Source organism: Nyctibius grandis, chromosome 12 (assembly GCF_013368605.1).
Source record: "Nyctibius grandis isolate bNycGra1 chromosome 12, bNycGra1.pri, whole genome shotgun sequence".
Classification (NCBI taxonomy): Eukaryota; Metazoa; Chordata; class Aves; order Nyctibiiformes; family Nyctibiidae; genus Nyctibius; species Nyctibius grandis.
The window spans coordinates 19,520,066-19,581,013 of NC_090669.1; the positions used below are offsets into that span (position 1 = coordinate 19,520,066).

At 40.5% G+C, this 60,948-nt stretch overlaps 2 protein-coding genes across 2 annotated transcripts; both read right to left on the reverse strand.

Annotated features, from left to right (window-relative positions):
• Window positions 1-372: 372 nt before the first annotated feature.
• Window positions 373-4,600, reverse strand: HSBP1 (heat shock factor binding protein 1). The gene is made up of 4 exons (XM_068411252.1): window positions 4,498-4,600; window positions 3,602-3,668; window positions 3,266-3,385; window positions 373-1,813 (listed from the first exon to the last, which is right to left on the reverse strand). The coding sequence occupies exons 1-3, from the start codon at window positions 4,540-4,542 to the stop codon at window positions 3,267-3,269; spliced, it is 231 nt and encodes a 76-aa protein (XP_068267353.1). The 5' UTR covers window positions 4,543-4,600; the 3' UTR covers window positions 373-1,813; window position 3,266.
• A 33,713-nt stretch (window positions 4,601-38,313) lies between these two features.
• On the reverse strand, window positions 38,314-55,325 carry KCNG4 (potassium voltage-gated channel modifier subfamily G member 4). The gene is made up of 2 exons (XM_068411544.1): window positions 54,576-55,325; window positions 38,314-39,099 (listed from the first exon to the last, which is right to left on the reverse strand). The coding sequence occupies exons 1-2, from the start codon at window positions 55,323-55,325 to the stop codon at window positions 38,314-38,316; spliced, it is 1,536 nt and encodes a 511-aa protein (XP_068267645.1).
• Between the last annotated feature and the right edge of the window lie 5,623 nt (window positions 55,326-60,948).

Genomic DNA, 60,948 nt, shown 5'->3' on the forward strand with positions numbered 1-60,948 from the left:
AAGAGAAGCTGGGGTTGAAGAGGGTGGTGTTAATAGAAATTTGGAGTAGAAGTGGTGAGAGGTGACAGCAGAGACAATGGAGAGCTTGAGGAACTTAGGAGTAGGGGGGGTTCTGTCTTTTCCATCCCTCTCCTCCACTGTAATATGCTTTCCTGTGAATTTGGTCTAGATTGTCATGACCTAGTAAAATCCAGATTTGACAGGGCATGAGTTGCACTCACCCTTTTATTATACAAAACACACCTATAGTCTATATTCTATTTTATAAGCAGGGGCTGTGCTAAAGTCTTTCTATAACATGTAACTAAATACAATCATCTCACATGCAATGATATACTTACACTAGATTTTGCTTTAATATATACGACCTGATTATTTGTTACCACATAATAGTTTATTAGATTTTTTAAATGACATTACAAAGAGCCCAAGGCTGGTATTACAAGGTATATCGATACATTTCCCATGTTCCCAAAATTCCCCTATTATTATGAGCTTTTATTACAATTTCCCCTAGTTATGAAAAATGACCCGTCATATTGCCTTCAGAACACACAGGTGCTAATTTGGTGGCGTTCAAAGAGCAGTCGTAAGTGTGGTCCACATATACCCACTGACTGCCACTGTGCTTTCTTCAATTTGTATTTCAAGCTGGAGGAGCATTGAAATGATTGTCAGTAATAGCCGACACTGGTCATTTTTCTTCACAACTGACACAGTACAGACTCTTCTAAATACACTTCTCATTGCCAAAATACTCTAATGTAATCCATTAAACTCCAGGCCCATAAGTGTGGATATGATTATACAAGCAAACAGCTTTCTAAACCAAATGTTTTGAAGAGTTCTGGCTAGTCGTTACTGAAGGAGAAGCAAGGCTTTACAATTCTAACCGGATTCTCTCCTTTTTTGTTACTCAAAGTGTCATTGCTCTGTTAGCAAGCTGTTTGGTACGAGACTGATTTAACCTGAAAGACCACGTACAGACACTCCCGCAGTCCCATCCCTGTTCTGTCCAGTATCACTATTTTAACCATAATCACTGTTCAAAGATGATGGTAAATGACACATTGTCAGTTTTAAAGTAGGGTTTTACAGTGTTAAAAAACTTAAATCCTGTCATGAGATTTTTCATAGTTAATAGTTCCTTGTCTGTCTAAAGAGAACAGATGTGACTGGCAGTGGTTGCTCAACTGTGTACAGGTGTCTCTAACGTTAAATCTCTATTGCTGGTTTATGTTCTAGGAACACACAGGTCAGGTAACACCAGGAGTAGGAGGCATGATTTTGATGTTCAGTGCCTTACATTTCCAAAATCACCTTATTACATTCATGAGAAAACAACACATATAGTCCTCAACTAGTTGAGTGACTGATGCTTAGAGCTAAGAGTAATGCTGAGTTTCAGTCTTGTGCTTCACTCCACAAAGTTACGTAGGACAAGTTCAGATTTCCTTTTGATGGGAGTCGCTAGATGTTTAGCTATCAAAAATTAAACGTCTAGAAAAAGTATAAGAAAGGGAAAAAAGTGACTTCACAAAAAAATACACCCAGTAGTTGAGATCCATAAGATCAGTGTTTTAATAACACAACTAATTGATCCTCGTAACAAGAATTCAAAAAGTGAAATTACAGTACACAAATCAAAATATAAACTAACCTACCCCTAACTATACAATATACATTAGGAATGCAAGCTCTGTAACAATATAAAAATGCTTTTACACACAGGAGTTGCAAAAAGCTATTCTGTAATTCCAAGGATTTGTAGGAAAAAAAAATCTTCCAGGATTCATCTTCAGTTGTTGGCAACCTGTTGGGGAAAAATAATAAAAAAGAAATGTTACTGAGAAGAATTAAGAGAATCACACTCATCAGAAATTTTCATTTGTGGGGTTCAGACTAAGGAAACTGGCACTGGGGTCAATGAAGCCCATAATTTGTATTTCTGTCCAAGTATCACAAAAAATAGGTACCTTAACAAGGAAGATGTACATCTGTTTGAAACACACATGGCTATTACACAGGCTGCACAGTTTTCTAGACATGACCTCAGAATTTCAAGCCTAAGACAGGCTAAGACACATCTGTTTTAGCCACCTTAAAAAAAAAAAAAGTTACTCTACCATGATACATCTAGTACTTCGTTTACCGGTTGCCTTCCATGGATTACAAAAACCAAGCTCTACACAAACTGAAGTGAAATCTTAGCGCTCACATACTATAATTAAGTACCACACACACCCCTTGTTTATGCTGTAACAGTTCTGGCACTCTTGCATCACCCCATCTTCTGAAATGCCTTTAGCAATTGTTGTAAATGCTGTGTGTGGTGCTACCTGATCACTTGAATTTATTTACATGGTTTTGTGCTAGGTTTTGAACTGCTGCTTGCCAAGCAGATGAAACATCTACTTCTCCAATGTTTTTGTGTAATATAGGGGCAAGTTGTCCATTAAGAAATTACATAAGAAGAATATATAATATCACATTTACTTTTCAATAAGAAATTTCTTTTTCCAGGGAGCATTGCCCTAGAATACTTCTTGCCTCATGTCTGAGCGTTATCTTACACTGTCCAAGCCAGGACATACTGCTTTGCAATGGTATGTGTGAGTCGTGTACTCCCAGCAAGCTCCTAACTTACACAGGAGGAATTTACAACTGATTGACAGTAACTCTCTCATGAGCCCCTGTGCACAGCAGCAAGTCTGCAGTCTTTAGGAGCTTAGTGGGAGCTGAAGTCTACAGGATGCAGTGGAAGATGGAAGACTAGCACCATGCTCGCTTTCCAGCTATGGAAACCAGAGCAGATGTTGGCAACGTGCACGAGATTATGGTCCTTTTCATGAGGCTCAAATATGATGACAGAAGGGAAAAGAACCGCTCACTTTGTTGCTGATATTTTTTCCCATCTCTTCCCCTTCCCATGCTGCAGTGACAGTCATTATTTCAGATCTTACTAACAGTACCGAGTGAGCGTGTAACAGGGGATGAGTACAGCTATTGCACTTCCTCAAAACTAACAAGACATGAAGAAAATAACTCTCCTCCCAGTCTTGGTGAAGAAAACCTCCTTGCTGAAGAGGCTATTAGGAGCCTGCTGAGCAGAGCTTCTTAAAACTTCTTGTATTATAATGTACAGAGCTGCTCTGAATGAATTTCAGATTACCTCACAATCAAAGGAAAAATGCCATCTACATGAAAGTCAGCAATTTCAAGTGACCTGAGGATTTGTTTCAAGGCTAGCAAGCAATGGTCTCACTTTAGCTCTTGTTAGTAGCAGGGGTCTTGTTCTCGCCTTCCAGTTCTTCCACTCCTGCTTGCGTCATGAGGTCTGCTATGTTCTTCTCCAGGTCATCTATGCGGCAGCTCATGTCATCAAGTGCACTGGAGTTAAGGGCTATGACTGCAATCCAGCAGTGGTTGGGTTGGTTTTTAGGATTTTTTTTTGCTATTGTTGTTTTGAGTTTTTCATTATAGCTTTACTCAAACACTTATGGCCACTTTCAATTTATCTTCTGAATCCCACTGGTAAATATACATAAAATACCTGTGCCCCTGTAGCATATAGTACCTATCTAACTTTAAAAAAGGATATTTCTTCCAATTATTTGGTCAGACATGGTTTGAAATTTGTCCTGCATCTGCTGAAGCAATGTCTGCACCTAATAGAAAGGAAAAAAAGAAGTCTGTTTTGTTTTCGTTAAAGAAGTTGTTACAGTATTTAATCTCATGTAATGACATAATTATGTTTTCTTTCATTGCTGAGCTCAACTGTGCACAAACTCTGCAGTGTAATTCCATATTTACGTAACATATTTTTACATATAGATATACACACACAGGAGAACTGAGGCTCACAATAAACAATTTCAAAATCCAGAAAACGCCTGCGTTCCACAACCAGGACTAAACCCACAACAGCAGCTTCCAGCGTCCGTGTTAATCGTATGGTGACACTTTTTTCGGCACCAGAACAGCAGCCTTCCTCTGCACGCTCCCTGGCCCTTAACCACATCCCTCCCAGACACAGATAACTCCTCCTTGCGCAAGGAGTCCCAGCGGCCCTGGCCGCCGGCACTAGCCGAGCACTTCAGGCAAGCAAGTGGCTTTAGGGCTGCGATGGGAAACACGACGGTAACCGCGCTCTGACCGGAGCCGTCCCAAGACCCGGCAGAAATAACCCTGCAGTGCAGCGGTTTATCGCAAGAGCCGGGAAAAAGGGCCGAGGCGACACCACAAGCCCAGCAGCCCCGCAGCAGCGGGCAGGCCCGGGTCACCCAAGCTCGGCCGCGCCGGGCCCCAGAAGGTAACCCCGGGGCCCGCGAACGGGGCGAGGCCGGAGGCTCCTACCCCCTTCCGCGGGGGCCTTTCCCCAGGGAGGCCGCGGCCCGCCCGCCCCGCGCTCTGCGGCCGCCCCGGGGCGGCGCTCCGCCGGGCGCTCCCCGCCGCCCCCCTCCCGCCGAGGCGGTGGCCCGGGCCCGGCGGCCTCACCACGGCGGTGAGGTCCTGCACGGTCTTCGGGTCGGTCTCAGCCATGATCGGCTCGGCGGGCGCTCGGCTCCGCGGCAGCGGCGCTTCCGGGCGGCGCCTCGCGACTTCCGGCCCCGCCGCCTCTCGCGAGAAGAGGTGCCCCCGGGGCATCCTGGGTAATGCAGTGCGCACCGCCCCGAGGGCTGAGGGGCGAGGGCGGGAAAACCCAGCGCGAGCCCCTCCTCAGCGCCCGCTCCCGCCTGGACTGCCCGGCCCTGGCGGGGGGGCCGCGGGCCCCGGGCTGCAGGGAGCCATCCCCCAGGGAGCCGTCCTGCAGACTCCCGAGCTGGGCTCCGGGTTCTGCCCCCGCCGCCGCCTCCCCTGGCAGCGGGATGTGAGAAGTCGGGAGCCTGTGGGCCTCCCCCGTGTGTACGGACCCAGCGCAGGAGGCGAAGTCTCGTATAAGCAGAGCACTGGCACAGCTGCATGGGAAGGGAAGGCGTTAAAACATCTTTTTCTCCCCAGAGCATTAAGCTTACATTTAATCTTGCTCCTAGGATAAAAGCTTTCCTCACATTGAGATTTAATAGTTTTGCTAATGCTCTTAAAAAATAACTCTGCAAGTTGGGGAGATTACAAATGTATTTTCCTGGCCTGAGGGATGGTGCTGTCTGAAGAGGCCTTCCCCCTTTTCACCATTTAATTTAGAAAGGAATGAGCAGTTAAGCCCGGCCAGCAAACACTGGCAGGTAATCTGCCTTCAGAGGGGCTCGCTGTAGGAAGGGCGGCATTATGGATTAGCGCTGGAAATCGGGAACATTATGTAAGTGGATTGATCATTAAAGAGAATGTATTATTGTGGCATATTGTATTCATGAAAGAAAGTACAAATAAAGTTGCATGCATTAGATTAAATTCATGTCTGCCACAGATTAGTGACATGGTCTTTAAGATATTGTAAAGCTTCGCAGACCAGATTTTCACAGTGGGGGTGAAGGCAGGATAAGCATTTCCTAAGTGCGAGTTTATAGGCTGTTTAGACCAAAACTACTCATTTGTAGTTTTCACTTGTGAAATGAATCGATGTTTACCTGGCTTGGTTATTGTGTACTGAGATAAGACGTAAACTGAAATTAACAAAAACATTGAATGTGTATTTGTGAATGAAGAACATTTCCCATTAGCAGCAGATGATTCTCAGATGTCTCATTTCACCTGAAAGCCAATACAATGCGCTGACACACTCTGCCTTACCCATAACTAGTAACAAATGTGAGATGCAGGGCGTTTGCATTATTAATGTGCCTTTTGGAGCACTGCAGTAGCAATAAAAAAACTTTAGTGCCAGTTTGGGGAAATTTTGTTGTCTGTTTGAAAGTAAATATGGCTTCTAGTTCTGAAAAACGCAAAGAAATGAGCCCCCATTTATTTGTTTGATGTGTTTACGAAAGGTGGTTGTTTCTATGACTGCTGTTTGAATCAGCTAAACTCTTGTTTTGAAAAGGTCATCATATCTGGTCTCTTGGGACATGTCCAAGTGCGGATCTTGGCTCCCCGGGGCCTGTGCAGGTCTTGTGGCAGGCAGTGGTGCTCACAGGGTCAGGCTGCGGCTGCTGCCCACCCGCTCCAGACCCCCGCGGATGTGGCATAGCAGTGTCTGTCCGGGACCAGGTCTTCCCTGGCATTCTTCTGAACATCCAACTGTCCAGGGAGACGACACGGTGCTCACTGACATGGACTCTCTCCCATGTGCACCGTGTGTGGCTCGGTCAGGCAGTTGTGGCTTTCTGCAACGAGAGACGCTCACAGAGCCGGAGAGGTCTGGCGTGTGCGCTTGGGCCTTCTCGCGCCGAGCTGAGGGTGATCTTCGTTCTATTACAGGCTCTTCTGGTAAAACTAAATTGCTGTGTCTCGTTATGTTCTTAGTATTTGCTGTTCTTAGGTAGTGCAGAAAGAGGGGAGCTCTCAGGAAACTGCTTATCATGTGAAGCTATTGCAGGCCATTTCTGTCTCTTCTAGCCTCCTGAGCAGGGTGTCAAGGCTACAGCCCATAGGCTAGATGCCTGCCAGGAGAAGACATGTGGTCCCAAGCCCCCTCCCTGCAGCAGTCCTCCAGGTTTCAGCAGGTGACAATTCACATGCCTTTATCGGTTCTCCATCATTTAACAAGAAAAAATTATGGATTGGCCTGATTCTCCAGCTGGTTTTGTTGCAGCTTGACCTTGAGAATGAGACATTACTGATTTGACTTCAGCACTACGTGACCCTGCCGTTACTGATTGTGGTAAGTTCAGCTGGGGTACTCTATAGATTCAGCTGGTGCCTCTTCCAGCTCAAACATCCCGATACCATGTTCCATTTTAGGGTATGGACAAGCCCTAGATGGTTTTGACAAATGAGTTAAAGTGTGTGTCCACACTTGGACACAGACCATATAAACTGGTATAACAGTCCTTGTTATGCAGGGAGTCGGATCTGGCTAACAAAATGATTCCTCAGGCCATTAAGGTTTTTAGTAAGTGTCAAATGGCAGCACACTTGTTCTCATAACTTTAGGATTTTTTTTTCATGGCAGGATAAAACATTTTCGTTATTCATTTGCTTCCTAGCATGGCATAGTTAAACAATGACTGATTTAAAATCTGCAGGGTTTTGTCTCCTATTTGAGACTGAACTGAAAGAAAATGCTATGCAAGGAGGACCGGTAGGATTAATGATCCTTTCACAGTAATGTTCTGAGATTACTGAAATGAATAGAGCTGTAGAAGGCTGAATTCTCTTGCTAGCTTTTTACTGACAAAGTCTTAATTTAAAGTATACAGAGAAGGAGGACCTTAAAAATTTACAAGGAGCTTGTCATTTTCTTTAAAATCAAGGGAAATTTACAAAGATTAATTTAAAAACAGTTAATGAAACTCCTTTAAAATGCAGGGATATGTAATTCCAAAGTAGAATGATTGGACCTCGTATAGCAGTAAGTCATGGCCAGGCTTTGTACAAAAGCAGGCACATTTTCAGTTTTCCAGTGAACTCAGAATGAACTTCGCCTTTGTGGAAACAGAGAGATTTCTGGTACTGGCGTCTTTAAGGCTGATTCAGTTCCTGTTTCTTCTGGTAGCATAGGATTAGGGCTCAATATAATTCTCATCAAGTAACGACTTGAAAAAAAGGCTGTTAATTTAACAGTTTATTTCTTGTGCCAGCTAATGCCAAAATCACCTTAAGTAGTTAATGCTGCAGAATTAATTGTATATTTGTTGTTAGGCCTCCTTTGCAGTAGTCATAACACAGGGACTGGGAGACATCTAATGAAATGGAAGTTTAAAAAGGCAGAATAAAATTTCCAAAAGGCAATTTTTGCAAAGGCAATTGTTTTTGCAAAAGACCCCGTTCTTACCAAAACCACTGCTGTGGATTCTGTAATGACCTCAAAGAGCTGTGGTCCTGTGTTTATACCTTTTAAATGGCAGCTCTTCCAGAGGACCGTGTTCCTGGTAGAATTCTGCTGCGTTAGCTCAGTGGTAACAGTTTAGAAAAGGTTATATTATGATGTCTGTGTATTCTGTGAGGCAATAAATAGCAACTATACTTTAATTGCTTTGACAATCGGATTTTATCTGGGCTCCCTGATGACTTTCAGATAATTGCGGTAGTTCTGAGTATTATTTGTACAACGACTGTGCACTCAAACTGTTGCAACCATTCTTGCCTGCTCCCTCATTTGAGCGTGCTGAATTTATGGATCTTAAGACACTCAGCACATAAAATCGCAGATACATTTTTTATGTTTGAGCCAAAGACTTACAATGAAATCTTAAGAATGAAATCTTAATATTTCAATTACATCCTGAGTTACTCATGGCAGAAATTCTTGAGAAAATATAAATATATAACAAATAGAACTAATTTATTATTTCCAGAGGAATAACACTCCTTAGAGGCTGTCAAATATACATGAGGTCAGGACATATTAAACAAAGAACTGTACTTAGAAAACAACTGTCAAAGGAAAAGTAAACGTTCAATATCATGACTCGTGATTATTTAACTGGATAAAGCACAAATTATGGAAACAGCATAAACAGGTCTAGAATAAATGTGAAAGTGATTTTTATTAAACCAGAAACAATTCACTGTGCTTTTTTCAGATTATTCTTCAGCAACTAAAACAAATAGCTTTTTTATGAGTAGCTTTCACATGAAGTTAACTCCTGTTACAAAATGAAATTATTTTTGCTGTAGTTATTCACCTCTGGTAATTTATCCTATATTTTGTATTTTCAGTCTTTGATTATCTTGCTGTTACCTGCCATCAGAGCTGACCGAGGAGTACTTCCCTGGGCGCTTCAGATCTTTTGAGCCACGCGAGGGTGGAGAAAGACAAGCAGGGATTCATTAAGAGTAGACAGATTTCATTTTAGGAGGTCAGACCAGAAGAAAGTGAGCAAGGTCAGAGATGGAGATATGCAGGATGTTACCCTATTTCATACACTACCCTTTCACTCTCTCATTCCTCCTCACTCTCCCACTTCATTCTTGTACACAGATGCTTCAGAATGTTACTTCCTGAGCATTGCTACTAAACCCTCTGTGACTGAGAGAAGAAAAGCTTTTGTAATCCATACTTTCCCAAAGGGAAAAGCTTGCTGATGGTCAATGACCACAAAGCCAAAAGCCCTTTCCGAAACTCCTGCTGAGGTGCTGGAAGAAGAAAGATGTTACACTGTTCTTCCTTTAGATTTACTAAGCTTTCAGCAGCAGAAGGCAATCAGCAATGCCAAAGTGTGCCAATGCATGGCAATATCAGTGGCCTAATAACTGCTTCGTAATTCATGGTAAAGTATGGTATTGCTTACTGGCATCTCTAGAGGCAGGACAAGAGGAACTGTGCTCAAGGAACAACCTCTAAGAGGACAATGAGGTGATTATAAGATTATACTTTAGTGGAACCAATAGTTCTGTAAAGAAAAGGACAAGTCATACGTACAAAATCAGACACTTTACTAGTAGAAAAGTCGACTAAATGTAGATACTCTCACTGTTGACAGGTGAGAAAAGAAACTACTAAGATATATTTTGCTTCACATGGCCATCTGTCCTCAGAATGGTAGATTCAGTCTTTGGAGATGTTGGTCAAAGAATCCGTGATCAGCCCATGTATAAAAATATGTATATGATCCCCATGATCAGCATGTGTACAGTTCATTTGGTAGCAGTCCATTAAATGCGGTAATTAAATTCACCCAAGAGAAATGCATGATAGTACAAGAACAAAAAAGTGTAGTAACTTTTTAAAGCTATTTGAATTTTTGTATTTTATATGTGGGGACATTCTAAATTGAGCATGAGAAAAGACTGCAAGATGGGAGAGGTAAGAAGGGGTGGAGCTCAAAAAGAGATTTGACTTTAAAACTGCACCTTGCCATTCTAACTCTTGATAAAATTTTCATGAGGATCACTGAATCCAGAATCCCATTATTTCTGATGGGCAGCTGGACAGGACAGAAAAATCGGGCTGTGGAGTCGTTTCAGTTGAGTGCCAAAGGACCAGGAGGAATTCCTATTGAAAAGAGGACGTCTTTATTAGCGTGAAGTTGTCTGAGCTGCTCCTTGCCTCAATGCTACTGCAGCTAAGGCAGTACGAGGAGAAGAGAAAGGGCCTTACTCTGCTAACACAAAGTATTGCTATCTCAGTCTCCTTTGAGCAGTCCTAGAGACAGCGGTGTCTCTGATACCGCTCTCTTTCCCTCCCAATTTCAGGGAGAGACTTGTTGCCCCTTGGCACCAAATACCAGCTGACTTTTCTGTGAAGAATCACAGAGCCCAACTTCAGTGGAAGGGAGTGAGCTCTCTGGATGCCCCGTACCTTACGGGTGAAATGTTAATGTAGAGATATGAATCTTTCATCGTAGCTATGTGCAGTGTGGACCATGCACCAAAATGAAATATTTTCTTCTCACATACATTGACATTTATGACCTATAGTGCCTGAAGACCTTCATTTTTAGAAACTTGAAGTCCATTTTCTTCTTCAATTATAAGCATTCCAGAGGGCATCTCATTAAGGTTCCTGAAAAGAGCAAGCGTGCCACAGATATGAGGAATAATTTTGTTGTGCTAATTAGATGTGAGTGGATTTTTCAGTCAAGTAATCACTGATGTGCTGCTTTCAGAGGTACTTGAGTGGCCGTTGCCATCCTAACCTAGGAGTTGCAAGGCTCCAGTGAGGTATGAAACTTGTGTCCGGGATCATTGGAAGTAATCTTCCTTTGTCTTGAATTCTGGCATTTCCTGGTGATGCACCTTCAGAGCAGAGACAGATCAAGCTGGTTTGTAGATTGTACTGTAGGGAGACAAATTGGCTTTTAACCACAGAGATACACTTATGCATCAAGAGACACTTCAGTGCTTTATCCGCAGACATTGGGTTGATATTACAGTGTTGCTGCTGAGCATGCGAGGGTGGAGGTCAAACTGACATCTGACCCACTTCAGTGAAACTTTGTTGGTTTTGAAGACGTAGCCAAACCGTTTTGAACGTGACTTTGAGCATGCAGTCTTACTGTTCACGCTCCCAAATTAAGAAAAGGCTAGTCAGTAAGTGCTAAATAATGTGTTTAGTTTTGCAGTAGTTTTTCTGAGCTGGAGGAACTGGAATTGCACTTGGGCAGCAGGCTAGTTTACTTGCAGCTTTAAATTGAAATTATAACAAGTAGAACAGCTGAATGCTGTTTTTGCAGTCTTTGCATTTCAAGTCAAATGAATCAAGCCAGGAATTACTTGAAGGTTCACAAGGGTATAGCACAATGAAGTTATTTTATGGTTTAACTCATAGACAGATAAGCCTGTGTCTTTACAATCCTGTTAATTAGCCCAGTCTACTTCTTTGCCAAAAAAAGAATGTGTACTAGGAGTCTGATCCTGCACATGACTGATGATCCAGAGCTGTCACATGGAATTGCAGGTGCCGAGCACCTCAGGACGTTGCAGGATTGAGCCATGTTTCTTCTGCAGGTCTAGGTCAGTGTCACACAGAAGGTGGAAAAACACAGCCTGCAAAACTACAGTCATTTCCTTGGGGAAGACACTGTAGGTTATAGAGTGTGCCAGCCACTAATTAAATGTTGGCCAGTTTCTGGTTTAAATACTAAAAGTGCTCTCAGAGATGTTTGGATTACAAATGAGGTGATAATATTTAATCCCAGCTGGAAAGTTTGAAAAGCAAAAAATAAATTTAGTACAAGGTTATAGTAGCAACCTCAGTAAAGGACACAAATTATGTTGGTTTATTCTTGTGTAAAAATCCTGTGTGGGGTATGGGAAGAGAAGCACTTTGGAGGTTACAGACTCCAGTGGGGAGGGGGGAATTTCCATCCAGTGATTGCTGAGGCTTGAGTGCTGTAAACTCTTATCTGAACAATGACTGTAACTACATGGTAAGATTATTTCACCTTTTTTTTTCCTGAAAAATTGTTAACATTGTTAATTGTTAGAGTTTTCTGAGAGGCATCAATACTGTTATTCTCATGTCTTTTGACTCCATTCATTGTATTTGTCATTCTATTAAAAGAGCTTCTCTGCTCTAATGATTATACATTTTTGTTTGAATTACAGCTGTTGTCTCTGTTTAATATATCTCCATGTACAACTTGTTTGCTGAAGTCCTCATTTCTTTCCACAAAGATTTCCACAATGATTTATTTCCCAGTTTTAGTTTTTTATGCACAATAATGAAATGTTCCTTTATTTTATTTCTTACCTTCTTCTGGATGAGCAGATAAGTTTAGGTATGTCTTACCTTTTGAATTTTAACAATCTACCCAGAATTAGCTGAAAATTTAAAGGATGACATTTCTTTGAATATTTCTTAAAGAATTGGCATTTCTGCTGGTTCGAATAGACAAAGCTGAATGTATTTAATTATAAATACTTCATGTGTGGAGGAGAATAGGTAATTATTCTCAGTGTCTGCTCCACTAAGATATTTTTTTCCTCTGTTATTGAGTTAAAAGAAGTTTGGCAAATCAATCATAAATTTTCGACTACATATCCTAGACTAAAATTAAGGACAGACGAAATTTTTCCTCATTGAAATTTGAAATGTTTCCTTCCAATTCCAACTCTATCAAGCCAGGAGAAAAGCATCATTTGTAACTGGAACATGGTGCCACCTGGAAAACAAACGGACAACTGTGGAAGCCAGCAGGGAAGCCAGACCAGAAAAGGGGACAATTACATGGTTGTGCAGCCACTCTGAATAATGGGGTAATTATAAAGGCTTTGCAGAATGTGTAAATCTATAACACTGGACATCTTGGGGCAGTGATAGCCAGTTCCTACTCTGGCTCAGTCTGGGGTTAAGTTCCTCTTCAGTGTGGCACGATCACAGTTAGGTCAATGCTGAGCTCTTTTGCAAAATCCACCGAAGGAGGAATGAATAAAACCAGCATTTGTTTGTTCAGTATCATGATAGGAAAGGAAAGGTTTTCTAACTGCAACAACCAGGCAAATAGGGGTCTACATTTAGCTTCCCAAATTACTCGTTAGAATGACTTCTTCATTTCCTGCCCAAACTGTGCACCAGTGCTTCTCATCACACAAAAATCTGCATTTGTCTTATCTGTTGTAGGTAGACTGTGATATTCCCCTGTTTGTCACATGAATATATCTGCTTTAGTATACACTGTTCTTTAAATGTTAGCAACCTTAAGACTAATGCCTGCAGTTCTCTGTAATTGTCCATGTGCTAAAAGAGTTTTTGAGGATGGACAACAAAAAAGAATTCCTCCATGTTCATCATCCTTTTCCTAATTTTGGGCCATGTTGTTAGCAATTCAGCATGATGCATAAGCAATAAATACTATTCTGTGCCTCGGATCTAGACAGCTGGTTCCCCAGATTTTGTGCAGAACTGCTTTACAACCTGTTTGCTTGGCATACAGCAGTTCCTTGCTAAATTATTCACTTTGCTCTGTGGCCAACAGACTGGATGCTTGTGACATGGCAAGTGAAATTCAATCACTACATCTGTTGTAAACAAACTCGAAAGACTTGTCTCTCTCAGGAACAGAGCCTTTGATAATGTGATTGTCTTCACCCAGTCTGTCCTTAGCACTCCAAAGGGGGGCATTAATGAAGGCAAGATCCTCATCGTTTCATGGTAGTGCACTCCCTGCCTTTAGGGCAGTTTAGATGAGGTTGGGGTAAGAATGAGTAGGAATCAGAAAAGGAAAAGGTAGTTTGCTCACAAGAATCCATACCCGAAACCACTGAAGTAAAAAGGGTCTCTCCAGTAACCCTGGTGGGATCTGGGGCTTACATGGATCCTTTTAAACAGATAGTGGGGCAGAAGGACAGAATACATTTGTGCACATGAGCATAATTTTTTTTATTAAAATATGTCTTGTTTGGGGGGAGTCACATAGGTTCTGGAGTCTGACTTTTTGAGTCTTCAAGCTGCTGTCACTAGACACTAACCATATCAGTTGCCTCAGTGTGGGAGACATTTATTTTTTTCATCCCTAGAGTCAAGGGAGCAAGGAACAGGGTGGAGCGTTGCCCCTGCTGCAGGACGGGAAGATTGTGTGTTTAAAAAATGGCAAAATGGTACTGTGAAGTTCAAGCCTTGAGATTTAGTTTTCTTCAAGCTGTAAATGTGGTGTGGAAGCCACGTATGTACCATTTGTTCTACCACACAGGAAAAACTGGTAGCACAATGGAGATTGGATTTTTTTTCTTCCAATACTGGGGAAAAAAATATCATTTGTTTTAGTCCCTTCTCTTCCTCAAGAAAAGCTTGAGCTGTCTTCAGTAGAAAAAAATACAGAAAATTGCTATCACAGACAAACTAGAAATACCACTAGTGAAAAATAGGTTCTTCTTCAAGCACATCGCAACTGGCAATATGAGGTGCTTCAAAGTAAAAAAAATCTAATTATAGGTGATATATCGGCATAACACTCGTAGATTGTCTCTTTTTTTGGGCTCCTTCCCTTTATCTGTGAGAGGAATGAAAACTTTCACCATCTTCCTGAGCCTGACTGTGACAATCCATGTACTGGGTCAGACGACGGAGGAGGGTTTGTAGGAAAGGTTGTAGCTGGCCAATCTGTTCCCACTGAAGGCACTCCTTTGGGAACAAGAGCTGGGCCGAAAGCATGCACCCCTTGTTGCCACACAACAGTCCAACAGAACCCCGGGTACCAGATGGAGCTCATCCATCACTTCATGGTTTTTCAATATCCTTTTCAAACACGGCTACCAGAACTGCACAGTCTGCCTGTCTGCCTGAGCTGTGCTGTAAAATAACTTTTCCGCTTAGTAGGTGAGGGCAGGGCTGTGGATGGAGTCTATCGAGACTTCAGTAAGGCATTCGACGCTGTCTCCCACAGCATCCTCCTGGACAAACTGGCTGCCCAGGGCTTGAATGGGTGGACTCTTCGATGGGTTAAAAACTATCTGGATGGCCGAGCCCAGAGAGTGGTGGTGAGTGGGGCAAAGTCCAACTGGCGGCCGGTCACTAGCGGTGTTCCCCAGGGCTCAGTTCTGGGGCCGGTGCTGTTCAATATCTTAATAGATGATCTAGACGTAGGGATTGAGTGCACCCTTGGTAAATTTGCAGATGACACCAAGCTGGGTGTGTCAGGGCAATGGTTGGACTCGATGATCCCAGAGCTCTCTTCCAACCTGATTGATTCTGTGATTCTTACTCCTACTTATTAGTCCCACACACATATATTAAAAGATCCTGTTGGCCTTTTACGCCACCACACCTCATCAATTTGTATGTTCATTTCGGATTATGTCAATGCTGTTCTGTCTCTGTTCATCATAATGCAACATGGTCTCCTCATGTGAACTTAGCAGCAGATCGGTCCTAAGAGTGGACTTATGTCTGTGCTAAGATAAAAAAAACTCTCAGTGCAGGGAAGGCAGTTAACACATGGCTGTGGAAAAATGTCCACTGATCCAAATTCCTTCTAAGTAAGCGTTTCCTATGGGATGCTGTGTTCTTCACGCTGGATTCTGTGTGTTTTTGTATCTATGACACAGTGCTAGGAATATGTTATAGGGCTATTTCCTTGCCAGATATGATGAAGAGCAGGTTTTAACATCTTGATCTCTTTCCCCCTTATATCAATGAGTGACTAATATTGAAAGCAACTGCTTCTTTCTTTGTGTTGTTTTAAAGTGTATAAAGATGTTCAGCGCACGTGATAAATCAGTTACACTTGTCTGCATGTGAGAGAACATATCTGTTCTTGGGTCTCAAAACACTGCCTGTTTTTAGACTGCGTTGATAGTACAAGATTATTTTCAGTTGTTGGAGGCAATACATTTCCATACATTTCTTTTGATGTTCAGTAGTGAGTGCTTATTTACACAGTAAAATGGATAACAGTATACAATGTCAAGCTATAAAAAATGTATGCAGGGTTATTGCTATAATCTCCTGTTGCATGAATATAGTTTTGTCCAGCTCCGTGCAAAAATGTGAAGCCTGTGCCAAGGAGATGGTTATTGAAAGGATCATAGAGTTGTAACCCATTTGGAAGAAACAACCAGCAAGTTTAAGAAGAAATGAAATTAAACTTTAATAGCACCCTAATTGCATGGCAGTAAAATTCAACTGTTATAATTCTGGTTACATTATCTTAGAAATGCTTTTACTGTATCTTAAGCTATAGAAGAAATCCATTAGAAGCATAACCTGAAAGGGACATGAAGAGGTCATCTTTCATTTCCCTGCTCTGAGGCTACATGGGCTGAAAAACTTGAAGCGATATATTGTTTCAAAGATGCGTGTGTGCATACATGGCTGCCAGGGGAAGAGTTACGGTTGTATACTATAAGTTTCCTACTTTCAGATGTCAAAATACATAACTTGAGCAGGGTCAGTAACACATAGTCATTTAAGTAAGAGACAGATGGAAACTGAGAGGAGTCACATTTTGAAAATAAATTGGAACTGGAAAACAATCCTAGAAACAATGTGATAAATACTTGTGAATCAATACTTGTCATCATGTGATTTGTGCACATTGTGATTTCATTATTCAGCCAGCCATGAATAAAACTCCATCTAAAGCTAGTGGTTATTTTCCTGCACTTTCCATAATCAAAGGCTGTTGAAATTAAACTAGTGCAGAGTTAATAATGTATGCTGGCTGTTTTAGTTATCAGTTCTTTTCAGATCTGCACCAGTAGTGTCAGGGGAACACAAACAGTAGTAGACTCAGACCACCTGTAATTATTACTGCAAATTACTAAATTGACTTTGGCAGAAAAAAATGGAGCAAAAGTTCTCTGGTTAATTAATTTTCTCAAGTGCTTTTGTAACTTGTTTGTATAGTATGGAGATAGGCCAGATAAAGAAAAGGCAGGCACCGGAGAGATGCACTTAGGGTGGTAAATGATGGGTGAAGTACTGTTAAGCAATTTGGGCATTGCATTTTTACATGTACTAATCTGAGGAATACCACGATTATTAGGTGCTGATGTCTTAAGAAAATTGGTTAAAATGTTCTAAAAGTGTTCTAAAATGATGGCAATTAAAAAGGACTTATTTCTTTATTACAGTTCTGCTCTGGTGGGAAGGAATTTGTGGAATAGTCTTGTTCGAGTTAGTTGATCTTTTAATAGAGCAGTTTCCCTTATTTGCCACTGGCTTGCAGAGTACAATGCAGGTTTGAAAGCAGCATCTGCAGGTAATACCTGTCCTTCTGTGGGAAGCAAACTTCCACTGCTTTGGGCTTTAGCTAGCACAGCTAAAGGTAGGGGACAAAAGCTCCACAAAGCAAGAGAAGGAAGGGTCACCAGATTGTGCTGCTGACCTGCTGTTCCGTTTCTGTTCTGCTTATGGAGTTGTGTATCGATGGACTCTGGTGTGCAAGACAGTTTGCAGGATACTGTGTTGATAAACTATGAAATCAAGTTACTGATAATATCCTGCGTATGTTTGGAAATGCCAAAGGTTCAAAGGATCTTCAGGTATCAGAAAAGATGGACTGATGAGACTTTTTTTCTTTTTTAATTGGCGTTTCTTATAATCCCAATATCCACTGTGATCAGTAATTTAACCTCTAGGGCCAGAGGACAATGGGACCCTTTCGCTGGGCTGTGGATGAGGCAAGTGCTGGTGGTTTGGCTGGATCTGGAAAGGAGAAGGAAGAGGAAAAACGCTTCTTTCATCCTTTAAATCAAAGCCAATGGCAACCATTGATTTCATCAGGAAATTACTGCTACTGTCAGGAGGAACTCTAGGGACATTCCTTCCCAAAAGCTCCTTTGCTCCAGAAGGATGAAGGAATTGCTTCATTTCACAAAGTTTCTTGTGTTTAATTTTCTGCTCTGCCTTAATTTATTCAGAGTGGAGAACACTGAATGACTATCCCTGCTTTTCTGTCCTGCAGTCATGCTGCCTCCTTTGCATGACTAGGAGCGGGTAAGGTCACCTGAGCCCTGCCTGTTACTGTCTGGGGCAGAACTGAGGCAAGGAGCTGCCCAGGTGGATGTTGACGCTAGTTTATGCTTGCAGCAGAGTCCTCCTCTTGGCAGAGATCTCTAGTGCTTTGTCAAACTGTCTGGCTGCATCAGTTAATTTCTTGTTACAAAGTCCTATCAGAGTGCTTAAAGATAGCAATGCATCTGTTAATTGGATTCTTTGAATAGTTTGGGAGAGCTCAGTTGTGCTGGGGTAACACAAAAGCAATCTTACAACGTACCTGCAGCATGCATGCCTGCCAAAGACAAGGGTAATGACTTAGCCTGTTGCCACCACTACTGATGTAGTCTGAGATGGAGTTTGACTTGAAAGATGAAGAGGAAATTAAGCATAACAAAGTGATAATAGAATGATCAATGCTGCTTGCTGCAGACTTTGCGTGTGCATTAGAAAGGAAGATATTTTGTCAGTACTAGCCACAGATGTGCAAATGAGGTGATAAGTCTTATCTGAAATACAGGGCTACATAGAAGTGACTGGTGTGGTAGAGTTAACATTGGTGCTTTACTGACAAAGCAAGAAAAACAAGAAGGATGAGATGATGTCCCAAACTTTCTCTTACAAGAAAGCATAGATAGTTCTGGTGGTTGTCATGGAATTCCTTTTCTCAGTATTTGAATCATGGTTCTGTTTTCTCTCTCAAACGTTGAGTGTGAAGAAGGAATTAGCAGAGAATTCATTTTCCTCTAGCACTTGAGTAGCCTGGACTGTGAATGAGAAACCTGTTGTTATAAAAACTCTTTCTTGCTATTAAAAGACTGAAATCATCAGTTTGGGTCAAAATTTTTCTCTTCAATGGGATATTCTGTAGAAGGGAGCCTTCATTTAATAGCAAAATTTGTGCTGAGTATCACGGGCCTCAGATTCATTTAGTATGAAGCCTTTTGGTCACCAGAGTGTCTCTGAATATTGAACTGGGGAGGAATACATTTGTGTCTCACCTTGGGAATCTTCCGCAGTCAATAGGTTTGTCTCTGTGGCAGGCATGTTTGCAAAATTCTGTTTGTGTAATGCCATTTTGAATTTTTTATTATGTTAATAGTTCCCTTAAGGGAAAAAGAGACTTCTGAATGTCTGATTGCTTATAGGATCTAGCATTTATTATGTATTCTACATGCTTTTATTGATGGTTATTGCTAAAGAGATATCCTCATCCTCATGGGTTCCAGTGCTTTTATAGACTGTCAAGTTCTCAGGAAGTCGTTAAGGAAATCATTAGGGATCTTCATCTGTTTCCCATCCTTCCATGCGTGTAAGAGTTTCAGTGTCACTCCAACTATGTTATTTTCAGCATTCTGACTTGCTGCAAAGATGAAGGGTTGGATTTCCACACCCTGGCCTCTTTTCACACCCATCAAGGTCCTTGTTCACAGCATCTAATCCACTCTCTGAAATCTTCTTAGCTGCTTTCCTCAATAATATCAGATGATGAACCAGATAATGGGATTGCCTTATCCCAATCATATGCTTTAAAATATCTCACGGGGTCAAAATTTCATTATTTTAATCTGCCGTTGACCACTCTATGAACTCTTTCAATTCACTGTGGCTTTTCTACAAAATTACATTACCTAGCAGTGACTTGTATGAAATCTTCTTTTAATATCCTCGAATAGTCAATAGCCTTTTAATACAAGATTTTGTTCTAAAATTCCTTTTCCGTGCAGTAAACTTTTATTTCTTGGCATTACTGTCCATTCAAATGCCCCGTCGTTTACCTTTGTTTTTCATTTACTGTTAACCTCAGGTTAAACCCATTCACATGTCAATTGCCACTGAGATTTAAATCCGTGTAGAGACATTGTATAGAACTTTTAATTAATTTAATAGATATCCATAGTGAATCATAGCAGTCTTCTAATCCAGCATGATTGTAGCAGTCTGACCACCACCTGAGCAATTCTATTTATGGTTTAGATGATGACAATCACTACGTCGTTGTTGGTGCTCTGAAATTGGCAGTCTTTGTCAAAACAGGAAGCTTTGAAGCAAACAGGAGAGAATTGAATTGATATTTGGGGAATCGTTTTAATATGGATGCCAATCACCAGTTTCAGAGATAATTTGAATTTTAAATTACATTTTTAAAAAGTAAATTTAAATTAAATTTTAAAATTAAATTTAAATTTGAAATTAAAAATTTAAAAAGTAGGAATTTTTTGGAGTGCACTACAGTGAATTAAGCATTCAGAGAGAAACTCAGCCTTGAGCAAGGGCTTGTCATGAAACTGTGCTCCATCAATGTCCTTCTTAGGTTCTGTTCTCAAGCCACTGTGAGTAAATTTCAGTCTCCCGTTATATGACTGCATAGTTTGTTGAAATTCATTGCATTCAAAATTAGTATTGTTGGGGATTTTCTTCTTTTTCCTTTACTTTTATGAAAGTTATTTTTAAGTATATGTATTTTCAAACTGGATGCAACCTAAGCCAAAACTCTGGAGCGTTTTCATCAGATATGTGGATTTGGCCAAACACATTATTTTATATCTGAATTTAGGTATTCTTATAACAGATGTTAGACTTGAACTTTAGAGCTTCAAGTACATTTGGATCCTACTTTTTTGAGAGATTATGCTTTCCTTAAACTTTCGTCTGCCTTCCAGGACATTTCAATTGAGCCAATGCCAGTGCAGAGCAAGATCTGTTGTCATGATCAGCATGATCTTGATCTTGCCCATACCAGGTGATGTCTTCTGATAAGAAATGAGACTCCCTGCAGCACAGAGGCAAGAGTTAATTTTCTCTCCCACAATCATGCCAGTGTGCCCCTGTCTTGCATCAACAGAGATTCAATCTCTTGTGTTTGTGAAGGATGTGGGCTCCATACCCCTAATTTTTAGCGTACCTTCCCCTCTTGAAGCATCGATGGTAGGTAATAAAAATCCCCCAGAGCTGCTCTGACAATCCCATATCTTTGAAATGAGCAAGAAATAAAGTACAGCAGGATTCACACTAGGTAGATGACATGCTTTAACTGAGCAGAGTCCTTGAAGAATTAGTCTGGTGATTATGGGAAGACTACAGCTGAGTGTCTTTTGAAATCAGGAAATTTGAAATTAACTCTCTTTTCCTTATCTAGTTAGTACAGTCCATTGTTTTGAATTTATGGCACAGGTTGCTATCTAATGTTTGAAACACAGCACTCCCCAGTGTCTCCTGATGAGTTTAAGGTAATTTGAGACCCTTTCATTCTTGAATGCCACAATTGCAATGAGATTAGGAAGCAGAGTGGTTAAAAATGAGTTTCCATTGCTAAAAAAGATATTGGTAGAAAATTCAGAACTTCTCAAAAGAGAAAAAAAATTAAAAGAAAGACTGGAAGGCTGGAAGTAATCCATAGTGAGAGACTATCTGCTTTCCAGAGGAAGCATGGACTCCAGCTTCTTCAAGCTGCAGTTCCCTTTGCTTTCTGATAATATGCCAGATGTAACATGAATGTCTCCCAGACCAAGTGTTGCTTGATCAAAATGGGTTAGAGAAAAGAAACGCAGTGAGAGCTTGCCACGTTCTGCTCAGTGCAGCTCACCCTGCCTGCCAGGGAAACAGGCAGCAGAGCTATTATCATTCAAATAGCAATGAGATGTGTGATTTAGGTTTTTCAGGTCTCTGCCTTTTATACTCTCATAATAGAAATCATTAGGGATCCACTGAAATATTCCATTTATCACAGTAAATTTAGACGCCTGGTGACATTAAGTGCTGTTATGGGTCTGGGTCATGATTACTGCCAAGCAAAGTCCTGTTCTGGCTGAATAAGTATGCATTAACTCAGATAGCTAGGTTATTATCCGTCATGGCTGTTGAATAAAGCCCATTTTTTCTAGCAACAGGGTGGATAGGAAAGTGTCCAAGAGAAGTGTCTGCCTCTTGCATCTGAGGATGAATTCAGGATCAAGCCTTCATGATTTTGCTTAGGTAAAAATCAAAAGTGTTTGAGCTAATTCAGCCTTTCCAAATTGCACTCTTCTGCTTCTGCATGCTGGCTGAGGCCAACTCCTATTTATGCACCGGAGGAGAGCTAGTACCTATGTGCCTCAGAAAAGGAAAGGAAGAGGCAGGCATCTCTGGAGCTAGACAGTGATGAGGTTACAAGGAAATTACACTACCAACCGCAAACATACAGCATTATCACATACCATTAAGTGTTTCTCTCTTCTGTCACACAGTTTACGTCCAATCTGTCACAGAAGCCTTCCTCTGGAATTTGAGTGAATCTCAGCCTTTGACTTCCATCCTCTCCAGACAGGTTTTTAGCTTGGCCGCCAAAAATCAGGTAGCTTACAACATAAATTCGCTATCTTGAGTTCCAAACACTGGCTTTACAAATTGCACTTTCATTACATAAAATAAAGCAATTTATATCCATTGACAGTAGATACAACGCTTCAGGGCACGCAGTTTGGCTTGATGTATTTGATAGCTTGCAACTAGCTGCCTTCCAAACGTACACGTGCTTGTCCTGCTGCATGATCCTTGTGTCTACAAGCACTAGCCTGCTCATCTTCCAGAATCAAGCAGGTCAGTTTTAAATTCTGAGTTTAGCCATTTTAATCTGGAATGAAATGCACAGATAAAAGTTGTTAATTTGTTTGTGTTGCTGGTAAACTTCAGGCTTCTGTTATTATAAGACTGCTTATAAGAAATAATAAATTCATGCACTTTTTTCTTCTGAAGCAGTGGCAAGGTATAATCATATTACGATTTATTTTACAACCTCAAGACCAGAACCTGAAATATTTACTCAGGCAAAATTAGAAATCAAGGAGAGTAATCAATCATTCACAACTAGGGAACTGTAATTCTTTCTATGTCCATTTAGTAGATGACTAGAGAATGACCCTGTTGTTGGGATCTCTGACAAATGTAAAGAATAAAAGTCAGGTTTCTTGATTTCTAATGCCCTTTCACTCTGAGCCTTATTAATGTACCTCACCCTGGGTGACAGTCATAAACAGTAGTTCAGCCTTTCTAATACCAAAGATACAAGGTATTAGTGGAAATGATGATAATTTGGGACCCCAGTTACCTAGCTAAATGGGAGCACTGGACAAGGCACCCTCCAACTTTACCATTTCCTTCCATGTGGATATGGCGTATTGGTGGGATTTCTCTCACTGGTCAGATCTACTCCGAAAGCTTCTGTGTAAGATTGCGCTTGGTTTTGGGGGAAGGGATGTGTTACTGGTTTTTGCTCATGATATTTTCCTCTTCTCCAGGCTACGCTAGGCGTTCCTGATGGGTAGCTGTCCTAATATGTGTTTTAAGATCCCAACCAGTCACTACAATTTTGGATGTAAACAGAAAAACTTCTTATGGCATTTAACTGTATGGAGATACAAAAGTAGATTACAAATCAGCAGTGATTTCAGGGTAAAAAACTGCCCACCAGGGGACTGTTAATGTATGGGAAACAAGCTGATTTGAGAAAGAACAATTAGTATGTCTCTGAAAGAATTATCCCTATTTTCAAGCCTGAATTTTCAGGTAACTGTAAATCAGTAGGTAGAAAATGAATTTTCATGTCTAGTTTATGTTTAGTAAAAAGATCATAAGATTCTCCAGATTCTGCATTCTTTTAATTTCCAGCTGTCTCAGGAAAACTAAGAATTGTCACCATAACTCTAAGTCTTGATGTGTGTTTAGTTAACAAAACACTTTGTTACATCACTGCGTAAGTCTTGACATTAACAGTCAATTTTTCAGCTTCTTTATTCAAGTGACTGGTGAGGCTAGAATAATAAAATACGATGGAATTGATGTCAACCCAAATGATTATTCAATGAAAATGTAAGTAACAGAGCAGGCAGTTACCCATACCTGAACCACAGAATGAGGTCAGCTTCTGAGATGTCAGTCGTCATTGTTTAATAATTTCAATAGGTGCTTCGGTTTCATTTAGTAGCCTGTTAAAAATGAGACATCATTGTGTCATCTTTCTTATCTCTTAGAAATGAACTGCACAGAGGCAATCTCATACAGTTTGTTTAAGAAATTATTAGCTGAATTTTTTAGAAGTTGGTTTTGTTTATTTCAGTGGAGTTATGCTGGTTTACCTCAGCTGAGGATATGATGGATATTTCCTTGGATTTCCCACAAATCACTGCACATACAGTATTTTGGGAATACATACCTGTGAATGTGAATAAAAAATTTCTGGCTATATGGTTTTTGAGATATGTGGTGTGTGGAAGGACTCTAGGCCCTACCTATCACATGTATGCAGGTGCATTTTGGCCAAACCCCCCTGGAAATGATACTGTTCATACCTTTGCTTTTGAAGTGGTACATTCACTGGAATTAGAATGACACATGTAGAATTGAACAGTTCTTCTGCCTTCTGATTTTGGGTCTGTTAGGAAAGTTATTTTCCAGTGGAGAAAAAAACAACTCTCTCATTTTATTCAGGCTACAGGAGCTATTACTCCTCCAAAATGGCTGTTTGCAAACAGTAATGTCCACTGAATTCTTCCTTGCAGCTTTTTTCAGCTGGCCTGCACAGATCATGGGTATAGATGTGTTCATCCCTTACTCTTACAGATGCTGCTCTGGCAAGTGTCACTGCAGCAACGTCCATCAAAAATGTCACTTGAGAAACATTTGCCAGATCTGCCTGCCAGCATGAGCTAAATCATCTCACTGTCAAAAAAATGAACAACAGTGGTGCTTCCTAATCCTAATGTTCTGTAATACACAGTTGTTGGAAGCTGCATTCCTCTGGGAGAGGCGGATGGGAAAGTACTGCTGTTGAGAAAAACTTCATGTTACCGAGATAGCAAGTGGGAAGCCAGCTTTTGAGAACCTGCAAGCTGTGAATTCTTCTTCCTGAAAAAGAAACAAAGGATTTTGTCCTACTTTTCTAGAGATTAGCTTTTCTTTAATCTTCCAATCTTCTGGCATACTGAGTCACTGACTACTCTAATAACAATTTACTGGTTAATCCTTATGAAACATGTAGTGATAATTCAGCCAAAGAAACAGTTCATGTTTTACTGTGGCAGCTAAACGCTTATGTTACAATTTCTGCTGGTATAGAAAAAAAAATAAATGTGGGGGTTTTTTTTCTCCTCAATTTTCTTTTTTTTTTTTTTTTTCAGTGAACTCTCTAATCACAGTATTCTCAGTTATTTCAGGCATCCTCATCATAGATGGTCAGTTCTTACTGGGCTTCATTTTATATTCTCTTAGAGCAGACCAAAGGTCCACCCTTCCACTTCATCAGTAAACAAGAAAGAAGAGAAAACCTGTTAATTACAGGTGGTGTTTGTGTCTAAAGATCTGATCTATCTTTACATAAATCAACAATTTTAATTCTCTTGGAAGGAAAACAGCTGTTTGGTAAAAAGAAAAAAATCTATAAATAGTAAAAATCTGCAAAATATCATTAGTACTTTTTGTTGATATGAGGAATAAATATTATTCTTAAAAAAAGGACAGTTTGAGACAAAAATGTCATATCAGCAATTTCTCTGAAAGACGTTTCAGCAGTATTATGCTAGTTCAAAAGATATGTATTCCTGATCTGCCACTTTCTGCTCATTTTCTGCATAAAAAAACTTCCTAAGACTCCAGGTTCCACAGCAGCAACCATACAAGCTGGCAAAAAGATAACTTCAAGTAAGTTTAAAACTACCAGGCCAACAGCAAAGTGTCTGGGCAGGCTGAGATGTACACTTTAAGCTACTCTTTGTGGACCTGCTGTGCTGCCTCACACTTAGTATGGGATACTTGAACAGCTGAGAGGCTTTTTCAGTACATTAATATGTAAGGAGCAGAGAAGTGGAGAACTGGGTCAGGATTGAGCTTAACTTTAAGTCAGGTGTCAGCATTGCTTTCCAGCTGGAATTTGTGAAAATCTTGTGTGGTGCTTTCCCAGGATTTGAATCTTCACATGTTGTCAATAACATAATTAAAGGTTTTGCAGTGTTCTTGACATGGGGAAAATCTACTTATTAAATCGTACTAATGAACATACTGCTTCTGCTGTTAACCTCACTGCGTATTTACTGCTGTCATGTGGGAGGGGAAACGGTCACGGCTTTTTTGTTGGGTGCATGCCACACAAAATGCAGGCTTGACAGTCCTTCTCAGACAACTCAGTAGAACAGTGAAAATCAGTGAGACTTGGTGATGACAAGCTTTAGGACTACAATTAAAGCCACATTTCAAAATATGCTTTTATGGCAGCGAGACAGCTCTCCTACATTGCACATGTTCCAGCCCAATTCCCTGTGCATGGACTTGCCTTCTTAACCTTGTCCACTGTGCTTCATTTTTCTCTTTTTAATTTGCCTCCTTCAGATCTTCCCACTGACTCACTTACTAGCACATCCTTCTGAGACGCTTTAAAAATAGATGGTGGAAAATAAGAACATTACATAAAAATGCGGAACCACTAAGGCACATGGAAAATGTTCATAATTAATCACTCTCCCTCCTTTACCTTTTGCATCGACTGTGAACTCTTTTGAGCAGACATCTTAATTCTCTCCACAGGTAACACACTCAGTATACAGTGTTGCTGGACCTACAGACAATTAGTGATTAGTCACCCTGTGTCAGACTTCGATTCAGTCATTTCAGTGGCTTAATGTGAAGGAAAAGCCTGTAGGCCAGACTGGATGATCAAAATCATATTTTTGGGCTTCCAGTTCAATGGAACCACATTTGTAGGTGCCTGTCAACGTAACATGGTACAGTCATAACCACTGTGTTCAGGAATAATTGTTTTAAGAATTTTATGCTGTACTTCAAATAGCATTGGATATCACACTACTCAGTGTAAAACCATTGTCAAAAATATGACAATTATAGATTAAATAAATTTAATGTCATATAAAAACATGATGAAGGAATTTAAATCTTTTAAACATGGCATTTAATCTTTTGCAACAATAAAGACGTGAGTTCATTTTGAATATGCCCTATTTTCCTATTGCTCTTACATTGCTAACTTGAATTCTCTTGGTTTTGGGGTTAGATTTTTTAATTGGGTTTACTTGTGTTTAATTTCAACAGAGATTTATCTGCAGAGAGAAGGCTGAGGTCTAAATATCAATTCATTTTGTTATGTTTTTTTTCCCACCCACCTTTTCAAGTTTCAGAGGGATAGTGAGTAATTTGTTTGCTTTTCTGTATGCTTACACACATTGTGTTTGCATTTGTAAATGACAAAACACTAGCCTGATTTTTAATACTTCTGTAGTTTGGTCCACTTGCTCTGATACATTAAAAAAAAAGAAGTAATTTGTTTCACCAGGAGCTCCCAGGTAGCTTTTAAGCTGTTAGTTGGAGCTTCCATTCTGGAATGGTACACATCAGTAATCAAGTCTATTTACTTCTTGCAGTGTGAATTCATTGTGAAGGAGGGCCAGTCCTGAGAGCTCCCTGTGATTGATGCCTCTGAACTGTGAAAGGAGCTAATGTAAAGTCCGTGACAAAACCCGCTGCCTTTTTTAATAGGGACAAAAAAAGCTGAAAGATAATTTCTCAGCGAGTGCATACACAGCATTCTTTGGCTGCACTATGTCCTGGAAAACTTACCGTCTAGTTTTTCCTCTCTAAGGTTATTATCTTCCACATAAAGGTACATGTTTGGATAAGTGCTAGCTAAAGCTTTTCCCTTTCTCTTCTTCCTTTTGGTTGCTTGCAGGACTTTACAGAGAGACATAGAGTGACAGCAGGTGAAGAAACAGTTCTGTGTTAATTAATCAGGCTGGGGGATGAGGGTCAGCTGGGTATCATTATAAATTCGTAGGAACAGCAGTAGTTTGGGCCTCACAGAAAGTTCAGAGACCTGGGGTTGTGTGGTCAGCATGGTGGCAGCCAGAAGGAAAGGTATCTTTTTTTCCGTACAGAATTCAGGCTGGATGAAATAAGGTTGGGGGTTTTCTCTGTCAATCTCTAAAGTTAGAACTAGTTCTCTTGCATTATGTATTGGTTGTAGGGTTTCCTGTATCCTTTCTGAGTGCTGGAGGAGAGCATTACATACAGGTTCTTTACAAGGCATCTCTGCTGAGATAAGCTGAGGGGTTTAATTAAGTTAGGGCTTGAATGTATTGAAGGTAGAGGAAAAGCAAGCTTAAAGTCCAGTATGCTGAGATCTGCCAATATCTTTACCTGTGTAGCTGACCAGAATTCATGTTCCTTCAAATCCTATTTACAACATTTCTTTCTAGTAGGGACCCTGGGCTGAATAATCTGCCTGATGCCACTTGGGTAGTAGTTTCACTAGCCACTGTATTCTGGGGTTAAGTCCAGCTTTTGGCAATGAGGTGTTCCCCTGAACTGTGTCAATCTGCCTACTATGAATTAACTCCCCCATGTACAGCTAAAAGCAAACATCGGAGGCAGCTGATTTTCTTTGAATTGCTTGTAACATATGGAATAATTATACCTTACTCTGAATACCCATGCGGACTTTAAATCTTTTTGCTTTTTTTTCTTCCCTTAACACCAGAATACATTCCTGCCCTCTGGGTAAACCTGAATAAAACTTAACATTAATTTGCAATCTTCTTGCCTTCATGCTAAGCTACCCAAGATATTTTACTGTTCATTTCACAGTTCTCAGAACCTTAAGGCAATGCAGCACCTGTAAAGTCTCAAGCCTAGTGAATGATGTCTGCAGTTAGGAATGAGTGCAATGGTCTGCTGCACTTAGAAATGTGCTCAGCATTACGTGGTTTCTGTTGCTTTGTCATGCAGCGTATCTTGCAGATTTGTTCTAGCTCTCATTGCTTCTGCTGGGGACAATGCAGGCCAAGGCTTAGGTAAAAGGAGACTGCAGAAGGGGATATGTGAAAACAAAAGCATGACAAAGATATCTAGGTGATTCTGGGCAGGTGATGTAAATCTGAGCATTTAGACTACAAAAGGCTGCAATTGGTAACTGAGGAAGAAACTAGAAAAGCTCAGGTTGTATTTGTTACAGTGGGCAGGAAGTCCTTTGAGCCAACTGGAAACCACTGTAGCAAGGAGCTTAGTCTGCAGAAGGAATCTGCAGTACAATTGGCAACAACCAAAAGCTGACAGCCACAAACAGCATTGTGGTGATGTGTCTAATCTATAGAAATACATCCTAATTTTAATAGGATAATGGAAAATAAAGTAAGTTACATAAGTATAGGGTATAAATTCCATCCTCCCAGAACAGTTTCTGGTTCTAAGAGGAAAGGACCCTCTGAGCACTGAGCTAGCAGCTCCTTTACCTTGCTCAGCAGTGCAGGTACCACTAGATGGCTGTCAGAAGGCATGAGGACCTCTAGGAGGGCATCCATGGCAGATCAGGATTCAATGCAGAGCTTTTACAAAGTGGTTTTGAGGTGGGGTCTTAGCTACCATAAAGTTTTGGAGAGGCGGAGAGACTTAATCATGCTGAACTGTGTTTGTATGATGTGAGTTGTCACTGTCAATTATAAATGAACTGATGTTTTGGCTTGGGAAGCATAACTCAGAGGCCAGGGTGCTCATGGTCTACTGTGGGGTTTCATAGGCTGGAGGCATCTATAGGCTTATCTATATGATCCACTGGTGTCTGTGTGTCAGGTTAAGTGAACTGTGATTTGGTAGTTATATGTTGAAGAGACAGAAGGTCCCAGAGACAAAAAAAGCTGAATCACTGGAGCATTTTCCTTTTTTCAACTCAGTGTTATAATTTCTATGACAGCATTAGAAGTGTATCTTAATGCTGCCTTGTGGTAATACAAAGTGTTTGTCTCGGAAGGCAGTAACAAAATGGAGACGATGGGAAATACGAAGGGGACCAGCACAGTGATGTGACTTGGGGGGTTCCTGTTTGGCCCCTAGTCTTAGGCTCAGATCTCTCTGGAGCAGAGCTGGAGCACAGCCCCTGAAGAGTGAGCACATCATCGCTCCATATGTGCTCCACTTCCTTGATGGACTGGAAGAAGGGGCAAAAATCCTGAACACTGATGTCTTAATATTGGCTCAACACCAAAGCCGTGTTCCTGCAGATTCAGTTACACTCATCTGGACATTTGGCACACGTGTTGATAAGATGCTGCTTCAATAATTTTCTTCAGTCAGTAAAAGTGCACCGAGTGACTGTCTTGGGAGGGAGGCCAATGCAATGTTGTAAAGATACGCTTCGCTCCTCGGATGTGCAACTGCAGGTCACAGCTGGGAGATGTTAGCTTAAAAATTGTCTGCCATGGCACAGCATATTTACTGATCCTCCTAACGCCTATGAATAAAATATGGATTGCCCATGTGCAGCACAAAAGGCTTGGATGGAAAGAAAGAAAGAGGAAACTACCTGTGGCAACCAGTGGGCTGGGGAAATTGGAGTCATTTCTTACAGGCAAACCCACAGGTTTGAGGAGAAACCCCCATTAGCACTTGTTCCTCTAGACCTGCTTTGCTGCTATTTCATGAGACCCAGTCATGCAAATATGGTTCCTTGGGACGATTCCCATGCATAAATTTTGGCAGGGTTAAGCTCTGTGCAGAGTTTTCATCTTAGAAGCCACTTGACTTACCCACCACATCTTGGAAGAGGAAAACTTCCAAAACTAGTATAAGCTTGATTATTCAACAGAAAAGCAGTTAGGAGAAATGAGTGCTATAGCTGTCTTGTTATGTTCAGGGTGCTCCGAGACTTTTTGGCTGGGTGTTCGTGCTCTCTGAATAAAATGAGAATCACATAAATATTGGCAGTCCTCAGGGCTGCTTTTTAGCCAGAGTTGAGCAAGCAAACAGCTATGGCTATGCCAGCTTTTCTCTCAAATGAGTGTGCCCTTAATGAGCAAATTCAGCACCTCCTTGTAGTTACAACTGGAGTGTGTTCTGTCCCATGCACAGGCACACAACAACTGTCTAATAGCGGTTTACAGGTTGGGATGTTCCTCGCTATTAGAGACCCTTTGGTGGCCCCTCTTCTCTCTGTTGCAAATGGGATGAATAAAGAATTGCAGCCCTTTTCTTACAGTTTCCCACTCAGAATCAGCCATGCTGGAAATCTTTGAAGGTCTTACAAAACTCCCTCCTTTTTGGAAACGTGGGTGTCTGGGAGCATTTGGTGTAGCTATTTCAGAGAGTGCACAGTCAGTGTTTTTAGGAAGATCAACATATATATAAAACAGCATGCAGTGTAGGGTTATAGGTAAGAACAGAAATACAAAGGCTTGTGTTTGTGTCAGGGTTTGCAGTTCTTGTCAACAGGTTGCAGGGATCACAGCCCACAAAACTTGTGAAGCCTGAAGTGTTGATCATGGTTGGTGTAAAAGGAAGGCTGGTCTTTCTCTTCGGCTTTCTGATTGACTTTTTTACATTTCAGAATCACTCGAAGGAAGAGAATGGCAGTGAACATATTGCAGAATTGTAGAAGTGCTTACAGCCTTGTTCTCAGCTGTGGTAAGTTGGATTATGTCTATGGATTTTAAGAGTGATACTGATTTACACTACGTCCAGGCTGCTTTGCTTTGCTTTGCTTTTTTTTTTTCCTTTGGTATCCCAAGCTGAGCTCCAGAAGCAGGCAGTGTGAAACATAGAGGTCTTTTCTAAAACCAGTCAGAATCAGTGTTACTTCAAGGAAATAAAGTATAGTCGAGTATAAAATTTAACTACCTTATAATATTTAGTTGCACTTCTTGGAGTTTTCAGTATACTGGGTGATTCAAATCTAGGCTTTCCCAAAGCCAGAGGCACTTAGTAGCTCATAGGAATTATCCAACAACCTGCAAAACCGGGCCTTTAATTTGCTGTTATTTCAACAAACAGTGATTGAAGACCAGCAAACCTATGCTGCTGGCATATTTTACTCTTTTGGGAGATAATTTGAAACTGATTTATCTTTTGTTCTGTGTAGTGTTACCTCCAATATTCTTGCTCTTTAAATGCATTTCTGTGGTTTTGGGCTTTTTTTTTAATGCCACTTGTGTAATAACTCTGAGGAATGGACCCCTGGTTACAGTTTTATTCAGAAATGCAAAATTCTGTAGACAAAAGGCAGTTTTAATTTCTGTTAGAACATTTCACAGTCTCTGAATCACTTATGGCATAAATCTATTTGACCTTCAGTTTCCCTTAGGTATCTTTGTGACAGTATGAAATTAGTTTAATTTCTTTAAACCTGTATGGTTTCACCTTCTCTTTCCTAAAAATATCCTGCAAAAAACACAGTAATTGTGCTGTTTGAGTCTATTCATGTATGTTTGAACTGTGTAATATTTTTTTTCCTTTAATCATGAGTAGCTCAGCTCTTTTGTCTCTCTGAAGCTTGGAAATTTCCTGGAGTTTGTCTTTGAGCTGAGATGACTTTTGTGATATTCTCATATAAAAGTTTCTCAGAGGTAGAACAGCTCTAACTAATTTGGTGTGGAACTGGGCAGTTAGGAAAGCTTCAGGATAGCTGGGTAAAAGGAAAACATCAGACTAATGAAAACTTACATAATTTAGAGAAGCAGATCCTCAAGGCGTAAAGTTTTATGGTCATTACCCTCTTTGTTGTTCTGGTAAAGGTATTTCAAGAACTGATTTGCAAATGAAATTTTAATTACAAAATCTTAATGGATATTTTCTTAAAAGACAGTGTAAGACACTTAAAGGACAGTATGAGACCTGTTGATTGAAGGACATAAAAGCACTCCCTTTGTTTTATTAGTATTCTCTGTTCATGAGTGCAATCCAATTATCTTTGGTATTTGTCACATGGTACCTTTAAGGTTGTGACTTTTAATGTGAAAATTCTTTAACGAGATGGCTTTTTGTATAGCAAAGGAACAAACAGTTCCTGATGTGGGCTTCCAAAGTGGGCAGGTGAAAACAAAAGAAGTTGTGGAACTAGGAAGGTACTTGGTCTGTGTCCCGTCTGTGTGGGAAGTGATGTGGACCTGGATGCAGAGTTAAGGGCAGATGGTGGAACATCAGCAAATGATCATGCTGTTTGTCTGAAATAAAGTGAAACATCACTGGATTCTCACAGAGGTGCTGTGAGGGCTTCATTGCCCTGCAAGGTCAATATAAATTGTACCTCATCTGCTTTAGCTTTAGGCGAAAGAAAAATTCTGTATCACTCCATTTGTTCTTACTGAGATTAGTCACAGTTTCTTGAAAGCTGATGAAAAGAAATTATTTTGAAGCAGCTGAGGTAAAACCTGTTGACTCATTGTTAGTGTCTAACTGACTAATATTTGGCTGAATGCTAGAACTGGCAAGCAGGAAATTTTGGAAGATATTATGACTTTATTATATGCACGTATGGAGTTCTGTGCTAATACATTAAGTCCTAAAGGATTTTTTTAAACAAAATTGTCAGGTATGAAGCAGTAGACAGGTATGAAGCAGTAGACAGGTATGAAGCAGTAGACAGGTATGAAGCAGTAGACCTTTTCATGTAAGATTTAAAATTTTAAGTCTTGTTTCAGGATGATTAAGTTTTATTACTTAGTTATGGGACTTTTATATGGCAGATATAACAGACTACAACTTTCAGAAGAGAAACAGCCAAAGGGTCTTCTATAGCCTTTCTCCTTTTGACATATGCTTGATTTTTACAACTGGTGTAGTTATGGCAGGAATCACGTATGGAAATAATGAAATCCGAGCTGGATTTTTATCCCTCTTGCTGAATCTACTCTACTATTCTGCTAAGATGCTCCTTGAACATTTGGTGCTGATGATCCAAGCCCCCAGTTTTTACATGAGTTGTTTTCTTGGCACTATTCTGAATGCAGATCTCTCTTAGTGAAGTAGCTTTGGGATAGATTCTTTTCACCTCTGTGTGAGCTTTTCATGGTGATCAGATACTGGCATAAGGGAACTACTGGAACACTAAGCTTTGGGGGAAACAAAGTTTTGAGAACTAGCTTCCATCGGAAGTAAAATGGTAAAGACAGGAGCACAGGGGGAAGGAAAGCACCTTAGTTCTTTCTCTTCATCATCTTTTCTTTGCGAGTATCATTTTAGTCATCCATAAAAAACAATTAGAGTATTGAGTTTCATCCCAATATTGCAAATGAAGAACTTCAGGTTCCTAACAAGATCACCCGTACGCAACAGTTGGTTTGCCCAAACTAGCTGGGAAGTTCTGCAGACCTCGGCTGAGCTGAACGCTGATATTCTGTAAGGAGAGAGGAGTCTCTGTGCTTTGCCTGCTGGGAAAATCCGGTTTAATGCCCCATGTCAGAGGCCAGCAGAGAACCCAGCGTGCATATTGAGTATGATATATTCACAACCTTGTCCCGTTCCTTAGAGCTTTGCGAGGCATTGTGCTGTGGCTGGAACTCAGGGAAGCGGTGCAAGCCCCATTTAGCTCAGATAAACCATTGCTGCAGAGGCAAGATAGTTCACAGGAAGAAATTTAGTACTTTCAGTAAAATGTGCTAGAATATCTAACTTTTTACCATGCAGAAACCAGATTCCATTTAGGAGACGTGAGTATTATATCAGCCTTTTATCAACTTTAACTTTAACATGTGGCTAATAATTTATTACTTGTAGAAGTAAAAACTTTCTAACACTCCTTCAGGGAATGTGTGGTACTTTTCATTTCCTTGACCTTTGAGGTTTTCATCATTATTTATAGATTACTGCAATGTATTAAAATATTTTTCTGAACAAAAAAAGGGGAAAAAAATCTTTTATTAGGAATAAAATCAGAAAAGGCATGTGGAGTGTGATTTTTATCAGCAGATGTGCTTGATTGTTCAAAATAACTGCAGAATACTGCTTGGGTGTGTTTGAAATAAAAATATTGACCAATACAAGTTTTAAATACTTCTGCTATAATTTATGCATAGAATATGCAGTACACTTAGTGAATTCTTTTGCAATTTACTCCTAAAATAATGTATCTTTCCATCCAATTAATTTATGTGACTTAAATAATAAACCTGGTAACTTTAATTGTCTTATGAGTACTAGTGACTGGGTGCAAACTTCAGATTGCCAAAGACAGATGAAAAGCAAATTTCAGGAGATCTAACAGTAGGTTGAAATAATAAAATACTGAACTTATGAAACTGATGGGAGTTCATTACTGAAATAATACTACGTCCATCACATGTAATGCTTCTCTACCAGAGGAACTGATGAAAGTCAAAGAGGAGAAACAGCTGGAGAACAGCCGGGAGGTATGAGGGCTGCAGTGAGAATTTGAAACAGTCTGCAGAATCCCTGAAGAAATGAGAGTTAGGTCAAAGCAAAGGTCTCAGCCCCCTCAGTACTATTTCAGCATCATAGAAAATTTGCATTTATTCCGTGATCAAAACCCATTCACTGTGGTTTGGTTCCAAGTCAGACCAGTAGTTAGTCCTGTATTGCCTTTTCATGTGGTTCTGTCGCTCTGTCTGGTGTCCCTAGCTGGTTTGCAGAGCAGGATACCTATTGACTTCCCCAAACAAAACAGCACGGTGGGGAGTTTTGTGGGTCCCTTCATTATACAGTAAAGCTGTTGCTATATCAGAGTAGCAATTAGAAGCTTAAAAAGAGATGTTATGCATTGGTGAGGGCTGAACAACATGGTTTCAACTGGATAATGGGTGCTGTTGTTCTGCTGCTTCTAGCATTTAGATTCAGGGAAAAGGCTTTGAACTGAGAGGAGCTGGATGCCAGGCACCTAAACTGCTCTTTTAATTAAGTCTGGTTATGAAATGATATGATCTTGGCAACAACAATATCTGCTAATTGTAACTGCTTGTTCTGAATTTGTTACTTAGTTGAGTTACACAGGAACTAAATGTTCCTCTCAACATGTTTTTTTTCCCACCTTAGTAACACAGTGAATCATGAAGGACATTTTCTATGAAAGCTGGTGCAGCCCAGACCCAGCTATAGAAAGAGATTAAGTTAGCAACAGAAATATATGTTATGGTCCTGATTCTGCTGAAAGTACAAGCACTTACTTCAATGCTAAACATGGGTGATTTTTGTGTTTGTTTGTTTTACCTCTATGTTTCAGCACATTCTTGCGTTGTGTTTTGGAAGAACTCACACAAGTTTAAATGCTTGACTGAGTCAAGGTTTGGATTGCTGTGAATTTGGATGCATGGTATGTCCACAACCCCACCTACATCACAGAACCCAGAACTAGTTGGACATTAAGCTGTTACAAGTACTTGGGCAGTAAAAGCCCAATGTTTTTCCAGCTGTCTGCATGTTTAGAGCAATGTGGCTGGGCTAATTTTCTGTGGGCAAGAAAACTGTTAAGTAGAAAAAGCAAATCAGTTGCACTACCTGATTGTTTGTATTTCCAAAGTGTGTATCAATGGGGAGAAATGGCTTTTTAAAGATGTGGCTATTCTGCATCAGAATGCATGTTGTAGCAGGAATCAGCTGGGAGTAAGCACTGTCTTTGGCTCTGTCAGACCAGAGGGGCAGAAGTGGACTATGCTGGGTGTTATGGCAATTGTTTTTCCTAAGAAGCTGGAATAACTGTAGAGAAATATAGACTCTCCCAGAGAAATGGAGGTGGCATCACCATGCGTAGGACCCTGGAGAGGTCTAGGTCATGGTCCAGATCATGGTTGGATTTTGTCTGGTTTAACATCTAAGTAGTCCTATTGTAGACAATTGCTGGCAAAAAATAAATGCTAATTGTGAAAAATAAAAATTCAGGTGGACCTATGCATAAACCAGCAGAAATTCCGCCCTTTATGTGGCAAATATAACTGCCTGTCATCTGGTGTCAACTTGTTCCAGTTGTGTTGGAACATCCCATCTATAATCCGCTGCAGTTTCTCTGGTTTAAATCATAGGGTCAATAGCAAGAGAAAGCCAAGAGATTATTTGAGTCACGTGATCCAAATTGTACCAACAACTGTGCTTTTCTGTACGTCAGCTGTGCAGCGCAGTAAGGATAGTATCTAAAAACAGAAACTCCCAAATGCCTGCATGAAGTTGCATAACTCTGCAAGTGACTGTGTTTGTGTGTCCACGTGGGAGACGGGTCACAACGCCTGGAAGAACCCCCTGGGCTCCCAACGGCACTGTACTGTGCAAGAATGGTGCCTGCTGAAAACTGGACCTGAATCGTCACATCACTGAGCTTTGCTCCATCACAAGGTCATGGGGACCTTAATGAGATTTAAGAAATGGAATAATGAAAGCTGAAAATCTGATTAAAAAAATAATTTAGGCCTTGATTCATCTCAGCACTTCAATACATGCCCAACATTCAGCGTGTCAAAGTTTGGTGGGTATCGACAGGTCTGCTTACAAACTGAGGACCTGTGAGGCTGACACAGGCCCTAACACGCAGGTGTCTGCACAGACCCGGCCTTCATGTCTTGGCATCAGTTTTCACTAACGGCATTCACAGCGTCTAAAAGGTCGAATTGTAAAAGATCATCTGGACTGTCCCATGAAGTAGCATTGTTGACTTCTGTGTAGTCCTGTCCCTTTCTTGTGGCTATACGTGGATATCCCAAAAGGGACATCTCCCATTTGCATTAGGAAATCACTCTCACTGCCTCTCTGGCAATCATTCACCTCATTCTTTACTATTTATACCTTTGGATACTTCTGAGCTGTCATCTCATTTTCAGGAACTCTGTTTTTTTATTTTTCTTCCAGAGAAGCCATCACCATTCAGTAAAAAAGATAACACCAACTCTTTTTAATATAGTCAATAAGCTTGTTTTTTTTATTCCTCATTATTATTTTAAATAACTATCTGAAAAACAAGTTTGAAAACCTCTGCTGTCTAGTATGATATGTTCACAGTTTGCAGACCGCAACTGCATTTCAAGCAAGTTCTCTTGCAAACACTATGTATTTTCTAGAATAGCAGTGCAATTTGCTCTTTATAGATTAATCATTTGGCTACAGGCAAACTTTGAAAGCTTTCACATACACTGCTTTTCTTTTAAGCTTATTAGTGACTTTTGATACAGCAGTCAGATTTGTATCAGCTTCTTCTGTATGCCTGGTGGATGAGCATTGTATAAACAACACTGGTGCGCAGCCCTGAAAGAATCCATTCTAATGCTTGGCTCAAGATGGTAATTGCAAGAACATTGGAAACTCAAAGGCAAATAAAATAGCAAGTGTATTTGTGCCAAGAGAAGCTGTTTTGTTTGTCATTCATTCAATATTAGGTATTCAGCAAGATACATGACTGGCAGAGACAAAGTTTATTCTTATTAGTCATAGAGAAGAATTAATATTTATTATTAAATAAACTCTGACTTTTGACATTCTCAAAGCCTCCAGCTCCACAGATGTGTTGGAGCTACGTTGGTTTGACTGCTTGTTATACCTATGCTCCAGAGAAAAACAGTGTCGTAACTTATGTTGTTGCTTTGCTCTGTGTAGTATGTTGACGTACGGATGTGTATATTTCTATTCCTGTTCTTGGGAACATTTTACAACCAGGCTTAGTTCCCTTTGTAAATGTATTTGATTGGTGATGCTTGATCCTCCAGGATCAAGCTGTCTGTCTCATTGAAGGTGTCACTGTCACTGGAGTGATTGGCATTTTTTACTCTGTTTAGCCGAGACTGCAATCGTTCATGTTCTTTTCTCAGCTCTGAGTAGGAATGGGAGAAAGTGTGGAATATTGATGTTGCAGGAAAAGACATGATGAGAATCCCACTGAGGATGCTGCTCAGAGCCACCATCTGGCCTGGGACGCTCCGTGGTACCATGTCTCCGTACCCCACAGTGGTCATTGAAATGATAGCCCACCAATAAGAAGCAGGTATGCTTGTAAATTCAAGCACCTTCCCAAATTCATTCTCGGCGAGATAGACCAAAGGAGAAAACAGAGTGACCGCCACACATAAGAAGAGTAGAAGCAGGCCAAATTCCCGTGTGCATTTCCGAATTGTGAGGCCCAAAGTCTGCAAGCCCAAGGAGTGTCGAGCAAGGCGCATTACATACAAGATCCTCAAGGCACGTAAAACCCGTAGCACCAAACTAACCTTGTCCAAATATGTGTTGCTGCTTGGCCTGTCATCCTCCTCATTTGAATCATCCTCTGAGAAGATGAGGGAAACATAATAGGGTGAAATAGCCAAGAAGTCAATGATATTTAGAGGTCCTTTGAAGAACTGACACTTGCTCCTTGCCTGAATGAATCGGAGGCAGAACTCCAGGGAAAACCAAGCCACACAGGTGGTCTCTATGACGAAGATGTAATAGCACTTCTGGGAACACTCACCCTGACACGAAACAAAAAGAGAATTAAATAAAAGAACAGTCTGTGAACATCCAAAACACTAAGTAAGAAGCAATATGTATCTACTTGAGTCACTGGTATCAGACATGAACAAATCCCAGTATGGCAGCCATCTTTCAGTTGTGTATAGACAATAACGAGCATGTGAAATATCTGAATGAATAGATAAATCTACCTGCTTATTTTTATTATGTTGCTTCTTCCAGTCTAAATGAATGAAACCCGTCTCTGTATAAAATCTTGGCATGCAGCCTGTAAGTCCCAAATAAGTCCCACTTTCTGCTCTCAAACAGAAATTAATTTAAACTTGACTGGTTTATAAGCCTGTACAATAATCAGTTTCTCTTCAAAAGAAAGATTAATGTTTGAATGTCTCTGTAAACTCCTGGTGCTGTTCAATGCATGGTGTGTACTCTGGTGCAATTAAAAGTGGTTCAGAGATATTAAGTCATCTGGATCCTTGGCTCAGTTATGCCTTATATAAATCATGTTTCTTTCTGTACATGCAAATGTTTTAATCTAAAGGGAAAATAAATGTTCACCCAGTAGGTGAAACTTGCCCAGATGTAGAAGGTGGTAATTTCATTTTAGGTTTTTAAACTGCTTGAAAATTAATATTTAGCAAATAGCTCTTTCCAGCTACAACTTTGGTACATGAAGGCTTAGCAAGGTTAGTGTCTTCTCGTTGTATGCTTGCTGAACAGGGACTGCATCCCCGAGATATTCACAACTGCAGAAAATCACACAGAACTAGGGATGATGAAGGAGGATCTGTGCAAAGAACCTCCTTTTGGGAGAGCAGAGTGGCCATGTGTTACTCAGGAATAACTGCAGACCCTTGGTTTGTGAAAGGCTTTTTTTGTAACCTCTGTAGAATGAAGGGCTGCTGGATGCATCTTTCCTCATAGCCTGTCTCTGAAATTAGCAGTTTAGAGGAACAGTTCCTCGTACAGTGTTATCCATTCTCAGCCAAATTTCATGAGCAATATTGATTAAAAACACCACAGGAAACACATACCCCTACTACTAATTAACCTTACTACCGATGTTCAGTTACCCTCTGCATTGCAACGTGACGTTGGTTTTTTAGTGTCCCTTGTGGCAGAATTACTGCTGTTCTTGGGCGTAACAAGTCTTTTTGTTCAGGCAGTGTTTGTATCGTTGGCTCTCTGAGGTTCCCCAGGTAAAATGGTAACATATCCCTTATGTGTATGTTTTACTCTGTCTAACCCTCAGAACAATTTAGCTCTGTAGCACCATTTGGGGATTTTTCCTCTTTTTGCACAGTAGACTGTTAAGATCATAATTTATCTCTTAAAGTAAACATCACAAAAGGTAATGAAGACTTGGCCCTGCCAGAGTTATGTGTACAGGATCAGGTTATAGCCCCATTTGGAGTCATTGCTACGGCAGTGCCGAGAGTACATTGCTGTTTGCAGAGCTGCTGACTTGGCTTGATGAGATTGCTTGCAAGCAGCAGTTGTGTTAAGCAGTGTTCACTTTTTCTGAGTCGTAAATTATTTGTATGGTGCAGCCTGGACTCTGCACAGACCTGCCTGTGGTCACTGTAGCGATGGGGCCTGTGAATTATTCATTGTTCCTATCACGATTTATTTTATTTTTTAACTGGGCTGAATTTCCAGTATATCTGTTATGTATTTACTTTTATACATTTACAGGTGACGTTGCTCTCAGATCATCATGTAGCTTTCACTATTCCTTCCTTAGAAAAGACAAGAAAAGAAATTTTGTTGGCTGGCAGTTTTAAGCATTAAAATCTGTCTTTTGAACCGAGTGTGAAATGTCAAGGCATAGTATTGTACAGACTGGTTGGGAGATTTTTTTTCTTCTCTCCAGCTTCTATTGCCTCAGTATTCCCCATGGAAAGTTATATATACTCAGAGAAAGCAATTCGTGCAGTCAGCTTCCTAAATGCGTAGTTGTTTTTTCAGAAGAGCACCCTTCAAATCAAACTTTTCGGGAATGTTACTGTGCATTTTATTTCTTCTTTGTGCAATGGTTGTGGATGTAAAGGACGGTGAGTTCTCCCATTAGCACGCTTTGTCTTTTTTATGTACTTTGCAAAAGAAATTTCAGAAATGTTTGTGTATGATTCAAACCACAGTCCATTTTTCTGCTGCAACAAACAAGAATGACAATATCACGGTCTCTGACACTGTGACTAATGTCGAAAATTCTGTGCTTCATTTTTTCGGAAGAGACAGAGAAAGAAGGATGTGTTTGCTTTAGACGTACCTACACTACGTGAAGGCATGTGGCAAAACCAGCCCTGTGTCTCTCAGAGGGGACTGATTTATCAGTGCAGCACAGTAGTTCTGTATGGAGGTGACTAACTCGAGCCTTAGAAATAACGTAGCTGGGATATACTGTCTCACAGCAGGGCCATTTCACTCCATTACATAGTGTAGACGTACCATGATTTAGTCAGTCCATATACAACATCTGCTAGAAACTTCCAAGCCCCTTTGTCTGCCTGTTTTTATTTCTCTGTCACCAGTGTCTGGAAAGAGAGTGTAAGACCCTGGATCTGTAGGATTTAATGAGAATGTGCTCATTGATTTCACATTGGGAGATAGAGTTTGTATATGAATGTTATATATATTAGGAATATTTGTATATATTATGTAATATGTGATATAGTTTATATAGAATATCCCTCTCTAATGTTAGTCTCTTTGAAGATTCTTGATCTTTTTGAACATCCTGTTCAAAAGCAGCAAATATTGGAATAAGAGGGGAAGAAGAGAAGGTATTAAGTAACAAAGCAAATTTCTATTTCTCCCGGTATTCTTGATGGTTTTTAGACCTTGGAGTGCTTTATATTCCACTTATAACTGTTGTCCAAAGAGCAGGTAGAATAACACACTGACTTCAAATACTATGTTCTTACCAAAATACAGATGCCTCTATGTCAGTGGTAGATTTCAAATTTGCCGTTGTCACCAAATTCCCACCAGATTAGTTACTTCTAGTGAACTGTCAAGTTATGGGCCAAATACGCTCATCTATGAAAGGGTTTTTTGCATAAATGGCCAATAAAGGAGTTTCTGTGCCACAATGGCTTCTATATATTTCCTCTTTCTGAGCAGAGCAAACACATTTGGAAATTCTAGTGATCAGTGCCTGCCAGCGCAAAACACAACAAACAACTCCCTCTCTTGACCTTGCATTCACTAGAGCAGAATTCCAAGCTTTTATTTTCAGATCTTTGAGTCAAATTTGTCACTGACTTCTTTCTCCTCCCGACTGCATTTTCGCATCCAAAGTACCATGGTGTAGTAGAACCTGTAAGAGCTCCAAGCCAGTATGGTGTTGACTGTGAAGATGAGGTTTTATTTATAACTGACCACAACATATTTTGGGTGGGATTTTTCACAAAGCCCTCTGAGGGGTTTTGCAGTACTGTAGCATAAATCAGTACTCAAGCTATCATCAACTCTGAGGGGGGAACAGTTATCACAAAACCAGTGGTGAGCGAGTATCTAACTCTTTATACTTTATTCATCCTGCAGATTTACTTTTGAACAATGCAAGAATTTATCAGGATTTATGGAATTTGTCTCTAGCCGAAATTCTACAACATATGATATAAATGTAGTAAAATGAGTGCCTGGTATTGATCTTCATATGAAAAGAGCATTTGGCTCAGCAATGAAGGAAGCAATATTTTGTGTGTAAAAAGACATATACTGAGCCTGATGCTTGAAATATTGAGTGATTTCTTAAACTTATAAGCCACCTCAAAATAGCAAAGTGGCTGTTTCAAACTTCTGTACCACCAGAGATAATAAGCATTTGTGCTTCCCTTTCATTATTGCCTTCTGCTATATAAGGCAATGGCTCATCTTCTGGGTTCTCTTATGCGTTGGAATATTTGTAGTGTTACAGTAAAATTGCTCATTTTAGGATACTTCTATTAACTTCTCTTTAGATATGAAAACATGGGCTCATAATAAAAAATAAGACTGGCAGTACTGAGTCCAGTGAGCGCAGCACCCTGTTCCAACAGCCTGAGAATGCAGATGCCCCAGGCAAATCTCCTGGCTTCTATTTTTCATTCCAGACCTTCCTGAGCTGAAGGTTGTGTATGTGCAAGCAAACTTAACTGCTCTTCTCTAAAGTTTGGCCATTCTTTTGTCAGCTGCCTGTTGTGTGGAGACTCATCTCTACTCTGAACTAGGTTCCCATTAGTTTCATCTGACGCCCCTAAGCTCTGTCACTGAAAGGGACGCTGGCTACTGGGTTGACATTTTCTTGTTTCCTGCCATTTGTGATTTTATAGACCTCTATTGCAGTTGCTGTCATAGCTTGGTCCCATCCTGAGGCATTCTACCTGCTTTAGTCCTTTGTGAAGTCATTCCATCTTTGTTGCCTTTCTCTGGCCCTTTTCCTTTTTGAGGTGGAAGGGACTGAGGCTGCAATTTTAAAGTGTGAGTGAGCTGTAGGTTATATAGTCAAAATTTATATCCAGTTTATGATCAAGAATTCAATAAATTTTGCTTTTTTTATTGTGCACTCTTTAGAAAAGTTTAATCAAGTTGGATCTATGTAGGGACAATGCTTAGAATGTAATATTTTTCATAGTTAGAAATTGTGTGACTCTGGTAAGTGTTACTGGAGTTTCTTGAAGTGCCTTTTTTTGAAAGGATCTGAGGTTCAGGAATTCAGCATCTCCGAGGCCAGAACTGGCCAGGGTAATGTGTGGTGGCTAAATCTGAGACCTCAATTGCACAGGTGATCTCACAGAAGAGTAATGTATTCACTAACTGTGAATTCAAGCTAAATGAACTTGAGGTATGTGCCACTCACAAGATAAATAAGATAAATTTCTTAGCAAAGTGACCTCTTAGTTTACCAGGAAACATTAATTAAGGCATAATGACATCTAGGATAATAAACAAAACCAGATCTCGGAGTTACGCTGCACTAACCTATCATACAAGAGAGACAAATCTTATCTAGTGAGAATAATATTTTTACATGCATCAGCAAATGTAGCAATGCCCAGGGAGAATGAATCACAATTTCCCCTGCGGAATATGTATCTTGTCTATCCACCTTCGTTTTCAGATGCAACTCACTTTGTTACATTACCTAGACAAGGAAAAAATTTGTAGAAAACTGGATGAGAACACCAAGGAACTATTCTTATGCCTTCAGGGTCTGCTCGGTGCTGACCGTTTGTGTCCCGCTTGGTTGCACTCTGAGACACTTGATAATTAAAATATGCTCTGGAAAACTTGTGCTGAATCATTACCTGTTCTGTCAATTAATTTCCTACTGCCAAAGATTTACCCCAATACCTTTTGCAGTGGATATTTACCCTTTAGTCCATTGTAAGGTGTTTTTCCATAAATGCTGAAGCAAGCACAAAACAGAGTGATAATCTGTATTTTGCAAATCGCACACTTCGGTATGTTCTTCTTACAAAACTGTTTGAGGATTCTGAACACTTGAACCTGAGTCTGTGTGGCCCGTTAGCAGCTGAAGGCTGTGTTGCACGTGGGTAGAAAGGGTGTCAGGTTTTACCTCTGGTCCCCTCACCAGTGTCGACTGGAACAGAGCTGTTCTTTCTCATCCTCTGCAGAGCACTGTGGAAATCAGTGGCGCAATTTTGATGGTAAGGTCGTGGCTGACTACTTACAGGCCAGCAAAGTTTGGCACTTTTCTGAAAAGGGGTATTTATATCCCTGCCTGCTCTGTGTTGTGGCCATGGACTCTTCATGTTTTGTTACTGATTCTTAAAAACAAAAAAACACCAAACAAATCCTTTTTTAAGCAATTTCTGGAGTGTAAAAAAGGGGACCAAAATGATCTGAAAACATAAGAGGGAAGCATGCAAAGTTTCTCTCAATCTGAGGAAAAAAACCCCTATTATTCCCATTATATGGGAAGTGCAGTGCTGTAGCTGTATTGGGATAGGAACTGGATAGGTACCAACTTTCTGCCCTTGGTGCGACTGACTCCAAGTGGAAGTTCACTGGCAGCGATCTGAACCTGTTTTCCATGGTGGGTAATTTGGGATTTCACGCAAACCTGCAGCATTTCTCATGATCTCCTTTCTATGCTTGGCAGTTAACACTGTTCACGATGACATTAGTGATTTTAAGTGTCTCTTGTGTCAGGTAATCTATTTCCTAATTAAATGGCAAAAGTGCACCAATGCTTGTAGAACACTCTGCTAATAAGTAATGCTGGATGAGTATGTGGATTATTTCAGAATCACATCATCCCTACAGCGATGAATATTTTCAAAGCTTTAGAGTGGAAATCAAAGTCTACATCAGCAATATGTATATATGTTGCTTATACAGCATAATTATGAGAAAAGCAAATAATATTATTTATGAAGCCAAGTTGATAAGTCCTTGAACCCAGCTAGAAGTCACGCTTGAACCACTGTGTGCAAACACTGTTATTCCCGGGGTGTATTTATGGAAACCAGCTGGCTCATCATCATAAAACAAATGAGCGATGGGCAGAAAGGGTCTGAAACCTCTTCCCAGCTAGATTCACCCTAGATGCAGTAGTGATTGCTTCCAAGTAAAGGCTCTTTTGGTGTTCAGTCACCCATACTAAACAGTCTCAAAGCAAAGCAGGGAAGGAACTCGTGAAGCAATACGCTTGACTCTTCTTGATCCAGACTCCTGTTGGGGTCCTAAAGGAGAATTTCCTTAAACATAGGACCTGGACCTGCTTAGCACTCTGCAGTCAAAGGATAGGCTGCCAGGACATCATCTTTCACACCAGAAATGTGTCTGGCAGCGTGGCTGATGCAAGGTCACAACTCACATCTGCTAAGCTTACCCTGGCATGTCCAGATTTTATTTGGCACATTCAAGTACAGCCAGTTACTGCTCAGATCCTTCCCTCTGGGTCCACACACTGTTTTGTGGACAGAGGCCAGTGTCCACTGAAGTGGTAGCAGATGGGATCGGTCTGGATTGTGGCTATCGACCTGCCTTCTGCCTGCTTGTGCTATCCAACACTAAGTAGAGAGGCTTATCTCAGCAAGGCTGCTCTTCTTGCATTTTGGCCCACTCAGAGGAAAAACATTCAGCCCTCTATGGGGAGGATTTAGAAGGAAAACCCACAGGAATTTTCCTCTCTAAGCCCGAGGCTGACACTTCCTGGGCAGGGTGCTGTTTTCCAGCCTTTTGCACTTCTCAAGGTTATACGTGGGCAGTGTATCCTGGTCTACAGCTTCTCCCCTGGCAATGCCCTCTGTGGAAAAACATACAAGCTAATGTAATCGTGAAAAAACAAGCTTTGGTTCTTGCTTTTACCTGTCCACACATCCAAGGTGGTGGGTCTACACGGTGAGGCTACAAGCCTAGAGAGTAGTGAGGCAGATCAAGACCTCAGTGTAGGGAACTGAGATACCTAACCAGCTCCTGGCTGTTCTTATCCCAGTTCACAGCAGGAAAGGAACAGATGCAGGGGAGAAATCCCATTTGGCTGTAAAATGATGACTCGGTTAGGAAGCGTTGTGCCAGTCTGTGTTCCCTGCGTACCTGGAGCCGTGGGATCCAGCTGCAGTGCTGCAGGTACTGCTGAATCACTGCGACCGCATTGCCGCTATTGTTTGAATAATTAAACCATGCTCTGCTGAATCAAGTGATGGTGAGGGAGAACTTGAAAACCCGATGTTATGGATCACTTCAGTACTTGGGTTTATGGTTACAGACTGATGCAATAAAATCAAAAGGTTTACAGCCTGCTGAGAAAGAGACTGCGACCTGATTTACAGAACGATGAGCTTGTTAAAGCGAGTGCTGCGTATTCTGATCACAGAACGATTTCCCACTCGCTTTGCTTTATGGGAGAGAAGCCTGGAGTTATGAAAACATTTACTACAACATTTGAGGAAATGAAACTAATACTGGGATTATATTAATGTGGACATTAGAAAGAACAGAGAAGGAAATTATTATCTCTGTATCTAACACAGAATTATCTCCTTTGGGGCAGAAGTGTAACTAAAATAAAATATTTCAATTAACTTTTAAGCTTGGATCCTTATTCTGCAAACACCATGAGAATCAGTCTGAAGAATCTGAATTTGATTTAAACCAACTGGTGACCCCAGAGTGTTTGTGTTAGGAGAAAGATGTGGCAGTATTATCTTTTTCTTGTTTTTCTAGTAAGAAATATCACAGACTTCATTTTGTAACTGTGAAGAACAATATAGTCAAAGTGACAAGGTATTTATCTGGGACTTAGAGGATGACCTTCAATTTCCAGTTTTGCTGCTAGTCAAGTCATTTCCCCTTTTACTGTTTCTTCTCTGCTTCTTTCCTCACTGCAATGTAAGTTCTTGGGAGCAGAAACTACTTGTTATTGTACCTGTGTAGTACAGGGTGTACAGCGGGGTCCCAAATATGGTTGAATCTGTTATAAGGGAAAATACCAGTGCTAACAGGAGGTGCTGACACCGTGGGAATAAACACAACATATGCAGTTCATAGCCTTGATGCTGCAATGAAATTAGCAATTAGATTTGCTCAGAATTAAAATACCAGATTGTGAGTTTGACTGCAGCAGTAGACTGAAGAGTCCGCAAAGATTTCTGTCATATTCAGAGAGGAAGTTCTAAAACACAAACAAATTTGGGTGGTTGTTTTGGTTTTTAATACTTGATGTATTATTGCTACGAACTTGGAGGATGCATTGATTTCAAATAGCGTTTTGCAAAGATGGAGTGCCTCCCTCAGAGGAAATACCCATCTTCCCAAAGAAGGTATTTATTGAGTAATCATCTGTGCTGAACCCCTTCAGATGAGTCAAGTGAGGAAAGTAAACAGGATTTTTTCCTATTGTGAGTATTACAAACTTGAAAGCAACAAAACGGAAAAGAAAGCGTGATTCCCGGTGAGGAACACGTGTGCTGGCACGTTGAATAGCAGTTGATTGGCTGCCCGTTGCAGAGCAACTACAACAGCTCGGTGTCCCCCCAGGGCAGTGTGCAAAGTCAGGAGACTCACTGCTGTTGGGATACAGCCAAAACAGAATGAGCATAAGGCAAACTAATAATGGCTAATTGTGATTTCTGAACATTGGACCTTGTACTGGCAGAGCCAGCCTTTGGAAACCATGCAGCATCCATTTACTCACTGGAGTGTCCAGACTTTCTAAAGAAAATTGTTTTCTGTGGCAGCGAGGGTAAGCTGAGACACAGGCGTGCAGCAGCATCTGCCCCCCACTCGGGCCCGTCTTTGGTTATGTAGAGCAGAGCTTAAGTAATATGAACTTCACCAGTGGTGTACGTATTAGATTTAATGCTGAAATATGCAATTCTGTTTATGGATGCTTGGAAAACAGTTACTTATGATGTGGAACTATGAAATCAGAATCTTAACATAATGCTGCAATTTCAAGGTCAAAGCTTTTGCCGTTACTGAATGGATATGCAAACCTCAAAGAAGGCAGATCCCATAAAGCAATAATTTCTATATATATCACAGTCCCAGGCTTGAATATTCTGCTCTGTTGTTTCACAGCTTCTTATTCCTTGTATCTTTTCTCAATTGTTATTAATTTAACTAATTCAATCCACACAGCAAATGACTTAGCTGGATTCTACTGTGCTGAGCACACCTCGTAGACTGGAGGTTTTTGGTGCTTCAGTGAAGCACGTTTTCCTACTTTATAATGCTGCAATACTTTCATTGCTGATCAAAATGGGTAGAAGAAATCAGAATTGTACTAGATGACTAGATAATTTAGGAGAGTGAGTGTCTGCAGTAAGTGTTCTGATAAGAACCCAGAAAAATGTACTGAGCAGAGGCAATAAAACCAAAGCATATCCAGCTTTATTTTGTTCCAAGTAATTTCAAGTCATATGGATATACCAATATATTTATAGGCATGTACACATACGCCTTTATAGTCTTACACTTTTAAATAAGCATTAGAAGTGTTTCTGAAAGTCAGGATTTCATTAATCTCTTTGCAATAGAGCAAGTCATTCTGGGCCACGCTTTGTGTGCTGTGTGCTTGTGTTAGAAGGTGAGTTTGGACACCAAGTTGCTGCAAAATACCGCTGCTTTTCAGGTGTATTCCGAATAGTGCCCCACTTCATTAGTAGCACTCTGTACTAATCGTTGAAAAAGATATCTTTCAGGAGGAATCGTTTTGCCCTGGCTAATCAGCCAGAAAATTCTTTTCTGATCAATATTTAGACGCCCTTATTTAAAAGCTATAAAAACAGTAGCCAGCAGCATCTGTCAAAATCTGGCTGTCATATTCAATTTACCAAAGGTGATTGCTTCCAACAATTGGCCAAATTACACTTTGATGAAGAGTCTTATCTTTGCAGACTACATGAGCAGCAGAGCAAGGTTTACACACCTCTCAGTGACACTCTCCATAAGCATTATTAGCTCCTCCAGTCACTCCCGAGTTCTTTGTGTTTCCCTTTAATAGATGCACTAGAGACACTGAACGTTATCTGCAGGTTATGGGCAGGGTTGGAGCTTTATGTTTGAATGTCTTTGTAATGGGTTTAATAGCTTGAACACTGAGGATATACCTCTTGCAAGCGTATCTGCACATACTGAACTGGCTAGATACAAGTCAGTGTGAATTTTTATAATTAACGTGTTTAGCTGTGGCAGTGGTGACCCTGATGAAACAAATATCTTATTTGATTGTTTTTCACTTTGCAGTAAGACCAATAAATTGTTTTTTCCGCCTATAAAGTAAAATTACTCCACTTTTAAAGAAAATTTGTTTCTCAGCAGTTTCCTCTAGCATACAAGCCAAATAGGCTGGTTTTAGTGTCATACAGACAACATGAGCAACATCAAACAATGAAAAACATTTCAGGGCCTCCAGAATAATGGCGTAGAATGAAAAAATCATTTTAAAATGGTCCTATATATTAGGTACTGGGTTCTTTGCCTCTGTTCATGTTTTCTGGGTTCTCAGTGCAACCAGAGACTAAAAACTTACTCTTTTAAAATGAATTAGGTTTTCACATAATCAAGTGACCCCAGGAATGGGAGCTTTAGAAAAATGAATATTCTAAGTTAAAATCATTAGGTCTGACAATATTGGTTGCAGCTTATGTCAGTTATGTTTCATTCCGTTATATACCATACATAAAGCAATTACAAGCTTCTCAAGGTCAGTTAAGAGCAAACACAAAAATTAGTAGTAACAAGATCTGACCACTCACTGATCACCAGAGAAGAGAGGGAGAGCAGAGAATAGGCATTTCCTTCTCTCTTAAACCACACTTAGATATGACACCGTGTCAGTGTGATGAGTTGGGAGCTGTCTTCACTGGGAGAAAATTATGTGGTTGTTATTGGTGCTGAGGGACAGGGAATGGAAATGTCTGGGGTTTCTTTTTCTTCTTTTTCCCCCCTGACCTTAACTTGCTTGCCTTCCTGAAGAGAAGACCTTGCTGTATCCTTTCTGCCGAGACATTTCTCTAGAGGATGCCAATTTTAGGGACTCATTAAAAGAAATATCTCTTCCTGAAGAAAATCCCAAGAGTGCTTCAAAGCAGTCTCCCTGTCCAAGCTCTTCTGCAGTGGTTTTATTCCATAGTTCTCTGATATAATTATGTGTTTTCCTTCAGGTTAGGTGTGCTGAGCAGTGACTATTTCAGTTACACCTCTTGGATCCTGATTGTAACTCGTGTGAGACTGGGACTTTCGGGGGACTTTGATGGGATTTTTGCCTTGTATCTAATGAGATGATCTTAATTCCTTTGTTCAAGGGAAATACTGGTAGATTTTGTCACTTCAGCTTTCTGATCCTACATATATGGTCTTTGAGTCAGATTTGTAGTTCCCTCAGGCTATCCGTTCAGATCAATAATAAACAGAGTTCCACGCCTCCAAATATGCCTTGTTTTCCATCTTTACATACACATGTGCCTTGATTACTACATTTTGGTGATACTATATTTGCTTCCTTACTGAAGACAGTTTGGTCTCTGTAAAGAACAGATGCAAATGTCCTAGATAAGGATGTATTGCCATTGGAGGATGTGATATTTCAGCTGGTTTATGCCCAAATAACATAATTTGTTACTAATGAGTCCTCTTTTCTTAGCATCATATATGGTAAATCCTTTTATATATCTGTTTCATGATCAGACTTAAACTTGAGATCACTAGAGCTATACATTTACTACTCTAGAGTTTTCCTGAACTTCTGGCCTCCTTCGCCTGGGGCTGTTCCCCCTGGACTGGGATTCATGGCAGGTGCTTATGGGATACGTAGTTACAGAACTGTTTGCCCATCTGTCTGTGTTTTTCTTTCATATTTCTAATGAGGAGGTTCCTAAATGTCATTTGACATATTCTAAGTTGTGAGTGTGGTATCAGTTATAATAAGTCATTCTTTATCTTACTTTCGGTGGTATTCCTACGATTAAGCTAACCCTCCACTCCCTTTTCTGCTGCCCACAGAGATGGCTCCTTCCCTCCCCGCTGGTTGCCAGGGTGACTGGGCTTCCCTGATGTGGATGCTCTTGCCTTGGCTCCTGGCCATCCCTCTCCCAGAGACCGGAGTTTTCACTTTCCCCCGGGTGCTGAGGACTCCTGTTTGCTCTTCTGCCTGCCCAGGCAGGGAGTCTCCCTTCTAAGCAAACCCAGTTTAGCAACTGTGATTTCCTGTGCCTGCAGGGTGAGATGAGCCAAGCCTCTGAGTGAAGTGGAAGTCACCTTGTATTATTTTTCCTTTATTTTTTGACTCTGATCCTTCTCCTTGAGCTGGAGTCCAGCCAGTTCTCACTCTCTTAATGTGACCGTGATGACGAAAGGACCCTAGAGTGGTACATATGCAGCAGAGGTAAAGCCTTTTTTATTTGTATTTCAGAATGGATAAATTCAATTTCCAGTGTTAGTAACATTAGAGAACAGATCCTTGTGGTACTTATAAGCTCATTTACTCATAGAGGTTTTGCCAAGCTTTAGCTCAGAAATGAGTAAACCTCAGAACAGGGCATCTTTGAATTCAGGTGTGGAATTACAGGTTATTCAGAAACTTTTTTGAAGGAATTTGACTGGGTTTTGTCACTGAGCAAACAGATATCATGTGATCTTTATGTTCAGCCCAAAGAACCAAAACTTCAGATTCTGCTTGCCTGTCCCAGGTTGCTGGTAAGTGCGGCCCCGTCTTGGAATCACTTTCAGAGGTCAGTCAGTGAACAATTTTGAGTTACAAATCAACGCAGAGTGCAATTTGCCTGGGTATGACTCAGCTGCAACCAAGGAGTAGTATTTTAGTCCGTTAGTTCTGGAGTTTTGTCCAGTTCTAGCTAAAATGCTCTTTTGAGATCCCAGTAAGGAAATCTTAGGTGTTGCAGGCTAAGAATTTAGGGATGGAAATGTAGGGAATTTTCCATCCCTGGGCATAGAAAAGTGACTATTTAGTAGTTCATATTCTCTGCTTTTCCACAAAGCATGAGTATTTTGTCTTATGTATTCCCCTGTGTTTTCTCTGTCATAATTTTAAATGATTCAGATAATAGGACTTCCGATACTCTGCTCTGTGCTTCTGGGACACAATGACAGAGTGTGTTAGTCTGAGGCTCTAAGTGTAAATTATGTAACGTTTCCAAATATTTGGACAAATGTGGTTCTTTGCTCAAATTCATCCTTCATCCTCTCCTCCGCACTTTAAATATTCCATCTTTTGAGCTCGTTTCAATCCAGTTTGCTTGTTTTTAAAGTAGTGATACATATGCAGATCTCTAAGTAGTAATGTCATCTGTGTTTTACACGAAGTCCAGGTACAGCAGCTACCCTGCAGCTACCAGATATACTTACAACCCTCAACATGCTTCCCTTTCTAACATATGGTTAATTATTTTTAAAACACACAACATATTTTATCTAGCTGAGCTCTGAAACATTATGTGCTTGTTCTTTTGCGTGAAAAGTATTTATAAAAGATTTTTCAGCACTGGTTGGAAAATTAAGATAAAATGCACTGGGCTACTTCCATTAACAAAGTTAGTAGGAAGCACTTGCTAGAGCAGAGTTTGTAATGTTTTTACATCTAACTGTATGAAGGATGTTCTATATTTAAAGCACTTCCTTGGAAGAAATGTTGGAACAGTGTTAGTTTTTCCTGCCAAAAGTAATAGCTGTGGAAGGCTGCAAGAGCACCAGACTTATTACTGAAAGGTAATAGTCTTCCTCTTTATTCAAGGGGTTAAATGGAACAGGGAATGATCTTGAATTTCAGCCTTGTATGCAGTCCTTAGTTTTATTCAAAACAACAAATATCGCATATCTTCACCAAAATTACTGCTTGAGCAATGAGGTATATACAGATTTCTGTATCGTGCATGTCATGCTGTGCTATAAATTTTAAAATGGCTTTATCCACCAATATACAATACTCTGAGGAGTATCTTATCTTATAGCAGTGGTTGGGGCAGGGAGTTTTTTGACCTGGTTTTCCTCCACACTTCTGGGAGGGCAGTTTGCAAATGAAGTGCAGCATTCATTGAAGAGATTAGTCAAGGTTATTTGATAAATTTGGACATTACTACATCTGGAATAACTTTGGATTGTTACTTTCCTCTGTTTTATTATTAGAATAACAAATCTTTAAAATACTGAAATATTCACAACAATGTTATAGAGAAGATCCTTCATGTATGATACAGGCTTGCTTTATTTGCCTTGAATGGCTGTGAATTATGTACTCGGAAAGGGTTTAAATGCAGTTAGCAGTTCAGCTAGTGTTTGGCATTACTCCTACAATATGTACATATATATGTAGGCAAATACAGAACTATATCAGCATGGAATTATGATTTTTGGAGGCACAGCTTTAAGTATCAGTATCTGCAAAAATAGTTCATGTATCTCTCATCCTTTAATCTTTATGCAACTATTGAAATGTAACATTATTCTGGGGGAAAAATTAATGACTATTTCTTCCTCTTTAAAGATTTGACTTAGTTATCACAAGGGAAGACATCCGGCTATTTTTAAAAGTAAAGATGTCAGAGGAAAATATTTCTTTAGCTGGTGTGTCGAAACGAGAGATTGCTTGTAACTAGAGTAAAGCATGTTGAAGAGAAAACTCCACGTTGTGAGTCTGAAAGTCCCAGTGCTAACAAGTTAATATAACTTAGATTAGCAACTGCTTCTTAAGAAGGAAAAACAATGCTGCATTAGAGAGCTGCAGTATCTTTTCTGTCCAGAAACTCTTCCCTGCATTTTAGCTGACAATTAGTAAAATAGTTTGTTCACGTTATTCTTAATTGAATATCACTTTGAAACTGATAGGAGTAATTTAAACCATTCTTGCATTTTCTGTTATAGACCATTTCATTACCAGCGACAGTTTTGAACCTCATCGCTATGAATTTTCTGTATCTTTTTTATCTTTTTAATGATTTATGCAAGACGTACAATTTTCTTTTAATTCTGTAGTTAGACCAGTTAAAAAAGACTTACTTACCCTGTCTTCTTCAGCTCTTAAGTCTGGCATTGTGCTAACACAAAGGCTTATAGCTGTGGTGGCCACAAAGAGAATGGAGAGACAAGCAAAGACTTTGCCTGGGAGTCCTGACTGGGGATTTTCTACCATATCTCTGAGTCTGTTCATAAACTGTCCAAATTTGGTTTTCTCGTCCAAGACACATGTAGCTTCTTTGCTCCTCTGGAGCTCCTCTTCTTTGCGTGCCTCAGCCAACTCTTGCAGTTTTTGAAATAGTTTTCGAAAGCAGCAGTTCTCCAGGTTGGATTCCTCAATCCCCCAGTATCTCAGCTCCTCCTGAAAAGACAAGGCACACATGTCTCTTAAGAGCATCAGCTTCCCTGCTGCTAGAAAGCTGACAATCATCCCAAAAGCACTGGGGTTCCTGTCAAAGAAGAACTCATGGGTGTCTTCATCGTAATCGTCGCACAGCTGAATTATTTCTTCATAGCTGCTGCAAAACTTAAGTTTGCTCAGTCTGGTCAGAGGAAATTCATCTAAAGTACTCCAAGGTAGCAGGTACTTGATGCCTCCAACATTTATCATGATCTCTGTTTTTAGATCAACTGCAGAGACTTGATCAGGATGGTAGATCCTCCTGGCTCTTCGGTAATGGACCCCTTTGACAGAAGGGGTTTCAACGGAGACAGGAAAGAAGTGGCCCAAGGAATTACAAGAAGTGTAGCTAATGTTACTATAGTCTTGGTCACTGCCTCCGGAGAGAATAGGCATCTCTGAGTTCTCACTGGGACATCCGAGGTGGCATCAGAGCAGGGTTATCTGTCAGCCAAAAGATGGGAGATGGAGGAGAAAACATAGTAGAAGTTATTGCAAGAGAAAAAGTGTTTAAGGCTACTTTCCTAAATCATAAAATTAATGACTGGCTGTTTTGTAACTAAAAGTCACCTCTATGCCGCTTCCTGAAATCTGCAGCCTGAGAGTGCGATTTGCTTTGCAGCCTCATTGGTTGTCTGGCAACACACAGAGAGAGAGGAGAGCTAAAGCCTCATTCATAATTATCGCGAAGGGTCGGGTGCCTGCAAATCCAAACGGGAACAGATCGGTCTCTTCTCCGAGCAGATCTCCATCATCGTTAGATCGTTGTATTTTCTGGTAGTTGTCACGTTGCTTTCTTATTTCTATAAGCCCTTAAATACAGGTTAAATTAACTAAGCTGCTTAATAGTTAGAGTTAGAGTGGTCGATTACCTGCCATCAGCTGGATGTGAAGTTCTTAATTGCTTTAACTTGAATGCTCAGATTGCAATCCCTCTTCCTTTCACTGCCCACCCATTTTGCCTGCCTCTCGGGGGTATTGCAAGGATTAGCTGGTAGATGTTTGCAAAATGCTTTAAGAGGTAAAGTGCTGTATAAATGACGACAATTCTTATCAACTCGGTCTCATGTCACTGCAAATTACTGAGAAGATACAGGGAACGTTTGCCCACCCTGGAGAAAACTTCATTAAACAGACTGAAAGCAAAGTATTTTATCAGCTCAGGGGTGGGAGCGGGGGGAGCAACTGAAAAACGCCCCCCTTCACTTCCCCATTTCAGGAACGAACCCCTGGGTTTGTTCATAATCTCTAAAGATTCAAAGGCATTTACTACCCCAAGTCAGTGAACGGCAAAAATTGCAAGGAAACTTCCCTGAAGTTACTTACCACCGTGCCACAGGCTGCTGCCTGGTGCCTGGCTTCCCCGCAGGTGAAGTACACATGCCGCAAACTGCTCAGCTGTCCTCTGAGTTACAATCCAGCAGAGAGACCTGGGGATATGTTACAGTATTGATTACATGAAAAATCACTATAGCACTCCGGAGATCGCAGCCTCTTTCCTCTTTCTCTTTTCCTCCTTCTTTCCTGGAAGAGGAAAATATGTGTTCATGTAATATATGTTGTACTAATAGATCCTTTGCAAAGGAGACAGTGTCCTAAGTGGCAGCTCCTCTTCTGGACTCCTGGTGCTTCTTGGTGAAATATGCTGAGTGAGAGCTGGTGGATCCTGCCCTCTCCCTGTCTCTCCTCTGTTTCCCCTGGGACTGTCAGTGTGGTCCTGGAAGAGGAGGGGAGAGGGAAGGGGGAAGGGCTTAGAAATAATCTCTCAGCATCCCTCTGTCTATTCAGCAGGCAGCAACTGGGTGAGAACATGGAGTACAAGGACAGTCTCCGACTAATGAGGTTTAATAATAAGTAAATTCTGGCAAACCTACTTAATAAAACAATTTCAATGTCTATTAACTCCTTCCATTGTAGTTGCTCCACAGTTGCTTGCTCTGGAGACACCAGTTAAATTCCCCAGGAGCGGTTTCTGTGTCCTGCATCCCTCTTGAACCTGGGATTTGCTCTTAAATATCCCAAGAGAGGGGGCGGGGGGGGAAGTTTGGTGGGTGCATGAGTGCTGGGCCTCAGCATTCCTTTGGCTGCTAGGGACGTGCATTCCTCTGTAAAAGAAAAGGTCTCTGGCTTGCAAAGAATAGGTGCTGAACACTCTTTTCCAGATCTGCAGTGCTTTACCGACAGCCAAGAACTTTCTCCTCTCTTCTTTACAGGTGATGGGAAATCAAACATAATCCTCTCAGTTTTCTCATACATGGCTGTGGGGGGGGTTGAGCTTGCTGTAATGCTTTTGGGTTCTATACTGCCAGTAAGTCTTGGGCTGCCTCAGTCTGAAATTGGGATGACATGGATTTGACCCATATTCTACTTCCTTGGCCTTAGTCAGTGGGTTCAGGAAGCCTGTGATTAGGTCCTATTCACAAGTACCTTCTGTGGTGCTCCCAAATGCAGTAAGAAGTGCCTTAGCTTGTGTCTATACCAACTGTGGCTGAAAGCACTGAACCTGATTCCTGTTACTAGAGAGGTGTGTGAATCTGTGTGTCCCACTGTGAGTACGAAGGTCACGTGGAGAAGGGTTTATGAGTTTGGATCGCAGAGCTGCTTTTCTGCCATTTGCACAGTGGGTGCAAGGTGCAGGTGGTGCACTTGGCTTGCCCGGTGCTGCTTACCCTTGTAATGTACGTGGGACTTGGGCACTGCCGAGTGACGCACCTCGGAGCGGAGGCTGCAGCTGTTTATCAGCGCTGAGCAATGCTATGGCACAGCCTAGGGTGGGTTTTCAGCCTTTGCTAATTGGACTTTTTGGCACATCTCTCTTGGCCCACGTGGTGCCCAGAAGATTAACTTCTTATCAGGCTTCACCACTGGGGTTTTCACTCAAGTCTTAATTATGCCATCCACAGAGAAAGACCAGATAGATGCCTGAAGGCAACCGAGTTCTGGGAGCATAGCTCAAAATCACTTAAATCCTACCACCTTTGTGCAAGATGCAGTTTGCTCTGCCTATCAGTCTTTCTTATGGATTACTTTTGCAAAGAAAAAGCAAACCTATTCTAATTAACTTTGGATGGATTGTTTCACAAAAGGATAAAACCAATTAGCATTTCCTTCTTACCTTGTGAAGCCCTTGCGTGGTGCTGTTAAAGGTTATATTTCTGAAACCAGCTGACGAGAAGGGAATAAATCCAAAACAATGAGTGAATATTGTGCATAATTGAGTTATTTGAGTGTTATACCTATTTATCAAGAAATACATATATTCTATTGTTTAAGACTTCACTTCCAATACTAGGCACCCTAATATTTGCTTTACTGGAATCGGCAGCAGTGTCTGTAGCTAGATCGGGACCTCATTGCCAGGTAGAACCATGCAAGTCTCTATCAGTCAGTCCTTAAGAGTCATCTGTCTTCGTAAATGAGACAAAGAAAGGATAGAAATATTTTTATCTTAATTTTATTAACAGGATATGAAGGCACAGAAAAGCTAACTACTTTATTTGGTGTCTGAGGAAGCCAGGACCTGAACCCAGCTCTGAATATCTTAAACATGTAACTGACCTCAAATCTGTCCTTTCACCCTGGGCAGTCTCTGCCTTCTGTTCTCCTGGACCCTCCTACCATGTCTGTATGAGATCCTCCTTAGCAGTGGAGTATCTAAAACTATTAATGCTGACACCACAAGTTGAAATCTCTCCCCAGATGGGAAAGGCACATTTCCTGGCTTGGTTTGAACCTCTGCTGAGTTGTTCTTTTCACTTTTTTTTTTTTTTGTTTTTCATAACTACTGCTGTAGTCTTCCTGTTAAAATCCCTTTGGATTTGCCCTATTCAGGATGAAGTTCATAATCTTTATTCTCTTTTCTTGTTCTTTATTTCCCTTACCATTTCTTGAATTGCTCTCTCTTTGCTCCTTCGCCATCTGGTCATATCAAGTTTTACACGCCCTTTATGCCTTAAATGCAGTTTCCGTATGCTTAATTTATTTGTTGACATGAATGCATTTACTGTCTTCTCCCTGTTGTTTGCCCCCTTTTGTTGTTTTGCCATTCTACTGTAATTTGTTTTAGACCTGCCTCTCACCTCCCCTTCGTACAAGGAGGGCAACATGCAACTAAGCAAGCTGAGCAGAAGAGGTAGTTCTTACCCGATGGCTCCAGGGACAAAGCACTTGCACAGTGTTGTACAGCTCTCTCAGCTGGACTAAGCGTAGCCCTGTGTAAACCAAGGTTAAAGCCTCTGTCTAAGCTGTATGGTAATTGATGGTGTAACTGTTACTGAATTTGAATTCAAACACACACAGCAGAGATCTGCTAGGCTGGCTTGGAACCGTGTGGGTATGATGGTGCAGTTATCGTCATGTCCCTATGATGCGCAGAGGAGAATCTGGTAAGAGACATTCATTACAGTGAGCAGATTTTTCTTAGATAGTTCAATGAGATCATTGGCACGGCTGTTATTTAGATATTGATAACAGTTAAATGCTGTAGAAAATGGGAAAGCCAGTGAATGTAACTGGCTATAATAACCTGTTTACCTGTGATTTCATCTCCTGTATTTTGTTCTCTGCAATTATGCCAGAATCCTGTATCAAGCAGCAGATACATACAGAACATAGATATACAGAAGAAGCAAGCACTTTTTTTCACCAAGCACATAATAAAGCTGTAGAATTTATTGGCACATGATGTAGTAGTGGTCAAAAGCATAAAGTATTCAGAAAAAGACTGAGAAAATTTATGCAACCAGGTAGATCCCATGTCTGGCACGGAAAGTCAGTAACCCACATATTGCTCAGCAGCAGGGAGATATTTCAGTGGAAATACCACAACGTATATGCTTTCCCCGTTCTGTTTTTTCCTAGATTCTTGATAGATGATGTACACGGGGGCTGCACAGCCCCTGGTGTGACCCTGTGGAGGTGTTCTTATGCTGAGAAACCTGAGGAGGGTGGCCTAGGCTCTACTAGTTTGGTCATGTATTTCTGGGTTGATCACGCAATACTCCCCTGGCAATGTTTCTCTCTCAGAACAACAAAAAAGAGCTGAAGACAAAACTCTGATTATATATGTATATGCATGTATATATTCCAGACTAATGATGTCTGTATATAATGGACAATCTCACAAAAGGGTAGACTGTTCACTCTGAAATTGTATGGGCTTGCAGGTCTTCCAATCATTCTGCAGGGAGCAGGAATATAATTTCATAAAGACACTGTTGTCAATCTTCCTTCCTTCCCAGCTGGGCTTTTTGTAACGTTTAAATATAATACAAAGATAATTGCCTGACATCTATAACAAAAGGCGCATTTCAGGCTTTTAAAGTCAGAGAGAAGACAAGTGTAAATCAAAATAATTATTTAAGGAAATATGAATGCACTGAAAAAGAGGAGAAAAAATAAGAATGAAAGAAATTAATTTTAAAAACCTGTACTGTCTTCATTCATTGGCTTAGAAATTAGCCCAGTGCTGAATCTTCCCTTGGTGCAATTTCATCACAAAATTATTGGATGTTGTTTCTTTTATCAGTTGAGTATATAGCCTTTTGTCTGTGAGGGCTGATTCTTCTCTAAGCCTCAGCCCATGTATAGACCAGGCCTTTCCCAGGTTATTTATATTCGTGCCATGTGAACTCTTATGATAAAATAATTTTTTATTTATTTGCAAAATAATTGACATGGGATTGAAAAGAGCATTTTAACACTCAAAAATTAGTTTAAGTGTTTCCATTGTGTTCACAGGTAGTTTAAAGTTCTGGAAGTAATTGGATTTAGATAGCCTTGTTACATGGAAATTCAGCTTTTTTTCAGATCCTTATATTACTCATTGGGCATAAAGAATAGCTTAGGATTCTTTCCTTAGTTTAATTATGATATTACACATTGCAAGGTAAACTTTCAGGATTTATGCCAACATTTTATTCAGTCCAGCAATATTAGCTTCATGTTCCTGTTTATTTCATCATAATTTGTCTTTATGGAGCAATAGAAATACCCTTTCTTGCCAAATGCCTGGTTTGTA

Bases quoted from the DNA above. Each gene is read 5' to 3' on its own strand.
- KCNG4 (XM_068411544.1), bottom strand. From the start codon at position 55,325: ATGCCTATTCTCTCCGGAGGCAGTGACCAAGACTATAGTAACATTAGC. The intron at 39,100-54,575 runs GTAAGTAAGTCT...GTTTCGTGTCAG, and splicing joins TAAGAGCTGAAGAAGACAGG to GGTGAGTGTTCCCAGAAGTG.
- HSBP1 (XM_068411252.1), bottom strand. From the start codon at position 4,542: ATGGCTGAGACCGACCCGAAGACCGTGCAGGACCTCACCGCCGTG. The intron at 3,669-4,497 runs GTGAGGCCGCCG...CCTTTCTATTAG, and splicing joins TGCAGGACCTCACCGCCGTG to GTGCAGACATTGCTTCAGCA. The intron at 3,386-3,601 runs ATATCCTTTTTT...ACTCCAGTGCAC, and splicing joins TGACCAAATAATTGGAAGAA to TTGATGACATGAGCTGCCGC.